The sequence below is a fragment of the Nerophis lumbriciformis genome, linkage group LG11, assembly GCF_033978685.3.
Source record: "Nerophis lumbriciformis linkage group LG11, RoL_Nlum_v2.1, whole genome shotgun sequence".
Classification (NCBI taxonomy): domain Eukaryota; kingdom Metazoa; phylum Chordata; class Actinopteri; order Syngnathiformes; family Syngnathidae; genus Nerophis; species Nerophis lumbriciformis.
This window is the reverse complement of record NC_084558.2, coordinates 1,606,528-1,676,435: the sequence shown is the minus strand read 5'-3', so window position 1 is coordinate 1,676,435 and position 69,908 is coordinate 1,606,528. Positions and strand designations below refer to the sequence as shown.

General features: G+C 41.0%; 1 protein-coding gene across 4 annotated transcripts; it reads right to left on the bottom strand.

Moving 5' to 3' along the window:
• Nucleotides 1-13,312: 13,312 nt before the first annotated feature.
• Nucleotides 13,313-62,896, bottom strand: LOC133610950 (putative carbonic anhydrase 3). 4 transcript variants are annotated; one of them, XM_061967736.1, is made up of 17 exons: nucleotides 62,849-62,896; nucleotides 62,150-62,210; nucleotides 55,776-55,808; nucleotides 55,518-55,694; nucleotides 47,697-47,848; nucleotides 47,530-47,619; nucleotides 47,401-47,467; nucleotides 44,794-44,957; nucleotides 34,396-34,501; nucleotides 34,301-34,330; nucleotides 34,042-34,218; nucleotides 31,827-31,981; nucleotides 31,659-31,748; nucleotides 24,376-24,420; nucleotides 24,210-24,300; nucleotides 23,978-24,141; nucleotides 13,313-14,712 (listed from the first exon to the last, which is right to left on the bottom strand). In XM_061967736.1, the coding sequence occupies exons 2-17, from the start codon at nucleotides 62,202-62,204 to the stop codon at nucleotides 14,554-14,556; spliced, it is 1,755 nt and encodes a 584-aa protein (XP_061823720.1). In that variant the 5' UTR covers nucleotides 62,205-62,210; nucleotides 62,849-62,896; the 3' UTR covers nucleotides 13,313-14,553. The 4 variants fall into 4 exon arrangements, with proteins under 4 accessions (XP_061823720.1, XP_061823718.1, XP_061823721.1 ...); XM_061967734.1 differs by having other exon boundaries at nucleotides 55,776-55,811; nucleotides 62,849-62,887; XM_061967737.1 differs by lacking the exons at nucleotides 55,518-55,694; nucleotides 55,776-55,808; nucleotides 62,849-62,896.
• Between the last annotated feature and the right edge of the window lie 7,012 nt (nucleotides 62,897-69,908).

Here is a 69,908-nt window from a genome sequence, read left to right as displayed (position 1 = left end):
TGAATCGGTGTGAAAACAAAAGGCGCATAAACATTTTTGGTACACCAAATGAGCATCACTGTGCAATTTATTCGGCACACCTAATAGGCGTGTGCCAATCAAAAATATCCCGCTCACGCATCGCTGCGGTAGTTGTGACCCCCAACATGCAGGTAAGAAGAGTCTCTATTTGCAAAGTGCATGGGAAGCATAACCTGCATGGTAAGGATTTTGCAAACAAACAGTTACCATAAAACACACGCAGTTTACAATGATCAAGCCCCATCTGAAGGACATATAAAGACTTCTGATTGGCCTACTCGGAACAGGTGTGCCCAGATTCCTAATCAGGGACGGGTAAGAGACACAGCGCTCAAGTCAGCCTCTGAACTGACTGAAAAAAATTATAATACAAAAATAAATAAATAAATTAAAAAAATAAAATAAAAATGAATAAAAATAAATAAATAAATAAAATAAATAAAATAAAAAAATAATATATATATATATATATATATATATATATATATATATTAGAGATGCGCGGATAGGCAATTTATTTCATCCGCAACCGCGGCAGAAAGTCGTCAACCATCCGCCATCCACCCGATGTAACGTTTGATCAGAACTGCACCCGCCCGCCATCCGCCCGTTGTTATATATCTAATATTAATTAAAAAAAAAAAAAAAAAGGGTGAAAACTACGCGAATTGCACCTTGTGCAGACAAGATTTTTCGATCGGACACGGAGAAATTAGTGATGTAAAAGACCACGTTGGGACAAAAAAACACAAGTCTAATGCCGTTGCTAGCGATACAAGTGGAAAACTTTCAACGTTTTTCGTCGCCCAAACAGATTCTTTGGATGTGATAAATGCCGAAGTTTTATTTACGGAGGCAATAATTGAGCATGGACTTCCAATCGCACTGGCTGATCACATGGGACAGTTAATAATGTAATGCAACCTTTAAAAATCATTACGCGGTGATCGCGATCCCAAAAATAAACATTTCTTGCATGATAATGTCCAGAAAAATTCGCTTTATATTACTATAGAGTCCTTTTAACGAATGAGTTTGATGGTTTATCACAAACCTTAAATGAAAGAAGTCCTTTGTTCTCCTGCAGCATGGCCTTGCTTCGTGTTTGGTGCGCCATCCTGTCGGCTGTATTTCACAGCACGACATACTGTTAAAAGTGTTTATACTATTTATACTTTCAATTAACAAATTGAAGTCTTGTGAAAGGTTGACAGGATAACTGGCATTAACTGTCAAAATAATTTCAAACTATTGAAGTTAGCTTACAGAATAAACATGTCAATCAACCCATATGATTTTTGCTGTAATATTTTTGTTTTGAAAAGTCACTGTGACTGATAGAAAAGTGATGGTTTTAGCAACATTTTAACCTGTCTGAATGCTAATAATCATTTTGCGTCGGGGGGCGAAGCCCTGAACCCTCCACCAGGACTTTGTCCTGGACCTACCGGGGCCTGCGGCCCTTGGACCCTGGCTACTAGGTTTTTCTGATTTAAAAGTTGGCAGGTATGGTGAGGTTATAAAGCTTTTGCCTGTTAAAGAAAGGAGACTGATCCAACGCAGCACAGACTTGCGCGTGCCACGCTGTCACGACCCAGACGCACACCAGTGCGCAATCATATGGGAGCCGCGCTGAGCGCACCTCCAAGCGCGTCTCGCTGCCGGCGACGGCCAGGTATGGGCCCACGCTCCAGCGCCATCCATTTTCAGGGCTAGTTGATTCGGCAGGTGGGTTGTTACACACTCCCTTAGCGGGTTCCGACTTCCATGGCCACCGTCCTGCTCTCTATATCAACCAGGGTGAGCCCCACCCCTTTCGTGAGCGCACTGCGCGCAGAGTGACCCCTGTTACGCGCCCCCGGCAACAGGGGTGGCAAGCAGGTAAGCTGCGCGGGCGGAGCGCGCGGAGTGACCCATGTTACGAGCCCCCGGCCACGGGGGTGGCGGGCAGGTAAGCTGCTTACCTGCTGCGCGTGACGCCGGCCGTGGCGAAAGCGGACGAGGCGGGGTGTCGGTGCGGTGGGCGCGGTAGTGACCCTGGACGTGCGTCGGGCCCTTCTCGCGGATCGCCTCAGCTACGGCTCCCGGTGGGGCCCTCTCGGGGGAAGGGGCCTCGGTCCCGGACCCCGGCGAGGCGTCCCTTCTCCGCTCCGTAAAAGTGTCCATCTCTTTTTTTTTTTTTTTTCTGTTGTGGCATATGCTGCAGGTGCCTGCTCGTTTTTCGTATGTGGGTAACAACATTTAACTATGTATATATATTTCCGAATTGGTTTAACTGCCACCCGCAAAAAAAAAAATAAAAAATAAAAAAAAAAATTAAAATCTAATTAATCCGCCCGACCCGACCCGCGAGCGGATAAAATCTTATTTTTTTAAATTTCATCCGCCCGATCCGCGGATAATCCGCGGACTCCGCGGTTGTGTCCGCAAACCGCGCATCTCTAATATATATTAATAATACATATACACATGAATATATATATAAATATTAGTGTTGTAACTATACCAATATTTTGATACCGGTGTTAGAGCCATTTACTCTTTCTGTCCGTCAAATTCGTGACGTCACTAGGGGGGTTGGCTCAAGGCCAAGTGCCAGTCCACTTAGGGAGGGGCTGGGATCTTGCTCAGGTGTTGCTGAGTGGAGGTGCAACCGTTTTTGACTGTGCCAGGCTATGATTTGTTTGCTCCCGTTTATTTACCGTTTTTGTTACAAAGTGAGTTTTGATTTACGTGACTGTATGTTAATAAATGTGTGTTAAACAGACACAATTCTGGACATCAATTATTAGCCAGCTGCACACGTCTGAACTAGCTTCAGTTATATTCGGCAACCAGTAGCAGTAAGAGTATAGGACTTTACCGCTACAACCGGTACTAAAATTATTTCGATACTTTTCGGTACTTTTCTAAAAAAAATAGGGGACCACAAAAAATGGCATTATTGGCTTTATTTTAACAAAAAATCTTAGGGTACATTAAACATATGTTTCTTATTGCAGTTAAGTCTTTAAATAAAATAGTGAACATACTAACAACTTTTCTTTTAGTAGTAAGTAAACAAACAAAGGCTCCTGATTTAGCTGCTGACGTATGCAGTAACATATTGTGTCATTTATCATTCTATTATTTTGTCAACATTATTAAGGACAAGTGGTAGAAAATCAATTATTAACTTGTCGAGGTGCTCCAGAAGGAATTCCAAGCCATCCGAGAGAGTTTGGAATTCAGACAACAGCAGGTAATTTCTCTCGCCAAGGAGAACGCCGCTCTTCGTGACTCCGTAAAATCCCTCACCGACGGAGTGACGCAACTCACTCGGGATAACAGGAGCATGAAGGAGACGATGTTGGACCTCCAGGCGAGAAGCATGAGGGACAATCTGGTCTTCGCGGGAATACCGGAAAAGACCGAGGAAGATCCCGAGGGAACCATCAAGTCCTTCATGGAACACCAGCTCAAGCTTCCAGCGGACACCAGAGGTGTGGACTCGAGTCACATGACTTGGACTCGAGTCAGACTCGAGTCATGAATTTGATGACTTTAGACTCGACTTGACAAAATGTAAAAAGACTTGCAACTCGACTTCGACTTTAGCATCAATGACTTGTGACTTCACTTGGACTTGAGCCTTTTGAATTGACATGACTTGACATGACTTGCTACTTTCCCCAAAACCCAAAGATGAAAAAGTTATTCGGGAGCGCTCCGTATTTTTCATTGTGTACTTGTCTATCAGCGTTGCGTGTGTCAGCTGGTGTGCTCTCAGTACAACAGCCAATCAAATTAGATCTACTTTGTTTTCATCACACAGCATTCATCCAATCAAATTGCAGGACAACCAACGAAGAAGACATGTCCAAACCACACGCCAGTGAACAAAAAATGATACCTAAAATAATTTTGTTTGGGTATAAAAATTACGAGGTGGTCAACACAAAACGGTTTGCAGTATGCAACACATGCGGTTCGAAAATTACTGATGGAGAGGCAACAACTTCCAACTTCATCCGGTATTTGAAGTTGCACAAAGAACGGTAAGTTTTGAATGTAAGATAACGTTTATTGGCTAAGTAACTTGACTTTTATTTGCTGTGTAGTTAAATCAGTGAGGCTGTAAACTCACTGCTAACATTATTGCAAACACGGGAATCTGTTGCAGTTCACTACCTTATTCATACTTTTTGTTCAGTGATTTTTTTAAGCAGGGTTACGTTAGTCAATATATCACACGTAACGTTAGACGGCGGTCAGCAGCACCGCGTATTTTAGCCACCTAAAAAAAGACAAAAATAGTCAAATAAAGGTCAGTTAAAATGTATACTATATTATGAATATGTGTACCGTTTTAGCTAGCTTTCTGACATACTGTTGGTTGTTTACCTCAGTGGTCCCCAACCACCGGGCCGCGGCCCGGTACTGGTCCGTGGATCGATTGGTATCGGGCCGCACAAGAAATAATTTTTTTTTTCTTTTCTTTTTTTAATTAAATCAACATAAAAAACACAAGATACACTTACAAGTAGTGCACCAACCCAAAACAACTCTCTCCCCCCTTTTGTTCTGGGCATTGAACATGAAGACTCTTCCTTCACTGTTCCGAGTGGCCATGAGAGTCTTGGCAGTGCCTGCCTCCAGTGCTCCAGTGGAGCGAGTTTTCAGCCATGGTGGCATCATACTACGCCCCCATCGTGCACAAATGATTGACAGACTCTTGGCTAATTTGGTCTTTTGCAAATGCAATGCAGCATAGGGCCCTGACATATAAAAAGTACAACTTTTTTGTTATGTTCACGTATATGTCATGTTTTTTCAATGTTAACACTTTTGTACAAATAAGTACATTTGCACTTTATTTTTCAATGTGTTTGTTCTGTAAAGGAATGAGTTAATGTTTAAAATGACTGGTTAATAGTGCTATTATAAAGTGCAATGTCAGCACAATTTTCTTTCCTGCAATTTAAAATGCACTTGTTTTAATAAATAAATACAGCGTTTGAAAAGCATACACAATCTGTGTTAATATATTAGTCTGTGGTTAAAAGGACTTGAAAGGACTCGAAACTCAAAATGCAGGACTTAGGACTTGACTTGAGACTTTCCAGTCTTGACTTTGGACTTGACTCGGGGCTTGCCTGTCTTGACTCGGGACTTGACTCGGACTTGAGGGCAAAGACTTGAGACTTACTTGTGACTTGCAAAACAATGACTTGGTCCCACCTCTGGCGGACACCATCAGGAACATCACCTTCCGTCGCGTCCACCGGCTTGGAGCCAAAAAGCCGGAGAACAGGAGGCCGAGACCCATCGTAGCCAAATTCGAACACTTCAAGCAGAAGGGGCGAGTGAGGAACCAGGGCCGAGAGCTGAAAGGATCCAACTTCAGCATCAACGACCAGTTTCCAAAGGAAATTCTCGATAGGCGCCGCCATCTGTTCCCGCTTCGCAAGAAGTTTATCGCCGAAGGATGCCGTGCAGTCATCGCGCTGGATAAACTTTTCATCAACGGTCAACTTTACCGTGATCCGGAAGCCACGCCATGGCTGTATTATTAGCGTCTGAAACACGGTAAATGTTGTTTTTTTTTTTTGTTATATCATTATGCTTCAATCCCTCTCTCTTTTTCCCCCCTTGCTCACAATACACCTGTGTGTCATCACAGCACACCTGTGTGTCATCACAGCGCTCACGTAAACACCATACGCTCTCCCTCTCTCTCTTTCGGTAAACCAACATGTTTACTGTTTTACTTTCTTGTTTTCCTTTTTATGTCACTTCTTTCACTACCTGTTTAATCCACCACTCTCTTCTTTTCTTGTTTTATTTGATGTTTTTTTGTTTTTTCTCTTTCTATTTCTCCACCTGTTGTGTGTCCCCTTGTCGTCACCAGCATTTACATTCACAGCTAATACATGCACAACTATACACACTCTGCACATCTAAATATATGCATGATAGGCTTACATTTAGATACAGACATGCATTATTTACACATAAAGTACACACATACATCCACACACTTAGTTACAGTCTAGTTTAGTATGTCCACTATACAATTTGTCACTTGGAATGTGCGTGGAGTCGGGTCCAAGGAAAAAAATATTACAATTCTTAATCATTTGAAGAGCATGCAAGCAGACATTGCTTTACTAGTGCGATACCTCAAAGTGCATTCATCGCAATACTCACACACATACTTTGCTAGTTACAACTCCAAACAGAGAGGCGTAGCCATTCTCATTAGTGGAAAGGTAAACTTTACATTCCATAACTCCATAACTGACATAGAGGGACGATACATCATTCTTAACCGGTTCCGGTTCACCGTGCGTAACTGCTCGCTGTTTCGAGAAAGCTAAGTACCGTTCTGTGTGCTTTTAATTGTTCTGCAGCTTTCTTTACTACTTCCTAAACATATTTAGTAGTACAATTTAACTTGCAAATCACCCGATCTCTGTCTCACCACCCCTCCCGCAGCTAGCTAGATGCTAGCTGCTAAGCTAACAAAGCTAGCGCGGAGAAAGGCGGCGCCGGTCGTCGGTCGGAAGGAAGCTACTCCCGCACACCGTGACCACGACTTCCCTGGAAGCGACGGGAAGAAGAGCAACGGAGGGAAGCGCGACGGGAGGAGGAGGAAGCGACCGGAGAGTATCGACAGGCTTTGCCAAGAGCGTCCGGGTGGACGCCCGCAGGCTGGGAAGGGATCCAGGACTACACAGCAGACCCGCAAGCTACCGGAGTGAACCCCAAGAAGCCCACAACACGCAGGGGCAGAGGAAACTCTGCCTCCGAAGTAAGTGTCGTGGATTATGGATATGTGGGGGTGATCAAACTGCCTTTGGCTGTGGGCTTGCGGGCTCGTGCGTTGTATGCTGGCTTTGTGGTCCTGTGGGCAGAAGCGATCGGGACCCAGAGACCTGCGGTGACTTCCAGGAGCGACCAAGAGGCGGAGCGAGACGGGACGGCCACGTAGGTCATGCGAGTGACCGGCGACTGGCAAGGAGAGTGGGCGTACCCAATACTTTGACGCGGAACTACAGCAAGGGGAAACCCTGCCTAGCTTGTAAGTGTGGTGTCAGCCCGGAGAGCGTCTCTGTACTTTTAGAAGATTTTATCCCCGTGGCCTGCCTCCGTTTTAATTCTGTGTGCGGGAGGACGCCGTGGAAGTGGGCGGCTGTACCCTCACCAGAGCCGGCCCAAGGCATAAGCGTACTAAGCGCTTGCTTAGGGCCCCGCGGCCACCAGGGGGCCCCCAAAAGCAATTAACAAAAAATTATTATTTTTTATTTTTTGCATGTACGAGTCTGACTGATGATTTCTAAATGATCAAAGATATATTATTGTACAAAAACACAATTTTAGGTCAACATTTTTGCACATTGCTGTTTCAGGTTTTTGTTACCAAAAATAATAAAGTGAATCAGAATCAGCTTTATTGTCCAGTTATGTTTAACACACATGGAATTTAACTTCAGTAGACTGCGCTCTCTTTGTACAAAGTAAACATTAAATATGAACAATTAACTAAAAATATAAACTAGTAATTAAAAACTAATATGTACAAGACTGATGAGACAAGATGACACTTTTACTGTAAATACAAAGCTTTATCACTTGGACTGTTCAACCCCAGGCCACTCTTGTAGCTGAATGTTTTCTACATTTTAAGATTAGGAACCATATGTGGCACTCTGGACATCATTCGTTCATTCATTGGTATTATTTATGTTCTTAACTGGGCCACCCCATATCTTTATAAATGACATGTCATTTGTAAAGACATGCCAGGCTGACAATAGGATCATGTAAACAACACTGCCAGAGCCGCAATGAGTTTATATATTATTTATATATTATTGGCAGAAATAGAGGGCCCCAAAATCAAATTTTGCTTAGGGCCCCATGGAGGCTTGGGCCGGCACTGACCCTCACCATAATATTGGTTACCAATTTGATATTTTTAGTGTTATTAACTTGACTGTTTTTTAATTTGTATTGTAATAAATTGTAAATCAGCATCATTATCTTTACTTATTTTGGGACGGTTGCTCTCACTACATTGGGTTCTTAATATTTATATTGGTTTTTAACAAAATTTTATTAGATTTTAATATCACACCACTCGGGTCCATCACACGTGCACCTTACTCATGGATAGGTTGGCTCTGCTAGAGGGCCGTGTCCGCCAGTTAGAGCAGAGTAATCTCGTAACTTTAGATGTTGCGGACACATCTGCTAGCGTTAGCTGTAGCGAGCTAACTAGCCCAGCCTGTAGTAGTCCTAAGCGACCTACAAGCTACGGTGTACCGGTTGAGACGCATAATAGATTTAGCTCTTTAGCTAGTCCTACACCCCAGTCTACCGGGAACCACACCTTAGTCATAGGGGACTCCATCACCCGAAACATAAAGCTTAGCAAACCAGCCACAATTAAGTGTATTCCCGGGGCCAGAGCACCTGACATTGAAGCTAATCTTAGGGAGCTAACTCGCAACAGGCCTAGTAAACACGTACGACAGGCTAATCACACCACTAGTTATGCGAATATAGTTGTACACGTTGGCTCCAATGACACTAGAATGAGACAGTCAGAGATTACAAAGAGAAACATAGCCAGGACTTGTGATCTCGCTAGAAAGATGTCCAGGCATCGAGTAATTGTCTCTGGCCCCCTGCCTGCGAGAGGCAATGATGAGAGATATAGCAGATTAGTCTCGCTTAACAAGTGGATGGCTAGCTTCTGTAGACAACAGGGACTAACGTTTATTGATAATTGGCCCTCTTTCTGGGGCAAACCAGGCTTGTTGATGAGAGACGGCCTTCACCCTAACCAGGAAGGCGCCATCATCCTGTCTAAAAACATAGACTACTGTTTAAGTCACACTTGACTAACTACACTAGAGCAAGCCCGGTCACAGGCAATTACAGAGCCTGCTAGTCCGGGTGAGGAGTCAGTTAAACTAGAACTAGCCAGCGCCAGGCTGGATAATCCCTGTCTGGATAATCCCTGTACGCATAGCAATTCTCTTAGAATAATACACAACTCACATAATGTTTTTTCTGTTGTGACTGTGTAAGAGGTAGATATGCATTCTACTGAGGTGGCAAATTATGATGCGTTCAGTTTATCACAGCACCAAGCAAACAATCTGAAAATTCCCGTCATATCAATTCCTAGATATGGTCGAAACTATTTAAAGTGCACTACGCATAATAAACGCAACATTATTAATATTGCTACTACGGATAATTTAAACAAAAACTCGTCAAAACAGCCCAATACTTATAATATGGGCTTTTTAAACATAAGATCATTGTCTCCCCAAACGTTATTAGTTAATGAGGTCATTAGAGACAACAATCTTAACGTCATTGGTCTTAGCGAAACCTGGCTCAAACCAGACGATTTTTTTGCGCTAAATGAGGCATCTCCTCCTAACTATACGAATGCACATATTGCCCGTCCCCTCAAAAGGGGTGGGGGGGGGGGGGGGGGGGGGTCCCAGTAATATACAATGAAAACTTTAACCTTAGCCCTAACCTAAATAATAAATACATATCGTTTGAGGTGCTTACTATGAGGTCTGTCACACCGCTGCCTCTCGACCTGGCTGTTATCTACCACCCCCCAGGGCCCTACTCGGACTTTATCAATGAATTCTCAGAGTTCGTTGCTGATCTAGTGACGCACGCCGACAATATAATCATAATGGGGGACTTTAATATCCATATGAATACCCCATCGGACCCTCAGTGCATGGCACTCCAGACTATAATTGATAGCTGTGGTCTTACACAAATAATAAATGAACCTACGCATCGCAACGGTAATACGATAGATCTAGTGCTGGTCAGGGGTGTCACTACCTCAAAAGTTATGGTAATCCCGTATACTAAAGTAATGTCCGATCATTACCTTATAAAATTCGAAGTTCTAACTCATTGTCAAAAAGCTAATAATAATAATAACTGCTAAAGCTATAACAGCCGCAACATTAATACTGCCACATCGATGACTCTTGCTGACCTACTGCCTTCGGTAATGGCACCATTCCCAAATTATGTCGGCTCTATTGATAACCTCACTAACAACTTTAACAATGCCCTGCGCGAAACCATTGATAGTATAGCACCGCTAAAACAAAAAAGGGCCCCTAAAAGGCACACCCCATGGTTTACAGAAGAAACTAGAGCTCATAAATGATCATGTAGAAAGCTGGAACGCAAATGTCGCGCGACGAAGCTTGAGGTTTTCCATCAAGCATGGAGTGACAGTTTAATAACTTATAAACACATGCTTACCTTAGCTAAAGCTAAATATTACTCAAATCTCATCCGCCTCAACAAAAACGACCCTACATTTTTGTTTAGTACAGTAGCATCGCCAACCCAACAAGGGACTCTTCCCAATAGCTCCACCCACTCGGCAGATGACTTTATGAATTTCTTTAATAAGAAAATTTAACTCATTAGAAAGGAGATTAAAGACAACGCATCCCAGCTACAACTGGGTTCTATTAACACAGATACGACTGTACATACGACGGATACTGCAATCCAAAATTGTCTGTCTTTTTGATGAAATAACATTAGAGGAACTATTACGGCGTGTAAGTGGGATAAAACAAACATGTTTACTTGACCCACTTCCTGGGAAACTTATCAAGGAGCTTTTTGTATTATTAGGTCCATCAGTGCTAAATATTATAAACTTATCACTTTCCTCTGGCACTGTTCCCCTAGCATTCAAGAAAGCGGGTATTCATCCTCTGCTCAAAAGACCTAACCTCGATCCTGACCTCATGGTAAACTACCGACCGGTGTCCCACCTTCCCTTTATTTCGAAAATCCTCGAAAAAATTGTCGCACAGCAGCTAAATGAACACTTAGTGTCTAACAATCTCTGTGAACCTTTTCAATCCGGTTTCAGGGCAAATCACTCTACGGAGACAGCCCTCGCAAAAATGACTAATGATCTACTGCTAACGATGGATTCTGATGCGTCATCTATGTTGCTGCTTCTTGATCTTAGCGCTGCTTTCGATACCGTCGATCATAATATTTTATTAGAGCGTATCAAAACACGTATTGGTATGTCAGACTTAGCTTTGTCGTGGTTTAACTCTTATCTTACTGACAGGATGCAGTGCGTCTCCCATAATAATGTGACCTCGGACTATGTTAAGGTAACGTGCGGAGTTCCTCAGGGTTCGGTTCTTGGCCCTGCACTCTTTAGTATTTACATGCTGCCGCTAGGCGACATCATACGCAAATACGGTGTTAGCTTTCATTGTTATGCTGATGACACCCAACTCTACATGCCCCTAAAGCTGACCAACACGCCGGATTGTAGTCAGCTGGAGGCGTGTCTTAATGAAATTAAACAATGGATGTCCGCTAACTTCTTGCAACTCAACGCCAAGAAAACGGAAATGCTGATTATCGGTCCTGCTAAACACCGACATTTATTTAATAATACCACCTTAACATTTGACAACCAAACAATTACACAAGGCGAATCAGTAAAGAATCTGGGTATTATCTTCCACCCAACTCTCTCGTTTGAATCACACATTAAGAGTGTTACTAAAACGGCCTTCTTTCATCTCCGTAATATCGCTAAAATTCGTTCTATTTTATCCACTAGCGACGCTGAGATCATTATTCATGCGTTCGTTACGTCTCGTCTCGATTACTGTAACGTATTATTTTCGGGTCTCCCTATGTCTAGCATTAAAAAATTACAGTTGGTACAAAATGCGGCTGCTAGACTTTTGACAAGAACAACAAAGTTTGATCATATTACGCCTATACTGGCTCACCTGCACTGGCTTCCTGTGCACTTAAGATGTGACTTTAAGGTTTTACTACTTACGTATAAAATACTACACGGTCTAGCTCCGTCCTATCTTGTCGATTGCATTGTACCATATGTCCCGGCAAGAAATCTGCGTTCAAAGAACTCCGGCTTATTAGTGATTCCCAGAGCCCAAAAAAAGTCTGCGGGCTATAGAGCGTTTTCTATTCGGGCTCCAGTACTATGGAATGCCCTCCCGGTAACAATTAGAGATGCTACCTCAGTAGAAGCATTTAAGTCCCATCTTAAAACTCATTTGTATACTCTAGCCTTTAAATAGCCCCCCCTGTTAGACCAGTTGATCTGCCGTTTCTTTTCTTTTCTCCTCTGCTCCCCTTTTCCTTGAGGGGGGGGGGCACAGGTCCGGTGGTCATGGATGAAGTGCTGGCTGTCCAGAGTCGGGACCCGGGGTGGACCGCTCGCCTGTGCATCGGCAGGGAACATCTCTGCGCTGCTGACCCGTCTCCGCTCGGGATGGTGTCCTGCTGGCCCCACTATGGACTGGACTCTTACTATTATGTTGGATCCACTATGGACTGGACTCTCACAATATTATGTCAGACCCACTCGACATCCATTGCTTTCGGTCTCCCCTAGAGGGGGGGGGGGTTACCCACATATGCGGTCCTCTCCAAGGTTTCTCATAGTCATTCACATCGACGTCCCACTGGGGTGAGTTTTTCCTTGCCCATATGTGGGCTTTGTACCGAGGATGTCGTTGTGGCTTGTGCAGCCCTTTGAGACACTTGTGATTTAGGGCTATATAAATAAAGATTGATTGATTGATTGATTGAAAACACATTTTTAGGTGTAATAATAAATGATAAAATGAATTGGAAATCTCATGTAAAAAAATATACAACATAAGTAGCAAGAAACACGTCAATAATGAACAAAGCAAAACATGTTCTGGACCAAAAATCACTTCATATTCTCTACTGCTCGCTAGTGTTACCATATTTGAGTTATTGTGCAGAAATATGGTGAAACAACTACAAATGTGCGCTTCATTCACTAACTGTGTTACAAAAAAGGTCAATTAGAATAATACATAATGTTGGATGTAGAGAACACACAAACCCATTATTTATTGAATCAAAAATATTGAAATTCAACGATTTGGTGAATTTGCAAACAGCTAAAATAATGTACAAATAAACTATAACCTGCTACCCAAGAATGTACAACAATTCTTCTCAACAAAAGAGGAGAAATATAACCTTAGAGAAAAATAATATTTAAAACATTTGTATGCTCGTACAACACTAAAAACCTTTAGCATATCTATTTAGAAATAAATAATGGAATGGATCAACCAAAGAAATCAAACAAAGTAGCAATATGATTCACTTTAAGAGACTGTTCAAACTACAAGTGTTCACAAAATACACAGAACAAGAATTATGATGAACATCTTGAACTCTTTTTTGTTTGTTTGTTTGTTTTTAGATAAATATTTATGTATTTAATATTTGTTTACTTAATATGGTATGTTATTTATTCACCGTTCTGTTACAGAGAACAAGGAAATGGGATAAAATTGCTATGATATGAAAAGGGGTAGGATTAAATAAGCTCAGCTTCTTCCTACTCCTTTTCGGACGTGCTGTAATGAAATTACTGGAAATATGTGATGCATTACATTGTATCTTATGCATGTTCGAAATAAACTGAAATTGAATGGTTTATAAATATCTCAAATACACAACTAGGTACCAATAGGTAAAAAATAAAAAAAAGTTGGTTTTGCATAATAAGTCCCCTATAAGTGGCATTTGGAACAATCAAGTTTAATTTCATTGAGTAAATCACACATGGAAAGATGATTGTCATGCTTAAAAACAGGAAAGAAAAAAACCACACACTAACAAAGTGTGAATTTGTGCACAGGTGCATCATTGCCTACTTGAAGGACTAGAAATACCCTAATGTACAAAAACATTGGAGGAAGTGAAAAGTAGGACCCAATACAACGACCCAATAGCAAGACTGCTTAGTCCAAAAGGTGAACTTCTAAAGATTTGAAGGATTCTACAGTACATTTCTTTTTAACGCTACTTCCTTTTAGGATGCTGCAGGGAAAAATAGATCCAAAGTTGTGTTTTAACTCGTAGCTGTGGACGACACCCTGCCATAGCTCGAAAATATACATTACTCCATTTTAAATGCGTGTTGGAACCTGAAAAGCAGGAAAAGTTCACAGACAATACGCAAATAGGCCAACTCAAATCAGAGCAGCGGCACCACAACTATTGCAACTCCCGCTGTAGATGTGACTAATCTGGACCGTACAGTATATGGCATCATAAACATCTGAATGACACCTGGTGGAATACCTTGTGATGAATTTGTGCACTTGACTGTATTAGTTTTGTACAATTACTGCTAATGTGTTACGGTTAGTACACTTTATTCCATGAAGAGCTTGTTTTATTACATACAGATAAGACTGATAAGTTTCCAGTCAGCTTACGGTTTATATGGCTGACCCATTAAGCGTGCAAACACAACGATTTCCTCTTTCATCTCCAAGTTGCCGTTTCCTGAAACAACAAGATTATATAACATGCCTGGCATGGATAATGTATAAAATCCACGGCATGGCTCCTTAAGGTTTTGCAATAATTCCGAACGAGGCAAAGTGCAAGATGGATAATGCAATATACTCGGGTGTGCTAGTGCAGGAAAGAAGCAACGGAATGGAGCAGCAGCGCAGAGAGCACAGAGGGCGCCAGGCCACCGCATCCTGCCGTGGTGTAGATTGTCCTGCCGTGAAGAGCCTGCGTTGGTCGAAACACGTTGCGAGTGCCAGTCCAGTTGGGGAACATTGCCAACTGGAGGTAAGTAACATAAAGAAAAAATCAACTAATACATCAGAACTCAAGCATCTTTCACCCAGCAGGCACATACATATTGATACAAGGTTGATTGTACATATGTGCAGAGGTGTGGACTCGAGTCACATGACTTGGACTCGAGTCAGACTCGAGTCATGAATTTGATGACTTTAGACTCGACTTGACAAAATGTAAAAAGACTTGCAACTCGACTTAGACTTTAACATCAATGACTTGTGACTTCACTTGGACTTGAGCCTTTTGAATTGACATGACTTGACATGACTTGCTACTTTCCCCAAAACCCAAAGATGAAAAAGTTATTCGGGAGCGCTCCGTATTTTTCATTGTGTACTTGTCTATCAGCGTTGCGTGTGTCAGCTGGTGTGCTCTCAGTACAACAGCCAATCAAATTAGATCTACTTTGTTTTCATCACACAGCATTCATCCAATCAAATTGCAGGACAACCAACGAAGAAGACATGTCCAAACCACACGCCAGTGAACAAAAAATGATACCTAAAATATTTTCGTTTGGGTATAAAAATTACGAGGTGGTCAACACAAAACGGTTTGCAGTATGCAACACATGCGGTTCGAAAATGACTGATGGAGAGGCAACAACTTCCAACTTCGTCCGGCATTTGAAGTTGCACAAAGAACGGTAAGTTTTGAATGTAAGATAACGTTTATTGGCTAAGTAACGTGACTTTTATTTGCTGTGTAGTTAAATCAGTGAGGCTGTAAACTCACTGCTAACGTTATAACGTTATTGCAAACACGGGAATCTGTTGCAGTTCACTACCTTATTCATACTTTTTGTTCAGTGATTTTTTAAGCAGGGTTACGTTAGTCAATATATCACACGTAACGTTAGACGGCGGTCAGCAGCACCGCGTATTTTAGCCACCTAAAAAAAGACAAAAATAGTAAAATAAAGGTCAGTTAAAATGTATACTATATTATGAATATGTGTACCGTTTTAGCTAGCTTTCTGACATACTGTTGGTTGTTTACCTCAGTGGTGCCCAACCACCGGGCCGCGGCCCGGTACTGGTCCGTGGATCGATTGGTATCGGGCCGCACAAGAAATATATATATATATTTTTTTCTTTTTTTAATTAAATCAACATAAAAAACACAAGATACACTTACAAGTAGTGCACCAACCCAAAAAAACTCTCCCCCCCTTTTGTTCTGGGCATTGAACATGAAGACTCTTCCTTCACTGTTCCGAGTGGCCATGAGAGTCTTGGCAGTGCCTGCCTCCAGTGCTCCAGTGGAGCGAGTTTTCAGCCATGGTGGCATCATACTACGCCCCCATCGTGCACAAATGACTGACAGACTCTTGGCTAATTTGGTCTTTTGCAAATGCAATGCAGCATAGGGCCCTGACATATAAAAAGTACAACTTTTTTGTTATGTTCACGTATATGTCATGTTTTTTCAATGTTAACACTTTTGTACAAATAAGTACATTTGCACTTTATTTTTCAATGTGTTTGTTCTGTAAAGGAATGAGTTAATGTTTAAAATGACTGGTTAATAGTGCTATTATAAAGTGCAATGTCAGCACAATTTTCTTTCCTGCAATTTAAAATGCACTTGTTTTAATAAATAAATACAGCGTTTGAAAAGCATACACAATCTGTGTTAATATATTAGTCTGTGGTTAAAAGGACTTGAAAGGACTCGAAACTCAAAAGGCAGGACTTAGGACTTGACTTGAGACTTTCCAGTCTTGACTTTGGACTTGACTCGGGGCTTGCCTGTCTTGACTCGGGACTTGACTCGGACTTGAGGGCAAAGACTTGAGACTTACTTGTGACTTGCAAAACAATGACTTGGTCCCACCTCTGCATATGTGTTTTATAAAACCGACTTCTAAACAACATTGCAAAATAGTTGCATTTGTAAATTGAGACAACGTTGATGTCTAACGTTGGATCCACGTTGGTGGTGGAAAAATGACCAAATTTCAAATCAATGTCAGAACCCGACATTGATTAAATGTTGTCAAAAAGCATGTTGTTTTATGTTTGAGTTGCTCAACGTCAGGACCTAGTTAGATACGTTTTAAACGTTTTAATGTCTCTTAATTGATTTACCTTTGGATGCGCTTCAGTCACATGTCGCGCTGACAAGTGTCAGGCTGGAATGTGCGGTGGAAAATTAATCTAATTACAGGAGAAATTGACACAACTGTACGAGCATTGTAGAAAAGGGTGTGTTGCTTGAAAAAATTATTGGTCCCTAGTGCAGGTTTATTCAAAAATAATGAGTTGAGAGATTTCTCTCATCGCAATGATGTTGCCCGTGCTGCAGGTAGTGGCCACATTGAGCACTTGTAAGACAGAAAAATGTCTAAGTCTTTGTCTCATGATCTATTGATTTAACAATTCAATAATTATGCCCACTTTACATCCATTGCAGCCAATCACCCTGGAAGGGGTGGGGGGCCTACATCTGATGTCCAGTGACGTGAGGCGGGGCCTCACCTGCCATCATGGAAAGAAAAAAAATGTAAAAAGAAAAAAAAATAATTAAATTGTTATATGTATCCAGTGATTACACTATAAAGTTATTTTCCATTTAACTTCACCAGTTTTAGATTATTTTTATTCAAAATCGCTGAATTTTCACATTTGCCGTTCAAATACTGAGAAGAGACGGTGCGGTGAACAGCAGCCAGTTGAGGCACGTCACTCAGTGCCTCAACATGGATTCCGGACTCGGCTAACTGCTGGCCTGCTGTGCAGTGAGACTGTATTGCTATATGAATTATATTATACATTTCCATAGTTTAGTTAGCTGAGGTATATAATGTACAGTGTATTTTGTCAACAACTGTATGTGTGTAACGTATTTCTTGTGCTGAGCGATCATAAAACGGCTGCAAAAGACGCACTGGAAGAGGCTCCAGTAATCCCGCCTCCTGCATCCCCGCCATAGAATTGTTATATCAACTAAAGCCCACACTTAAACTTTCCACGTGCAAGATTGAATCTATTTAAAAAAGTTATTTCATAAGAAGCCAAAAAGGGCAAAAACAATAATGTTCGTGTTGGAGGAGTTGTGAATGACTGCAGGGACACAACATTAATTCACAACTCCTCCAACACGAACATTATTGTTTTTGCACTTTTTGGCTTCATATTAAATAACTTTTGTAACCTATTTTCATGGGCTTTCCTCTTTGTGATGTTAAGTTCCTGTTATGCGCTGTTATACAGTATATGCCTTGAGCGCTTATTTTGAAGGCGCTAAGAGCGGAAGTGATGACACGGAGTGGAGCGGAGGTTTTTGAAAGAAGGTAAATAAAGTGGTCCTCGTGTAAACTGGAGCCTCCGTGTTTGTTATTTTGTAGTTTCATACAGTATAGGTGACATTTATAAACCCTCGGTTACACTTTTTTAAATAGATTCAATCTTGCAAGTTTAAGTGAGGGCTTTAGTTGCGGTGCGTGGACTTCATTTTTAAGTAAAGGTAAGACCATAATAACGTTTTTTTTAATTAAATGTGCTATTTTGTGTGCTACAGTTTGTATGTGTAAAGTTAAAGTTAAGTTAAAGTACCAATGATTGTCACACACACACTAGGTGTAATGAAATTTGTCCTCTGCATTTGACCCATCCCCTTGTTCACCCCCTGGTAGGTGAGGGGAGCAGTGGGCAGCAGCGGCGCCGCGCCCGGGAATCATTTTTGGTGATTTAACCCCCAATTCCAACCCTTGATGCTGAGTGCCAAGCAGGGAAGAATGCTGGTATGAGCTTTTAAACATAACCCGTTAACTGCTGCCAATCAAATGGTGAATAAGATACTCTTTAGGGTTCATATGTTTGTAAATCTGACTGTGATGAAGTCAGTGCCTCACCAGCCATCAACCTCACCGCACGTCACTGCTGGTGTCAGTTCTCAAGGTTTCTTCTTTTTCACCAGTTTCCTGTATTTTTATGTCTCAATTTCCCCTCTGGGATTAATAAAGTACTTCTGATTGTGATTCAATATCCACCTTGCAAAAATGACGGTAATTCAATGAGATGCACAGAGTATTACTTCAAAATCAACCTCATTTATCACGGTCAATGTATGTTTTGGTCATTTAATTTACTTTTCATGAATGGAATTTTAAAAAGAAAAAACAACTGGTTTATTTGAATTTCATTTTCAAATACACAAAAGAAAATTACAAACGGAGAGTATTTTTTGGGTTTTTTTGGTGTCGATTAACAATAACTAGATTTTTTTTAAACGGTTTAATTCTCGTTTTTTATTTTCTTTAAAGGGGAACATTATCACCAGACCTATGTAAGCGTCAATATATACCTTGATGTTGCAGAAAAAAGACCATATATTTTTTTAACCGATTTCCGAACTCTAAATGGGTGAATTTCGGCGAATTAAATAAATAAATGATAAATGGGTTGTACTTGTATAGCGCTTTTCTACCTTCAAGGTACTCAAAGCGCTTTGACACTACTTCCACATTTACCCATTCACACACACATTCACACACTGATGGAGGGAGCTGCCATGCAAGGCGCTAACCAGCACCCATCAGGAGCAAGGGTGAAGTGTCTTGCTCAGGACACAACGGACATGACGAGGTTGGTACTAGGTGGGGATTGAACCAGGGACCCTCTTGTCGCGCACGGCCATTCTTCCACTGCGCCACGCCGTCCCTAATTAAACGTCTTTCTAGTATTCGCTCTCGGAGCGATGACGTCACAACGTGACGTCACATCGGGAAGCAATCCGCCATTTTCTCAAACACCGAGTCAAATCAGCTCTGTTATTTTCCGTTTTTTCGACTGTTTTCCGTACCTTGGAGACATCATGCCTCGTCGGTGTGTTATCGGAGGGTGTAACAACACGAACAGGAACGGATTCAAGTTGCACCAGTGGCCCAAAGATGCGAAAGTGGCAAGAAATTGGACGTTTGTTCCGCACACTTTACCGACGAAAGCTATGCTACGACAGAGATGGCAAGAATGTGTGGATATCCTGCGACACTCAAAGCAGATGCATTTCCAACGATAAAGTCAAAGAAATCTGCCGCCAGACCCCCATTGAATCTGCCGGAGTGCTTGAGCAATTCAGGGACAAAGGACCTCAGGTAGCACGGCAAGCAATGGCGGCAGTTTTTTCCCGCAGACGAGCGAGCTAAACCCCCTGGATGTCTTGGCTCACACCGTCCCGAAGATGATCAAGAGAAGAATATCGACCCTAGCTTCCCTGGCCTGCTGACATGAGGGTATGTCTACAGAATATATTAATTGATGAAAATTGGGCTGTCTGCACTCTCAAAGTGCATGTTGTTGCCAAATGTATTTCATATGCTGTAAACCTAGTTCATAGTTGTTAGTTTCCTTTAATGCCAAACAAACACATACCAATTGTTGGTTAGAAGGCGATCGCCGAATTCTTCCTCGCTTTCTCCCGTGTCGCTCGCTGTCGTGTCGTTTTCATCGGTTTCGCTTGCATACGGTTCAAACCGATATGGCTCAATAGCTTCAGTTTCTTCTTCAATTTCGTTTTCGCTACCTGCCTCCACACTACAACCATCCGTTTCAATACATTCGTAATCTGTTGAATCGCTTAAGCCGCTGAAATCCGAGTCTGAATCCGAGCTAATGTCGCTATAGCTTGCTGTTCTTTCCGCCATGTTTGTTTGTGTTGGCTTCACTATGTGACGTCACAGGAAAATGGACGGGTGGTTAAAATCAGGCACTTTGAAGCTTTTTTTTAGGGATATTGCGTGATGGGTAAAATTTTGAAAAAAAACTTCGAAAAATATAATAAGCCACTGGGAACTGATTTTTAATGGTTTTAACCATTCTGAAATTGTGATAATGTCCCCCTTTAACAAAATTATTGATCCCTAGTAAACAGAAACAGAAAAACAGACCAAAATGGGTATTTTGTCATATTCAGACACAGGAAGTTATTTTTTTCAAAATGGGCCTGTGACTCTGGCTAAAATATCTCAAACGTCGTTACCAAATTTTGCTCTCATTTGTTTTAATAAAACAAACATTTGGACTGTTTCTTACCTTTCTGTGTTTGTATCTGAAGCAGCACTATCTATCCACAATGAAAACGTACTTTCTATGATCACATTTGTTTTGTGTTAAAGGTCAGAGAAGTATTTGATCTTGGAAATGTAATTGCCAGACACATTAATTCCTTCATTAATTTCATTTCAGAGCAGTAAAACAAGGTTTTTGCATCTTAAAAAAACCCCACAAACGCTGGCTTCCTGTATTGCTGATGCCATGTTTGTTATAAATACACTTGTTTGGGAAAAAAAACACTGGCTTCTGCTGGTTAAGCATTGTAGAGACATGCATCTGCTAGCTCACGATCGCCTCCACTTCTCCCAGTGAGGCACAAGCCTCCAGCTTTTTTTTCATCTATTTTAGAATCCGATTATGACAAATAACGATGTCACACATGATGATGTCAACATTAAACAGGCTTTAGATTCTACAGTGTACGAACTAGAAATTAATGATGTAATAATATATCTGCAAACATCATTTTAGCGACATTCTGCAAGCAGACCAGCAGTAAGCCATGCTCTCTTCCTTTGCTTTTTACTCAAGAAAATGTTTTTAAAAAATGTAATCATACAGAAAATACATTTATAACACAGGTTAATGCACAGGTATCAAACTCAAGATCTGGCCTGCCACGTTTTTTAAGTGGCCCGCGAAAGCCTGAAAATAATATGCGTCAATAAAGTACTTTATTTTTTCTTGCTAAATGTATTCATTCTTTCTATTATGACAGAAAAAATACATGTATTTCATGCGATTGCATATCTTTTAAACTTGAATATTATCCAATAATGCAACAAATGTTATATTATCATACAGTCCAAACATGTATTGTTGAAATTAAAACAAATACTTAAATATCTGCTGGACTTATGATTTCAAAGCAAGTTATTCATCAAATTGTACAAAGTAAAAATGACAATATATTTTACAGTAATAAAAAAACTGTGGTACTTTTTTTCTATTTACAGTAATATGCTGTAAAAAAAAAAAAAAAAAAAAAAAAAAAACACTAGAAATGTTATGGTAAAATTCTGGGTTGAATTGTTTTTTTATGGTATGGTATTGTACTGTAAAGTATAGGTATTTTTTTTAGTGTACATAAAAAAAATGTATATTATTCAAATGCATAGGCAATCATACAATATCATGAGGCGAATCCTTTTACAATTATATTAGTATATAGTCTGTTAGAATTGTCCCTCTTAGGGCAGCCATAACTGCGATGTGGCCCTCAATGAAAACAAGTTTGACACCCTTGGTTTGATGGAAAATATTAATATTTCTTTTGTGTTTTTATTATTTGTTTTTTGGGGGGAATTTTTTTCCATCATGAGCACGTTGCTGCTCTCTAGGCCAGTGTTTTTCAACCTTTTTTGAGCCAAGGCACATTTTTTGTGTTGAAAAAATGCGGAGGCACACCACCAGCAGAAATCACTAAAAAACTAAAACTCAGTTAACAGTAAAAAGTTGTCGCAATTGTTGGATATGACTTTAAAGCATAACCAAGCATGCATCACTATAGCTCTTGTCTCAAAGTAGGTGTACTGTCACCACCTGTCACATCACGCTGACTTATTTGGAGTTTATTGCTGTTTTCTTGTGTGTAGTGTTTTAGTTCTTTTCTTGCGCTCCTATTTTGGTGGCTTTTTCTCTTTTTTTGGTATTTTCCTGTAGCAGTTTTATGTCTTCCTTTGAGCGATATTTCCCGCATCTACTTTGTTTTAGCAATCAAGAATATTTCAGTTGTTTTTATCCTTTGTGGGGACATTGTTGATTGTCATGTCATGTTCGGATGTACATTGTCTTTACTCCACAGTAAGTCTTTGCTGTCGTCCAGCATTCTGTTTTTTTTTTACTTTGTAAGCCAGTTTAGTTTTAGTTTCGTTCTGCATAGCCTTCCCTAAGCTTCAATGCCTTTTCTTAGGGGCACTCACCTTTTGTTTATTTTTGGTTTAAGCATTAGACACCTTTTTACCTGCACGCTGCCTCCCGCTGTTTCCGACATCTACACAGCAATTTGCTATCGGCTGCCACCTACTGATATGGAAGAGTATAACGTGCTAAGTCTGTCGATCTCCAGACACTACAGAAACTCAACAACAACACATAACTTGCAGACTATAATTACTGGTTTGCAAAAAATATTTTTAACCAAAATAGGTGAAACTAGATAATCTCCCACGGCACACCAGACAAAGTGGTTGAAAAACACTGCTCTAGGCAAATACAGTATCACACGAAAGTGGAAGCAAAAAGATATAATCACGCTTTATGATCACATACGATACAATACTATAATACAGTATTTTTTCTTACAGGCCAGTATGCGGTCCTGTGTTTAAATCACTAGTTCCGGTTCCGGTGTCAGAATATATATTTTAAAAAATTGTTATATGAATTATAATAAAATAATCAAACCTTTTTTAAGATGTACTTATTGCTCTTCGGCACCAAAAAAGAAGAACACTTCGTTTTTTGATTTTCGTATTCATATAGTCTTTTAAAATAGTACTCAAATAGACTGGTAGTTTTTTGTTTTTCAATTTCCATTCATGAAAAGAAAATGAAATGACCAAAACATACACTGACCCCGTCACATTGGCCTATTGCGGAATCAAAGAATAATTCAAGATGAATCGTGACATTTTTCAACATAGTACCTCTGTTTTGAGGTTCTTAAGGTAGTCGACATTACATACCATCATGTAAAAAAATGAGAGTATGTACTCTCATAGTGTTTCTTTTACCCATGAAACGTTGCACACCCCTAATTTGTTGCCTGCGCTGCTATTTTTCTGACAAATACAACACATGGCCAAGTAGATAATGTTAAAAAATTATAACACAATGCATCCCCAGTGCTATTTTTGCGGGTGCTAAATTGAGATTGTATTTGTTTTTAAAAGTACCCACAGTTTGAGTCAAAAGTAGTGTTATTGCTGTGTGCTCAAAAACAACTTTTTAAATACACAAAACACTAAAAGTTGATGCACCCACCAAACCTCAAGTCCTTGCCTTCTATGTTCGATTCCACTTCTCATTATAACCTGAGTGACTAGCGTGACACCAATAGGAAAGTGTCATTGAAAGCATTGAGGGCGGCGATTTACTCTCATAATTGCACCAGTCACAATTACAGTAAAGCTGCACCTCTCAAGGCTGTTTGTTCGAGCTACACTACACCCTCATGATGCACTTACCTGGCTCTGGTCCACCTTGATTGACTTTTTAAAGAGGGTCCAGACCACGGCTTCATTACACGAAGGGGTGGTCAATGAGCCATTGTAGCGGTAGTAAGAGGTGAAATCCACATCGCCGAGCAGCTCGGCAATGGAAAGCTCCTCAGTGACCTCTACCTTTGAGCCTGTGTCCAAAATTATATTTTATTAGCCAAAAAACAAACTATTACATGAAAAGATATACTGCACACACCAACGCTTTGGATTGCTGCCATGTAGCCGCTCAGTTTTTTCCAGGCGTTGGTTGCCGAATCCGAGACAGAGTCATCAGAAGAATCATGTGACTACAGAGAAGAATTTAGGGAGTTGTTGTATTAGAGCTCAGTTCTTAGGAAGAGGAGAAGTTGTATCAGACTCACGTCATCATGTTCGGAAGAGCTGTTACTTCTGTCAGATGCAGCAGCCTAGAAAACAAAGTTGCAAGGCAGAATTTGATTTATTGATGTAATATTTAGCATCAATAGATTTCTTGTTACAATGAATGGCTGATAGTGAAAAAAGATACACTTAGCGATGCTATCGATTGAGGTTCCATTCCATTGAAGTGAAAGGTTTATGTAACTTTACATTGTTTTTGGTTACCGTTATCACATACAAGCTTAATAACTAGGACGCTTTAAAATAAGGAAATATTATAGCTATTAATATTCATAAGTAATTTAGCATTTCAAATTGAAAAATTCCCAGACAAAATGACAACAGCCAAAGTAACTGGGAACAAACATCAGTTCACAAATTACAGATCAATTTCATTACTCCCACGAAAAGATTGAAAAATTATTCCGAAAATGAGATGAATTGTCTAAACAAAAAAATGCTGTATATATAGGCATCCGTCCGTCAATGGTGACGATGGGATGCGCCTGGGGGAGGTCATTCTTTTTTGCTGTGGCTGGACAGCCCCACTCTGGAGTGATAGTCTCTGGTGCAGTTGTTACCTCCCCATACATCTGTATGGGGAGGGTTCTGACACAGGAGTGGGTGGTGCGTAATGCGGTTTTCGCTTTTGTCTCCTCGCCTGCAATAAGGACATGTGCTTCTCCTCGGCACGGCGGGTTCCTGGGGCAAAAGTCTGCCTCCAAACTTTGCGGTCTATTGCAGTTTCCTCCCAGTTGTTGTGGTCAATGCCTGCCTGTTTCATGTCACGTTTGCAAACGTCCTTGAATTGCAGAGTTGTATGGTGCCTGTTGACAATTCGCCGTACAGGACAGCTCTGGGGAGCCGGCTGGGGTACATCCTGTGGACATGGCCAAGCCATTGGAGGCAGTGTTGGCTGAGCATGGTGAACAGGCTGGTGGAGTGAGCACGTTCCAGGACTTCTGTGTTGGGAACTTTGTCCTGCCATGAGATCCCCAGGATGCGGCGAAGACAGTGCAGGTGGAAGCTGTTTAGTTGTTTCTCATATCTGGTGTAGGTGGTCCAGGCCTCGCTGCCATACATCAGTGTGGTAATGACGCTGGCTTGGTAGACCTGGAGTTTAGTGCTCGTGGATAGCTGGTTGTTCGACCATACTCTTTTGGACAGCCTGGCCATCACTGTGGCGGCTCTCGCAGGACAGGTGGCAAGTTCTGTGTCGAGTGACAAATCGCTGGAGATTGCGGATCCAAGGTATGTAAAGATGTTGACACATTCCAGAGTCTGAGTGTTGATGTAGATGGAGAGTGGAGTTACAGCATCTTGGCCCATGACATTGGTCTTCTTCATGCTGATGGTGAGACCAAACTCTTTACAGGCAGATGAAAGCCTGTCCATTAGCCTCTGGAGCCCGGACTTGGTGTGAAATGCTAGAGCTGCATCATCAGCAAAAAGTATTTCCCTCAGGAGGACACTGGTCACCTTGGTCTTGGAGCGCAAATGGGAGAGGTGTGTGTAGGAAGACACCTTCAGAACATGTGCCGAAAGCAGCAGACAGAACGAGGGGGAAGAACATTTCAAAGAGGGTTGGTGCAAGAACGCAGCCCTTTATACCGCTGCGGATTGGAAAGGCCTCTGATGTTTCTCCTTACCAACAGACGAAACCTTGTGTGTTTTCGTGGAATGATCTTATGACGCTAGGAGCTTTGGGGGGCAGCCGATCTTTGCAAGCAGCTTGAAGAGACCATCTCTGCTGACAAGGTCGAAAGGCTTTTGTGAGATCGACGAAGGCGAGATGCAAGGGTCTACTCTGTTCCCGGCACTTCTCCTGCAGCTGCCAAAGGGTGGAAATCATGTCCACTGTGGATCTTCCAACTCTAAAGCCACATTATGACTCAGGGTAGACACGTTATGCAAGGAGATGGAATCTAGCAAGGGCGACACGAGCGAAGACTTTCCCCACGATGCTGAGCAGGGAGATGCCGCAGTAATTATTACAGTCACTACGATCACACATCACAATGCTTAGATATATTTTGTAGACTAAGTTTACACTGCAGGCCAAAGTGGTCCAAATCGGTTCTAAATCAGATTTTTTTCCAGCTGACTGTTTACACTGCAAGTAAAATGTGATTTTCACCATACTCCAGTATAAACGCGCAGAGGGCCCATGGTGGCCCCAATGTGGCCTCGACATTACTAGCATGTGCAGTTCGATAAAAGGAAGTTGACCGGATTCCATAGATAAATAAATGATAAATGGGTTGTACTTGTATAGCGCTTTTCTACCTTCAAGGTACTCAAAGCGCTTTGACACTACTTCCACATTTACCCATTCACACACACATTCACACACTGATGGAGGGAGCTGCCATGCAAGGCGCTAACCAGCACCCATCAGGAGCAAGGGTGAAGTGTCTTGCTCAGGACACAACGGACATGACGAGGTTGGTACTAGGTGGGGATTGAACCAGGGACCCTCGGGTCGCGCACGGCCACTCTTCCATAGATGAACACAGGAGTCCCCATACTACTACAAAATTTATAAAAAAAATATGTGGCCACCATAGATATGGTCGCCACACCATAAAAAATGCAAAATAAATTAAAGTAATATAATGTATAAATGGATATATACAGTGTAATATTTTTGGTAACTAATCTTTCTATGACTGTTAAGTAGAGGAGGCATGGACTTCAGAACGTTGATCCCCGGATCAACGTTAGCTTTATTTTTCAACTCACATGTAAGCAAGTACGCCACAGCCTCAATTCCGGTCCTTCAACAATCGCTATTTCTTCGGAATCAAAAAAATGTATTCATATATTCCATATAGCCTATTATTTGCACACTATTGACTAGTGATGCACCGAAGATTTGGCCGTCACAAAAGACTTTGGTCACAGAAATGTTGTGATTAAGTGTCCTCTTCCGCTGGCGGGCTGCATCTCTCCCAGCGCACACGAATGACGAAAAAGTCAGATACGGGCCGCATTGCACTTAGACTCAAGTCACATTTGAAAATGTGGCCTGAATCTGATGCCAAAAGATCAGATTTGAAGCACTTTGGAGTGTTTCGACATGCAAAAAAATCTGATATTTGTCACTGAGGGCAGAATAAACCAGAATTTCAGTGCGGTTTAAATGGGGCTGTTGTGTACCCCAGGTTCCAGTTCTAAAACCAAAATGATTCAACCTGTATATAAAAACTGTAAAATCACAAAGAACCTAAAACTAATACTATTTGCAGATGACACTACTGCATTTTTCCCAGTGGAAAATATTTAACTACATAAAATTGTTTATTATTCTTGGACACATGAAGAGTAAAATATACCTAAACAACCACAACAGAGTAGGCACTCTAGGGGGGTGTCATCAATCAATCCGAGAGTCTCGACCAAGAGGAGAAGAATGAAAATTTCCCCATGTACCCAACATTGAGATTTTTTGGAAGGATCCTATCAAAACAAATTTAATATAGTGCTCCACTACGATTCAAACTCAGTTTAACAGCCCTTGAGATGAGCAGGGTAGGGCCCCTTTTATAAGGGATGTTTGCTCAGATAGGATATTAAATACTGGTTATTAAATACATAACTCGCACTGATCTTAACCACAATAACCTTGAATCTGTGTGGGCAGAAATCAAATTCACAAACGCAAAGCCGGTACTGATAGGGACTGTATACAGACCCCCTAATCAGAGTGATTTCTATGGTGCTCTCGATGAGTGCTTAGCTGGTGTAGACAACGTGGAGAAAATTATAACTGGAGATCTGAACACAGTTATTCAACGCAGAGATGCGCCTGTCTTCAAATCTTACAGCAAGCTTTGTAATCTACACGGCCTATCCCAGCTAATAACACTACCCACAAGGGTGTGTGATTCCACCCAATCAACCATAGATCTCATTCTCACATCAGACCGGCATAACATAAAAAATAGTGGGGTCATGATCTGTAGTCTTAGCGACCACTATCTAACCTTCTGGACCCGCAAAATAACTAAACCCAAAGCCAATGGCCACATAACAGCTCAATCCAGATCCCTTAAAACATCCAGTGATAATTTCAACCTTAAATTAGGTGAGTGGGACTGGTCCCCTGTGCTCACGAGCAACCTGGTCGAAGATGCTTGGGATCGCTTCCAAACAGCGTTCCTAGCGATACTAAATGATATGGCTCCCGTGAGAACAGTCAGGATCAAAGCCCGCTCTGAACCATGGATGAATCCAGACCTATTAGCTGCCATAAAAGACAGAGACAGAAAATACTTTGAATACCAAAAGTGTAAAACCGAAGTAAATAAACAACCCAATAATGATAACCTCAAATCACTCCTTACAACACTCAAAAAGCAATGCAATAAATTAAGAAATAAGGCAAACAACCTGACTAACTCTCTAAAATAAAATTACATTAACGACAAAATAGAGGAAAACACAAATAAGCCACGTGAGTTCTGGAAAATTCTTAACAACCAGCTTCCTGGATGCAGCCAGAAACTTAAAACCAGACTCACCAACATCACCATCAAGGAGGGTGACTCCCTCGTTACAGACAAAATTTAGGTAGCAAGCAGACTCAACACCTTTTTCACCAGCATAGCCACAACTCTGGTTGACAAGCTGTCCCACCACTCTGATCGTTTTGTTGTGGAACACATTAAAGCTTTCTACAGAAAGCTAGGAGTAATCAACAACAATTTCAAGTTAGAAATGGTCTCAGCTGACGAGGTGCTTAATAAATTGAACGCGCTCCACCTAAACAAGGCCACCGGCCTTGACAATATTCCCTCCAGATTCCTCAGGGACTCTGCCATGACCATTGCTCACATACTTAACCTCTCAATCAAACAAGACCACGTACCCAAGGATTTCAAGATAGCAAGAATAACCCCCCTTTTTAAAAAAGGTAGCAAATTAGAACCTAGAAACTACCGACCTGTTTCTATTCTCAGTTCTATTTCGAAAGTAATGGAAAAAATAGTTTATGAACAGGTCGATAGATACCTTGCTACTAATAAACTCATGTACAAATTCCAATCCGGCTTCAGAACTAACCACTCAAATGACACATGCCTTCTCTATCTGACCGACCACATCAAACATGAGGTGGACGCAGGCAAATAGTGCGGCATGGTCATGCTGGACCTTCAGAAGGCCTTTGACACCGTTAACCACGCTATACTTTTGGATAGGCTCAGAGCAATCGGATTTGATAAAACCTCATCGAGCTGGATGCAATCTTACTTGGAGGGGAGGAAACAGGTGGTAGAGATGAACGGCACTGTGTCCCGCCCCCTCTCAGTAAGCTGTGGAGTCCCCCAAGGCAGTTTATTAGGGCCTTTACTGTTCCTAATATACGTAAACGACATGTCATCAGCATGCGACTGTGAATTGTTCCTGTTTGCGGATGACTCGGCCCTGCTGAAAAAAATCCTCAGTGCTGAACTCCTTAGTATTTGCACCTGGCTCGCTGACAATAAACTATCCATACACTTAAGTAAAACGGAATCCCTCACCAGGCAACTTCCACCCTTGACTAACACCCTCCCCCCTCCACATCCCACCTCCCCAGATTGTAAATAACCAAATGTAAATAATCAAATGTATTTCTAATGTATATACTAGTTCTTATGCTATCTGAACTCACTATGTTCTCTGCTCGCTGTACATATCCTACCAAGTCAGACCTAGACTGTTTCAATGCCCATTTATCTGATGATACAATTGTTGATGACTGAAGTGCTTATATCAACCAAACCCTCCTCATCCCACCCCCCGGATTGTAAATAATGTAAATAATTCAATGTATATACTCTGATGATTAATTTGTGTGATGACTGTATTATGATGATAGTATATATTTTTACCATGAATTGATTTACGTGGACCCTGACTTAAACAAGTTGAAAAACTTATTCGGGTGTTACCATTTAGTGGTCAATTGTACGGAATATGTACTGAACTGTGCAATCTACTAATAAAAGTTTCAATCAATCAACCAAAAAAGGGGGATCTACTGTAATCAATTCTAAAAGTACAAAGTTGGAAATGCATGAAAATGTCAATTCACCAAATAAAAATGGTTGAACCCCAAATTATTCTTTAAATATAAATTCTGGAGTTAACTTTGTTTTCCAAATACTGTAAAAGTAGTGTAACGAAATACTGTACAAAATACTTTAATGTACTGTCGAAAGAAGTTATGTGATTATTCAAAAACATAAATTAAAGTAACGTATTATTGTATGGTATTATTATTAGGGCTGTCAAATGTAATGCGATTAATCACTAAAATGTATCGCATTAAACATGTATAAATCCAGATTGATCAAGCAATTTATTTTAAGCGCACATGCTCCTTTACCTTAACCACGGATGGGTTGTTATACAGTCAGTGAACAGGTCAATGCATATGTGCAAAGATGAGAGCGAAACTTTGATTGGTGTGCCTGCTGACAAACTTTGCTTCAGGACTCTAGATAAAATTGCTACCAGGTTTTGCGAAAAATAAATGACATACATTCAAGTAAAATATTTAACAAATGTTCCTGTATGACAGTCTGACAATAAAATTGCATTTGTGTAAAAATATTGGGGTCTTTTTTCAGGTAATTTTAAAGTATTTAAGCAAGTAATTTAACAATGACATTCAAAAGTGTGATTTATCAAATTAAAAAAATATAATATTTGACAGAACTTATTATTATCCAACTGGAGCCAAAAAATGCAGATATCTGACAGCAGTAGAAGCTACTATATACTACACTACAATTTTCTTTAAATGTCACACCCAAAAAAAACTATGACAGGCTTGAAAGTGTTACATTTCTGCATACTTCCAGTAATTACTGACTGTCAAAAATATGCAAAAAAAAATTTTAATCTGGAATGACATCTCCTACAGTGTGCTTTAAAAAAAATAAAATTGGCAGTCAAAGTTCAAAATGATACGTCTCTGCAATTCCACCTCCATTCCAATCTGGTCACATGTTCTGTGGCGCTACATTCTGTTCTAAGATCAGTGGACAGGGTTTCAACTTGTCTTTTACAGTATGCTTCCCTTGGACTGCATTTGTGGGTATGCACGCTCTCCCTGCATGCACGTACAGACAAGACAGGGGTGAGTAACAGCCTGAATGCCAGACTATTTCCTTGGGCCGACGAGCAATATTATATGAACAGACAAAATCAAGGGCTCAAAATCAAATCCTGCTAAGAATCCTGATTTAGCCAGGAGCTTAGTGTTAAAATGTCCTAATGCTCACACTATTATTACCTCAATAAAGAATCCCAACACCGCGAGGCCATTTGGGGTATTTACTGCATCTTCCAAGGTTAAATCCTTCCTCTTGTTCACAACGTGCACCTCAAATAAACAGTTCATCACAGTTAGTAAAACCTTGGGTAATAAGACAGCAACATTCATTTGTGGGGATTCCAATACCTCCATTGGCAATCTTTTGGAATCCACTGTGTGCTCTGAGCCCTTAGAGTCTTGCGATGGGGAACCCCAGTGGAAGTGGAACTGTAGAGTAGAGTAGACGTAACCCAGGGCACCCCCGGACACCTCCAACGCCCCATCGTTTAAGACACACTTTACTAAAAGGTAAGAAAGCAGACACAAAAATACAGTCAGACAACTGCAGGGATTGTATTTGTGTGGAAGTTCAATCTTTTTACGCCTGAACTTCCGAAAATGTGCCAAAACATGCACCTATTGTCTGGGTGATGATTTGTATGCCAAATACACAAGTCAGTGACGCTGTTATGAAACTCCAAAATGTGAACATCCCTAGAAAAATTTGTATACCAACAGTTGAGTGATCTTCTCCAGTCTAAAAATGCGTTTGATACTTTTCAATCAGGCTTTACACAGCATTAAGACAGCTGGGATCCAGGTGAGAAATTATTCCTCCAGGCAAAGACTGGTTCTGCCTGTGACACAGTTGATCAGTTACAAAACTGGCACTGCTCTAAACTGGTTTCGAGCCAAGGATGTACTTTGTTGCAATTGGTAACTGTGTCTCTGACAAACTGGCAATGACCTGTGAGGCTTCTCAAAGGGCCACTATTGATACACTTGTACATGATCCCATTAGGCCAGCTAATACGCAGCTACCACAACTTTGCAGATGACACTCACATCTACGTGTCACTTACGGCAAGTGTATGTTGGCCTGAAGCTTTAGTTTGTCACTGCATTACAGATCAGTGTGAATGCAAAAAAATCCTAAACTCAGACAAAACTGAATTCATTGCCTTGCCATGAATTTATATTTAAAGGGGAACATTATCACAATTTCAGAATTGTTAAAACCATTAAAAATCAGTTCCCAGTGGCTTATTATATTTTTCGAAGTTTTTTTCAAAATTTTACCCATCACGCAATATCCCTAAAAAAAAGCTTCAGAGAGCCTGATTTTAACCACCCGTCCATTTTCCTGTGACGTCACATAGTGAAGCCAACACAAATAAACATGGCGGAAAGAACAGCAAGCTATAGCGACATTAGCTCGGATTCAGACTCGGATTTGAGCGGCTTAAGCGATTCAACGGATTACGAATGTATTGAAACGGATGGTTGTAGTGTGGAGGCAGGTAGCGAAAACGAAATTGAAGAAGAAACTGAAGCTATTGAGCCATATCGGTTTGAACCGTATGCAAGCGAAACCGACGAAAACGACACGACAGCCAGCGACACGGGAGAAAGCGAGGACGAATTCGGCGATCGCCTTCTAACCAACGATTGGTATGTGTTTGTTTGGCATTAAAGGAAACTAACAACTATGAACGAGGTTTACAGCATATGAAATACATTTGGCAACAACATGCACTTTGAGAGTGCAGACAGCCCAATTTTCATCAATTGATATATTCTGTAGACATACCCTCATCCGCGCTCTTTTCCTGAAAGCTGATCTGTCCAGTTTTGGAGTTGATGTCAGCAGGCCAGGGAAGCTAGGGTCGATAGGGGGTTTAGCTCGCTCGTCTGCGGGAAAAAACTGCCGCCATTGCTTGCCGTGCTACCGAGGTCCTTTGTCCCTGAATTGCTCACACACTCCGGCAGATTCAATGGGGGTCTGGCGGCAGATTTCTTTGACTTTATCGTTGGAAATGCATCTGCTTTGAGTGTCGCAGGATATCCACACATTCTTGCCATCTCTGTCGTAGCATAGCTTTCGTCGGTAAAGTGTGCGGAACAAACGTCCAATTTCTTGCCACTTTCGCATCTTTGGGCCACTGGTGCAACTTGAATCCGTCCCTGTTCGTGTTGTTACACCCTCCGACAACACACCGACGAGGCATGATGTCTCCAAGGTACGGAAAACAGTCGAAAAAACGGAAAATAACAGAGCTGATTTGACTCGGTGTTTGAGAAAATGGCGGATAGCTTCCCGATGTGACGCCACGTGACGTCATCGCTCCGAGAGCGAATATTAGAAAGGCGTTTAATTCGCCAAAATTCACCCATTTAGAGTTCGGAAATCGGTTAAAAAAAATATGGTCTTTTTTCTGCAACATCAAGGTATATATTGACGCTTACATAGGTCTGGTGATAATGTTCCCCTTTAACAACATGCGGTAGAAAATGGGTGGATGGATGGAACTTCTAATCTTCATCATAACTCTAAAGCAAGGGGGAGAAGGCTATTTCCAACCTGTATGGCCTGTGTTTGTGATGTACTTGATGACATGTTTGTCGTCAAACTTTGTAAAAGTGAAGCCGTCGAGGTGTTCATTCGCCACGGCCGTTTGGGCCTCGATGTTGACTGGCGACTGGCGCTCGCCATCGCAGTGCGAGTCGGGCAGAAGGTGCCATTTGGAAGGACTGAACTCTATGGAGTGGAAAGGGGGTGTTAAGCATTGTAACTACTCAGCACTAATTTCCAGTAAAATATTGCTTTGATGAAGGTATACCACAGTGATCGTCGTAGCACCATTCATGACCTGGAAAGATGAAAACAATCAAATTCGTAACTAATACAACGGTCACATATATTTGAGACACTCACTAGATGGAAGAACAATGCTAGGAGATGAAAATACTTTGCGTCCATGGAGTTCCTGTGATGGGCGGTACACATTAACAAGGCTTGTCCTCAAGGGAAACTCTTCCACCTGAAAGACGTAAAAATACAGGCCTTCAGTCTTTACCACACGCACTTAATAATACCACCTTAACATTTGACAACCAAACAATTACACAAGGCGAATCAGTAAAGAATCTGGGTATTATCTTCGACCCAACTCTCTCGTTTGAATCACACATTAAGAGTGTTACTAAAACGGCCTTCTTTCATCTCCGTAATATCGCTAAAATTCGTTCTATTTTATCCACTAGCGACGCTGAGATCATTATTCATGCGTTCGTTACGTCTCGTCTCGACTACTGTAACGTATTATTTTCGGGTCTCCCTATGTCTAGCATTAAAAAATTACAGTTGGTACAAAATGCGGCTGCTAGACTTTTGACAAGAACAAGAAAGTTTGATCATATTACGCCTATACTGGCTCACCTGCACTGGCTTCCTGTGCACTTAAGAAGTGACTTTAAGGTTTTACTACTTACGTATAAAATACTACACGGTCTAGCTCCGTCCTATCTTGTCGATTGCATTGTACCATATGTCCCGGCAAGAAATCTGCGTTCAAAGAACTCCGGCTTATTAGTGATTCCCAGAGCCCAAAAAAAGTCTGCGGGCTATAGAGCGTTTTCTATTCGGGCTCCAGTACTATGGAATGCCCTCCCGGTAACAATTAGAGATGCTACCTCAGTAGAAGCATTTAAGTCCCATCTTAAAACTCATTTGTATACTCTAGCCTTTAAATAGCCCCCCTGTTAGACCAGTTGATCTGCCGTTTCTTTTCTTTTCTCCTCTGCTCCCCTTTTCCTTGAGGGGGGGGGGGGGGGGGGGGGCACAGGTCCGGTGGCCATGGATGAAGTGCTGGCTGTCCAGAGTCGGGACCCGGGGTGGACCGCTCGCCTGTGCATCGGCTGGGAACATCTCTACGCTGCTGACCCGTCTCCGCTCGGGATGGTGTCCTGCTGGCCCCACTATGGACTGGACTCTTACTATTATGTTGGATCCACTATGGACTGGACTCTCACAATATTATGTCAGACCCACTCGACATCCATTGCTTTCGGTCTCCCCTAGAGGGGGGGGGTTACCCACATATGCGGTCCTCTCCAAGGTTTCTCATAGTCATTCACATCGACGTCCCACTGGGGTGAGTTTTTCCTTGCCCGTATGTGGGCTTTGTACCGAGGATGTCGTTGTGGCTTGTGCAGCCCTTTGAGACACTTGTGATTTAGGGCTATATAAATAAAGATTGATTGATTGATTGATTGACTTGGCATCAACAGAAATGGTGTCAAAAATGTCTAGTTGTGTCAGCGTATCACTGTCACTTGACTTTAATGGGCCTTACAAAAAGAGATGCATTGTATACACTAAAGAATGATGAAGAAGACTGAAGTTTAAATTCAATATATTTCTAGCAGGAAAAATTCTGTAAAGGCAGAATTGTCAATATGCAAATAATTTAGGCCTTCATCCTCACTGCATCTTTATATACAGCAAAAGTTGTTTTTAAAAATTAAGAAAGTGAACTGCGTGGGTTCCCTGCGGGTACTCCGGCTTCCTCCCACTTCCAAAAACATGCGCCTGGGGATAGGTTGATTGGCAACACTAAATTGGCCCTAGTGTGTGAATGTGAGTGTGAATGTTTGTCTGTCTATCTGTGTTGGCCCTGCGATGAGGTGGCGACTTGTCCAGGGTGTACCTCGCCTTCCGCCCGATTGTAGCTAAGATAAGCGCCAGCACCCCCCGCGACCCCGAAGGGAATAAGTGGTTGAAAATGGATGGATGGATGGAATTATATTTTCATAGCGCTTTTCTCTATAGACTGAAAGCACTTTACATTTAAATCAGTGTGGGAGGCACTGGGAGCAGGTGGGTAGTGTCTTGCCCAAGGACAGAACGGCAGTGACTCAGATGGCGGAAGCAGGGACCGAACCTGGAACCCTCAAGTTGCTCTCAAGCCTGCTCTACCAACCAAGCCAAACCGCCCCCAAGTTAAAGAACGGAAAATTAAAATAAAACCATTAGTAAAATCGATTAGATAGAATGCATTCTAATATATACATAACATATGAGGGAAACTCAGTTTAAAAATCCCTCATTGTACAAACTTTCCGATTCACAAACCACAGACCGAATAAAAAATATGCTTTGTTTGAACATGTCTGAGTGTATGAACTTTTCATTTGCCCATTGTGAAGATTCGTGTATAAAGAAAGTATGACCGCCTTGGTCTCAGACCATCTCCTAAATGATCGGTTAAAAGGCACTCACGTGACTGACTACAGGGCACCATGTTTGCTTCCAACTTTCAACTGGCCACAGCTTGATCTATGCGTACACTGCACTTCCACATTCGACATCTCTTTTAATTGAGGAGGGTTTTTTGCGGTGTAAACATGCATATCCATACACAGTTGACAAACTGTATTTTTGTTATTGATATGTTTTATTGATTTTCATGATTACAAACATACAATACATATATATATATATATATATATATATATATATGTATGTGTGGGGAAAAAAAATCACAAGACTATTTCATCTCTACAGGCCTGTTTCATGAGGGGGGTACCCTCAATCGTCAGGAGATCTCCTGACGATTGAGGGTACCCCCCTCATGAAACAGGCCTGTAGAGATGAAATAGTCTTGTGATTTTTTTTCCCCACACATACATATATTGCGCTCTACTACGGTATCGAGCACTATTTTTTGGATAACCTTATTAAGACATATATATATATATATATATATATATATATATATATATATATATATATATATATATATATATATATACACATTAGTATATACACACTTACATATACACACACACACACACACACATACACACATATGTATATATATACACACACACATATATATATATGTATATATATATATACACACACATATACACATATATTTATACACATATATATATATATATATATATATATATATATATATATATACACACGATACACATATATATATATATACATATAAACTTGCGATATACTCGATATATCGCGAGTTTGCCTCTGTGCGATATAGAAAATGATTATATTGTGATATTGTGATATTGGAGTATACGTTGTCACGCAGTTGCAATTAGCTGCGGGCATTACACGACAGGCGTTTCTCACTCTTTCTAGTCCCCTTCTCACAGGGGCATAAAACAAGCGCACCTTCTTCCATACGTCACATACTGTCTCGCGTGTAGCGTCATACGCCCTCGCCCAGCAGAGAGGTAGCAGCATGGCTAAGGCAGCTGAGGCAGGTGGTACAAGCGAAGCGGTGCAAGTGACAATACAAGAGAAGGTGCGAAACTGATCACAAATGGAGGAAGAACAATTAAAGGGGAACATTATCACCAGACCTATGTAAGCGTCAATATATACCTTGATGTTGCAGAAAAAAGACCATATATTTGTTTAACCGATTTCCAAATTCTAAATAAATGAATTTTGGCGAATTAAACGCCTTTCTAATATTCGCTCTCGGAGCGATGACGTCACGTTGTGACGTCACATCAGGAAGCAATCCGCCATTTTCTCAAACACCGAGTCAAATCAGCTCTGTTATTTTCAGTTTTTTCGACTGTTTTCCGTACTTTGGAGACATCATGCCTCGTCGGTGTGTTGTCGGAGGGTGTAACAACACGAACAGGGACAGATTCAAGTTGCACCAGTGGCCCAAAGATGCGAAAGTGGCAAGAAATTGGACGTTTGTTCCGCACACTTTACCGACGAAAGCTATGCTACGACAGAGATGGCAAGAATGTGTGGATATCCTGCGACACTCAAAGCAGATGCATTTCCAACGATAAAGTCAAAGAAATCTGCCGCCAGACCCCCATTGAATCTGCCGGAGTGTGTGAGCAATTCAGGGACAAAGGACCTCGGTAGCACGGCAAGCAATGGCGGCAGGTTGTTCCCGCAGACGAGCGAGCTAAACCTCCCTGGATGTCTTGGCTCACACCGTCCCGAAGATGATCAAGAGAAGAATATAGACCCTAGCTTCCCTGGCCTGCTGACATGAGGGTATGTCTACAGAATATATTAATTGATGAAAATTGGGCTGTCTGCACTCTCAAAGTGCATGTTGTTGCCAAGTGTATTTCATATACTGTAAACCTAGTTCATAGTTGTTAGTTTCCTTTAATGCCAAACAAACACATACCAATTGTTGGTTAGAAGGCGATCGCCGAATTCGTCCTCGCTTTCTCCCGTGTCGCTGGCTGTCGTGTCGTTTTCGTCGGTTTCGCTTGTATACGGTTCAAACCGATATGGCTCAATAGCTTCAGTTTCTTCTTCAATTTCGTTTTCGCTACCTGCCTCCACACTACAACCATCCGTTTCAATACATTCGTAATCTGTTGAATCGCTTAAGCCGCTGAAATCCGAGCTAATGTCGTTATAGCTTGCTGTTCTTTCCGCCATGTTTGTTTGTGTTGGCTTCACTATGTGACGTCACAGGAAAATGGACGAGTGGTTAAAATCAGGCACTTTGAAGCTTATTTTAGGGATATTGCGTGATGGGTAGAATTTTGAAAAAAACTTCGAAAAATATAATAAGCCACTGGGAACTGATTTTTAATGGTTTTAACCATTCTGAAATTGTGATAATGTTCTCCTTTAATGCCCCAAAAAAACAGCACGGGGTCCATCATCTGGCGGTAGTTTGGCTTTAAGCGGGAAGATATTCAGCAGACAACAGTAATATGCAAAGTATGCAGCAGAAGCCTTGCTACAAAAGATAGCAGCCAACGTTTCCTCTAAGGTGCGCGCCTGCGCAATTGCGCACTGCTCAAGCGTCCTCTGCGCACAGCAAATATATGCCGCGCACCAAATCAAATCCCATCTGAATTCTAAACAAAATAAACACATTTATTCTGTGTAATTTTGCAATGCAACTCTGAGTGACAGTGACAACAAGCGGCCCTAACGGTGTTCGTCAACACCGTTCAATTAAACACCGTTCAATTATTGTAACGTCTATCGAGATGCTTCGAGGACAGGAATTATATCGATCACTTTATTGAGCAAAACTGTTTATATTCGGCCAAAACCACACCAAAAACATGAGTAAAAAACTTCTATCTCGAAAAACTAGTCATTTTCTGCCGTACAAAGCAGGCCAAAACTAACTTGTCATCTGTCACCAACACGCATAGCACTAAGCCACTGGTGCGTTTAAGGCCACACAAAAAGTCGGACAACTCAAACACCACACAAAGTTACACTATGACTCTTCAGTCATACGTGTGCTTATTCTACTGTCATTTATTATTAATGTTAATTTATTGATATTAATCATGGAATGCTGTTACTAGAGAAAGTTACAGGGATGTACACTTCATCCTATGCTTACATTTCATTGTGCAACATGAGGATGTTTAAGGGCAACTAAATGTGATCTCTGAAAGGGGTACAAATGATTTCCAAAGCAGGACCCCCACCCAGACATATTGTACAATACTAATCCATAGCTTATGAAAAACAAGATTTCTTTTATTTTCATTACAAGTGGGCCAAATCACTAATATTACAAAATAATCTCATGAAAATGACTCCTCTCATTTGAGTGTTATTATAAAAGATTGGTTTGAGACAGGTGTGCTGCTGGTATTGCCACGTGTGATGTTGCTCACATGAGCTCCACTGAATGCTCAGAGAGTTTTTGTGTTTGCTCAGACACATGAACAATTAGAGGGAACATTAGTAGCAGCACTACTAATTTGTTCTTTCATTTAAAAAGTCACCCGGGAGAGAATGAAGAGTGCTTGAAACTTCGCACGTTAACATCTCCGGCCGGTGCCACACCCAAAAAAATGTCGAAACAACCTGCACTGACAAATGAGCCTGATGTCTTCCATTTACAGATCAACACCATATGAAAAACATAGTCACAAACACAAGGAGATAACGTCCGCAGTAACTTATTACATAGCGAAGGACATGGCCCCATAAACATCATCTATGCAACATTTTGACCAGAGAACCACCATTACATGTTATGTAGACCACAAGGAAGTGTTTTCAATTTAGAAAAATAATAATAATATGACTCCTTTAATGCGCCCTATTATATGCATCAAGTGTTCATTCAAAGCTAAGGTAAAATATCGAGATATATATCGTATATCGCGATATGGCCTAAAAATATCGAGATATTAATAAAAGCCAATATCGCCCAGCCCTAATACATATATATATATATATATATATATATATATATATATATATATATATATATATATATATATATATATATATATATATATATACATACACATATATATATATACACGTATATACATATATATACACATGTATACACACATATATATATATATATACACACATATATATATATATACACAGGTAAAAGCCAGTAAATTAGAATATTTTGAAAAACTTGATTTATTTCAGTAATTGCATTCAAAAGGTGTAACTTGTGCATTATATTTATTCATTGCACACAGACTGATGCATTCAAATGTTTATTTCATTTAATTTTGATGATTTGAAGTGGCAACAAATGAAAATCTAAAATTCCGTGTGTCACAAAATTAGAATATTACTTAAGGCTAATACAAAAAAGGGATTTTTAGAAATGTTGGCCAACTGAAAAGTATGAAAATGAAAAATATGAGCATGTACAATACTCAATACTTGGTTGGAGCTCTTTTTGCCTCAATTACTGCGTTAATGCGGCGTGGCATGGAGTCGATGAGTTTCTGGCACTGCTCAGGTGTTATGAGAGCCCAGGTTGCTCTGATAGTGGCCTTCAACTCTTCTGCGTTTTTGGGTCTGGCATTCTGCATCTTCCTTTTCACAATACCCCACAGATTTTCTATGGGGCTAAGGTCAGGGGAGTTGGCGGGCCAATTTAGAACAGAAATACCATGGTCCGTAAACCAGGCACGGGTAGATTTTGCGCTGTGTGCAGGCGCCAAGTCCTGTTGGAACTTGAAATCTCCATCTCCATAGAGCAGGTCAGCAGCAGGAAGCATGAAGTGCTCTAAAACTTGCTGGTAGACGGCTGCGTTGACCCTGGATCTCAGGAAACAGAGTGGACCGACACCAGCAGATGACATGGCACCCCAAACCATCACTGATGGTGGAAACTTTACACTAGACTTCAGGCAACGTGGATCCTGTGCCTCTCCTGTCTTCCTCCAGACTCTGGGACCTCGATTTCCAAAGGAAATGCAAAATTTGCTTTCGTCAGAAAACATGACTTTGGACCACTCAGCAGCAGTCCAGCTGGTGTCGGTCCACTCTGTTTCCTGAGATCCAGGGTCAACGCAGCCGTCTACCAGCAAGTTTTAGAGCACTTCATGCTTCCTGCTGCTGACCTGCTCTATGGAGATGGAGATTTCAAGTTCCAACAGGACTTGGCGCCTGCACACAGCGCAAAATCTACCCGTGCCTGGTTTACGGACCATGGTATTTCTGTTCTAAATTGGCCCGCCAACTCCCCTGACCTTAGCCCCATAGAAAATCTGTGGGGTATTGTGAAAAGGAAGATGCAGAATGCCAGACCCAAAAACGCAGAAGAGTTGAAGGCCACTATCAGAGCAACCTGGGCTCTCATAACACCTGAGCAGTGCCAGAAACTCATCGACTCCATGCCACGCCGCATTAACGCAGTAATTGAGGCAAAAGGAGCTCCAACCAAGTATTGAGTATTGTACATGCTCATATTTTTCATTTTCATACTTTTCAGTTGGCCAACATTTCTAAAAATCCCTTTTTTGTATTAGCCTTAAGTAATATTCTAATTTTGTGACACACGGAATTTTGGATTTTCATTTGTTGCCACTTCAAATCATCAAAATTAAATGAAATAAACATTTGAATGCATCAGTCTGTGTGCAATGAATAAATATAATGTACAAGTTACACCTTTTGAATGCAATTACTGAAATAAATCAAGTTTTTCAAAATATTCTAATTTACTGGCTTTCACCTGTATATATATATATATATATATATATATATATATATATATATATATATATATATATATATATATATATATATATATATATATATATATATATATATATATACACATATATATATATACATATATACATGTGTATACACTCTATTACAAAAAAATAAGAGTTGTAGAAATGATTGGAAACTCAAGGAAGCCATGACATTATGTTCTTTACAAGTGTATGTAAACTTTTGATCGCGACTGTATATTTTAATAAAGATGGGGAACAACACGCTACTCGTAAACGGCACGTGCAAAGTTGAATCATGAAATGCAACCTTACCCCAGCAAAAACTATGCATATTTATCCGGGAGAGTCTTGATACCAATTTCCTTGACCCAGTCACACACAAAGAAGCTGTAGACCTCCATGCTTTTCCAAGTTTCCCTCTGTTTCGTCGTGTAGAATGGTGTCTGGAGCACAATAGTTTGATATGTCTGAGAACGCGATCAACGTATAATACTTGGTATCACTCGACAAATCTTTTTTGATAAAGTATAGGGATTTATTCCATTGCATAGATTGATTTTTTTGCTCGTATCTGCTTTTTGCAGGAAGATCTAAGTCTATTTTGTACTCAGATAGTTTCCACGCTGCTTGCTGTGTCTTGTCTTGGTTGACCTACTGATTTTTACTTCCGGAAAGAAGTCACATGTCGGAATACAAGCAATTTAGGAACCCTATTCAAGAACCAATTACATTTGTAAATCAAGATTACACTTGTAATTTGATTTGTGCAATTTATCAGTGCAGCAAAAACAAATTGCACCTGTGGCATCCATCCATCCATCCATTTTCTACCGCTTATTCCCTTTGGGGTCGCGGGGGGCGCTGGATTCTATCTCAGCTACAATCGGGACAAGTCGCCACCTCATCGCAGGGCCAACACAGATAGACAGACAACATTCACACTCACATCCACACACTTGGGCCAATTTAGTGTTGCCAATCAACTTATCCCCAGGTGCATGTCTTTGGAAGTGGGAGGAAGCCGGAGTACCCGGAGGGAACCCACGCAGTCACGGGGAGGACATGCAAACTCCACACAGAAAGATCCCGAGCCCGGGATTGAACCCAAGACTACTTAGGACCTTCGTATTGTGAGGCAGATGCACTAACCCTTCCACCGTGCTGCCCCACCTGTGGCATATCCAAAGGAATTCCTGAGACGGAATTTGATGAACTTTTGTGTGTCTGAGATTGTAGTACGGGTATTTAGTGCTGACGTCTGACCGGTTGAGGTCCATTACAAAAGGGAATGTGCGGAATCCACTGAACATCCCTTCTTCCAGTGTTGCCCGTACATTGAAAAAATGTCAAGACGTGACTCCATGTTATCTGATAATTTTTTTAATAGTTTTTGTGTTGCCATTGCGACAGGAACTAGTTAGTCAGGAAAAACAATCGTCTAATCTGCTCATCACTTGACTCTAGCGTGCACTTGTACAGTATGTCAAACTGATGAGGGAAAAGTGAAATTTTGAGCGATTGATCACAGGGCTTTTAATTTTTCTAATATAGCGATATGCAATAGTACAAAAAAAGTGCATTTTAAAAAAGCATTATCTTATATAAAAAATGTATATACAACTAAAGATGTCCGGATCCCTCATTATGTTTTTTGGACTTGTGTTGTGTCTTCCTGTGTTTTGGTTCTACTTCCCGTCCTCTTATTTTCGTTACCCATTTATTTTGCTGGCTGGTCAGGCGGTACCTCTGTTCAGAGTGCTGGTATGCTCATCTGTCCCTGATTGCCAATCAGGAGAGTTCATCGTTTGGGGTTGTTTTGTGCTTTGCTCTGCCACACCCAGTGTTTTGCCTTGCCAAGTTTTGACTCATTCTTTGTGCATTGCCCGTAAATCTTGGTGCAACCTGCTTTTTCCCTCTTTAAAGTATATTTTTACCTGCAGTCTCTGCGCCCTAGAAGTCACGCCGCAAGCCACCATGTGCAACCGTAAGACATGGGCCAAACAAATTTGGATTTCCCAGTAGCATGAGGAATGAAAACTAAGTCACCTAAAAATTGTATCAACAGACGTTTAGAATGCTAAACCCTATCAAGCAAGGTCTCCCTCTTGACCTAGTGTGTCTGTGACAATCATTGGTACTTTAACTTTTTTTTTTTTAATCAACACTCAAATGGGGTTGTCAATCAAATACTGCATGAGACGAGCCTGCAGGGAGCGTGAATAAATCCAGCAAAGTCAACGTGCTACGAAAACCACACTCATATGAGCTGTTGTTTGAAAACGTATAAATTATTTACTTTTAGGAGAAGGCTTAAAACATTTTGCCAACTCACAAAGATCCTGTTAACAGCGATTGGCTCCTGAAAGACTGTCCAGGCCACCGCTTCATTACAGGAAGGGGTGGTCAGTGAGCCCATGTAACGGTAGAATTTGGAGAGGTCCACGTTGCCAATCAGGTCATCAATGGATATGTTGTGCGTCACATTGACTTCAGTGTCTGTGAAAATATGCAAAACAACAACAGCAAGATAAATACGTAGTATGTAGATTTACAGTACATAAATGGCAGGGGTAGTACAGTATATACTTTATTTCTGAGACCCTTGCACCATCTAATGAGATTCCATACAAGAGCTGCTTCAAAAACACCTCAGTTTTGAGTAATGATTAGGGATTAATTAAATAATATGGTAGAAACTGCATGACTCAGATTTGTTTCCAAACGTTTCTGTCGTAGCACTTATCTTAACTAATGTGAACTATAATCAGACATATATCATTTCAAATAAGCAAATTATCAAGAAAAACAAGTAATATGGAGTAGTTTGACGGATAAGGATGTCAGATTTGAGTACATATTATCACATACACATTGTGCCTGGCAAGTGATTTTCACCTGCATTTTTGTATTTCCTTCATTCGATATGAATTATGTTTAAAGGGGAACATTATCACCAGACCTATGTAAGCGTCAATATATACCTTGATGTTGCAGAAAAAAGACCATATATATTTTTAACCGATTCCCGAACTCTAAATGGGTGAATTTTGGCGAATTAAACGCCTTTCTAATATTTGCTCTCGGAGCGATGACGTCACAATGTGACGTCGCATCGGGGAGCAATCCGCCATTTTCTCAAACACAGAGTCAAATCAGCTCTGTTATTTTCCGTTTTTTCGACTGTTTTCCGCACCTTGGAGACATCATGCCTCGTCGGTGTGTTGTCGGAGGGTGTAACAACACGAACAGGGACGGATTCAAGTTGCACCAGTGGCCCAAAGATGCGAAAGTGGCAAGAAATTGGACGTTTGTTCCGCACACTTTACCGACGAAAGCTATGCTACGACAGCGATGCCAAGAATGTGTGGATATCCTGCGACACTCAAAGCAGATGCATTTCCAACGATAAAGTCAAAGAAATCTGCCGCCAGACCCCCATTGAATCTGCTGGAGTGTGTGAGCAATTCAGGGACAAAGGAGCCTCAGTAGCACAGCAAGCAATGGCGGCAGTTTGTTCCCGCAGACGAGCGAGCTAAACCCCCTGGATGTCTTGGCTCACACCGTCCCGAAGATGATCAAGAGAAGAATATCGACCCTTGCTTCCCTGGCCTACTGACATGGGGGTATGTCTACAGAATATATTAATTGATGAAAATTGGGCTGTCTGCACTCTCAAAGTGCATGTTGTTGCCAAATGTATTTCATATGCTGTAAACCTAGTTCATAATTGTTAGTTTCCTTTAATGCCAAACAAACACATACCAATCGTTGGTTAGAAGGCGATCGCCGAATTCGTCCTCGCTTTCTCCCGTGTCGCTTGTTGTCGTGTCGTTTTTGTCGGTTTCGCTTGCATACGGTTCAAACCGATATGGCTCAATAGCTTCAGTTTCTTCTTCAATTTCGTTTTCACTACCTGCCTCCACACTACAACCATCCGTTTCAATACATTCGTAATCTGTTGAATCGCTTAAGCCGCTGAAATCCGAGTCTGAATCCGAGCTAATGTCGCTATAGCTTGCTGTTCTTTCCGCCATGTTTGTTTGTGTTGGCATCACTATGTGACGTCACAGGAAAATGGACGGGTGGTTAAAATCAGGCACTTTGAAGCTTTTTTTAGGGATATTGCGTGATGGGTAAAATTTTGAAAAGAACTTCGAAAAATATAATAAGCCACTGGGAACTGATTTTTAATGGTTTTAACAATTCTGAAATTGTGATAATGTTCCCCTTTAAAGCCAAACAGGACAAACAAAATCCTTAATTTTTCAAAGGGTGTAAAAAAATAATGGATGTGTTTGTTTGTTTTTTACTTTTTTTTGCTCACAATTTTCAATAAACTTGAAAAAGATGCACAAAAAGATCGAAAATGTAATGTTTTGTGTTGTTGTTTTAATTATTTGACCCTTTTGAAGGCTTTTTGATCAGATAATGTCACAGGGTTAAATGAGTAAGAAAAGTTATGTTGTGCCAATTAACACAAATTGAAAACTGTGACATAATTTGATTAACAAACTTTCAAAGGGTTAAAATTTAAATATAAAAACATTGCATTTTTGGTATTTTTGTTTCAGGCTAAAGTTGATTGAGAGATTTGAGAAAAAAAAAAAGTAAAAAAAAATAAGAATATGAATCCAAAATGTTTCTATGCTCTTTGAAAAATGAAAGACTTGTACATCCGAATAACAATTCCAGTGCAAGGTACACCTGTGAAAGAATTGGACTTTGAAATGTTAAAATTGAACATAAAAAAGACACTCTTACAGAATCATCTATAATGGAGTAACACAACAAAACAAATATGGTGAAAATACAGCAAATATTTACTGAGTATTGTTGAAATACAGCTCACTGCACCGTGCAGGTGTGCCTAATGTTTATGGTTGATGACCCTACTGGACAAGTAGAAGAAGCAGAATAAAAAACAAAAGGGTTTCTCTACCTGTGTCGTTTAGGAGGTAATTGGTCAAGGTGTTCCAAGGACTCGTCAGATTTGGATCTTCAGTGGCCTATGTAGGAGAGTCATCAGTCAGATTCGTGGAACAAATTCTTTCAGTTAATCTACACACACATTTATGAAGAAGCCAAGAACGGCAATCCCGGCTGAATCGTTGATGGCCTGCTGCACGGACAGGCCTTTCTTTAGACTCACAATGTGCATCTGCAAGAAATGATGCAATAAACATGTCACATTCATCAGGCACGGCGTCCAAAGAAACATCACCGTCACACGTGTACCTCCATCGGGTATCTGTGCCCATTGACGGCGTGCTCTGACCCGGGGTGGTGCTGGGTGTCGCCCCAGTGGAAATGGAGCTGGATTGTGGAGTAAGTGCCATCGAGTCCACCTCCACTCAATTCAACCTCATTGTCGTTTAAGATGAATTTGGCTAAAGCAAAATAAGTCAGATACACTCACGCATACTCAGATGTATATTACAATATTTTGAGATGTGTAAAATATCAAGACTGTAATCTATATAATTGGATACATGAGCAAAATACATTTGATACCTAACTCACTGTCCTAACTTTTGTGTCAAAGAAGCAACAGTGACTTTTGTCACGAGATATTACACTGTCGATCACTATTTTTTTACCATTGACTTGAAGAGGAACTGCACTGTTTGGGGAATTGTTGCCTATCATTCACAATCATCATGAAAGACATGAGGACGGATGGATTTTTTTTTTATGCATGCTATCTTGTAAACAAAAGTAAATAAAAGACAGCTGAGCCAATGGGAGCTCCTCTTTTCAGCCCATAAAATTCAATAAATAACCATTCAAAAACACCAATTATACTCTATTTACATTTCGTGAATTGAATCTTAACCAAGTATAAGTGATATTGTTATAATAATCGCTAACGCAGACAAACTATTTATGGTGGCGCCATGATCACTTGCGTGTGTGCCTATATTTACATAATCGAGTGGTCTGCTGCTTTCTCGCTTCCCTGTTCCCTGTAAGTTTATTGTAGATCATAAATCATGCATCTCACCTGGACAGAAGATGCCTGAGTAGGTATTCCGACAAGTTGGTACACTTTGACAGCCATTTAGGACCCGAAAATGGCCAGGACTACACAAAAAGATGCTTGGTCCACCCCGGCTCCCCACCCCTTTTCTTTGTGAGTATTATGAGACATTTTTCATCTATGAACCTCCCAGCAGGCCACATCCTAAGGACAGCAGACCTTCTACAGTAAGCAATGTTTTATTATGTTTGTTGGCTCTCATAAAGTCTGCAGTGAGCAATAATCAGTGATGAAGAAAAAAAAGAGCAAACGTTGTGATGCGTTTTTGAAATTAATGTGCCGCGTATGCTTAAAATGATCAAAATATGTACATACGTAAAATGTTATTCTAAATGTGTCCGTTACTACATTACTTACACCATGTATATAAAACCTCAATGCAGGTGTTTGGAGGCTTTTGCACGGCTCTTATAGGCTACATTGTAAGCAGACTTTTGATCGCATGTACCGGTATTTAATATTTTGAATGCAAAAAAACCCATCCATTCACATGTCTCTTAATATTGATTGTGAACGATAGGCAAAATACCCCAAAAACGTTTGGAAAAATCATTTTAAAAAGATAAATAGCCTTGTGTTGTTGTCACAGCTTTTATCTTAAAGGGGAACTGCAGTTTTCTTTTAGGAATCATTCACAAGGCCTATGTAAGACAAGAACACATATGTTTTTCTTTTTTTGGATGCATTCTAACTCGTAAAAAATTTTTTACCAAAAATAAGCTAACAATGAAGTTAATGGGACTGCTCTATTCCGCCCATAAAGCCCTCTAAATTACCAACCAAAACCCACCAACAACACAGTACTCCGTTTACATCTCGCAAGTATTAGCAATATTGTTATCATAAGCTATAACACAGACGGTCTATTTTTAGCGGCGCATTGATCACAGACCGGTAACTAGCTCATATTTAGCCAGTGAGCTGCTGCTTTGTCTCAGAGTTGGTAAAAGTGTAGATTATAAATCATGCCTCTCACCTGGATAGTAGAAGGATGTTGCCATAAACTGAGAAGTTGTGTTATGTACGGCAGAGGGAAGGAGACGACACCACGGCAGTACTGCGGTTTAACAGGTTTATTTAAACCTTCGAGTCCGCGCCGTGACAAGTTGAATTGATTTACCTGGACCCCGACTTAAACAAGTTGAAAAACGTATTCGGGTGTTACCATTTAGTGGTCAATTGTACGGAATATGTACTGTACTGTGCAATCTACTAATAAAAGTTTCAATCAAAATCAATCAATCAATGGTCAACTTTCATATTCAACTTCGACCCGGGGACGGCAAAAAAAACACTAAAAGACATCTGTTTGAAGCAACTTTTTTTTAAACCCTTTGTGTGGATAATTATCATCTAAACGGAAGGATTTAAACATCCCATCAGTCAGTGAGAGCACACATTGTACACTAAGTGATTGTTTTAATATGTTCTTAATTTGTGTATTTTGTTCAGCACTTATAATATTGCTGCATAATGCTTAGTCCCCCCCCTCTCAGTAAGCTGTGGAGTCCCCCAAGGCAGTATATTAGGGCCTTTACTGTTCCTAAAATACGTAAACGACATGTCATCAGTATGCGACTGTGAATTGTTCCTGTTTGCGGATGACTCGGTCCTGCTGGTATCCGGCAAAGACAAGTCACAGGTGGAAAAAATCCACAGTGCCGAACTCTGTAGTTCAGCACCCAAATCAACCTTAAGAAAGTCAGTGACTTCACTATAAAAGTGGGTGACATTGTTATCACCAGGAAAGATGAGGTCACCTACCTACTCTAGGTTCCATTCTAGAGGCTAATCTTTCCTGTGATAAAATGGCAACCAAGGCAATCAAAAAGGTCAACCAACGAACAAGATTTCTCTACAGAATCTCCTCTCTGGTCAACAAAAGCACCATGAAGATTCTAGCGGGAACTCTCATTTAACCCTTTTTCGATTACGCATGCACCTCCTGGTACAAACATCCAAGAACAAGCTAGTCAGGTTACTTCTAGACCTCCACCCCAGATCACACCTCACTCCTACCCACTTTTTCAAAGTGGGCTGGCTCAGGGTGGAGGAGAGAATAAATCAACTTGCACTGAGCCTAGTCTATAAAATCCGCTACACCTCCCTGATACCGAAGTACATGTCAAACTACTTTCATAACGTAAATGACCGCCATAACCACAACACCAGGGGGAGGTCCACAAACCACGTTAAACCCAGATTCCGATCTAACAAAGGTCTTAACTCATTCTCCTTCTATGCCACATCAATATGGAATGCACTCCCAACAGGTGTAAAAGAAAGTGCATCTCTATCCTCCTAAACCGCACTAAAAGAACACCTCCAGGCAACTACAACCCTAGGCTAACACCCTCCCCCCACCACATCCCACCTCCCCGGATTGTAAATAATCAAATGTAAATAATCAAATGTGTATACTTGTTCTTATGCTTTCTGAGCTCACTATGTTCACTGCTCGCTGTACATATCCTACCAAGTCAGACCTACACTGTTTGAATGACCATTTCTCAGATTATATAATTGTTGATGACTGAAGTGCTGATATCAACCAAACCTAACCCCCCCCCCCCCCCCCCCCCCCCCGCGCGCCTCAACCCCCCGGATTGTAAATAATCCAATGTATATATTCTGATGATTAACTTGTGTGCTGACTGTATTATGCTGATAGTATATATTTGTACCATGAATTGATTAACGTGGACCCCGACTTAAACAAGTTGAAAAACGTTGTCAGAAAAATTGTATTTAAATTATCAAAAAACTTTCCGTTCTGAGTTCTCAATGAACAGACAAGAAGCGGTCTTGCACCAAGCCTAAGGCTTGGAAGATTCCGCTGTGGACGATGGAATGAGACGGGAGGGGTCATCCATTGTCCTCGAAAACCTGCCCAAGCTGAATCCAGGACGAACCCAAGCCCGAGGGATCTTCTTCTTTTGTCTTCAATGTGACCAAAAACAATGACTGTTTACATACTCCCCATTCCTGCTGACACAGGTGTTGTTGCGTAAACATTGAACATCTAAATAAAAGAGGAGACGAAAACCTTCTTCGTCTCTCCTCAATTGAGTCCAAATTGAATTCTGTCTTTGTTTGATTCCTTGCCTTTTGTCTTGTTTAATAGATGTCCTCAGTGTTTGAACGTGACAAACGTATTCGGGTGTTACCATTTAGTGGTCAATTGTACGGAATATGTACTGTACTGTGCAATCTACTAATAAAAGTTTCAATCAAAAAAGTTGCATCTGTTTAGCACAAAGCTTTTCAAATGTGTTGCTCATCTTCCTTATAATCAGGCTCGAAAATAGCCGGTTCTGGATAATCATTCGTCCCAAAGTAGTCTTTGGTGTCTCTCGGGAAGTCTGCCACGAGTAGTCGGTTTGTTGGTGAAGGGAAAAGCGAATGGTGCGTTATGCGTCAGTGAAATTAATATGCCGCCGTATATGCTTAAAATGAGCAAAATACGTAGATACATGTTATTTTGAATGCGCCTGTTACTACATTACACATATACTGTACTTACAGTGTGTATATAAAACGTTGATGTAGGTGTTTCGATGTTTGTTAAAGAGCTGTATAGGCGAAAAAGAACGACTCCCTTTGACTCCATTGTTGGCGTTCATTTACGAGTTAGAAGGCATAAAAATAGAAAGGTTTTCTAGACTCAATAAGGATTGTGTATGATGAGCAAAAAAATTTTTTTTTAATTAATGCAGTTTCCCTGTAAGACAAAAGTTTTGACAACAACACAAGACTGTATCTTTCTTTCTTTTTTTTTCCAAACTCAATGAAATGTTCAACAATTTTAGCGTATGGATTAGAAACGTTTTTTAAATCTTAATTGACTCAAATATTTGACATAATTAGCATACGGCAGCTAGCGGTTAGCGGCTAGCGCACCAGCATAATGCTAACTACCTTTTATCTTAAAAAGAAGTAAAAAAAAATGTACCAAAGTAAAACTAGTTACTGGCTATCATGGCAATTAAATATTCTAGACAAAAGTACTTTTACATGTATTGAGTCGGCATACTTCATTCACTGTTGCTTCCGGTGACTTTTCTTCTATTTTGTCTCACATTGTGGTTCTCCTTTGGCTTTTTGAGACTCTTTCAGTAATGCTGATGCTATTCAGCATTTGTCACCATTCAAGGCATATGTATCTATAATTGTAAGGAAAATAAGTTTGGAAATCTAAGAGCTTTAAGACATTTGAGAAATTGAAATGTCACTAATAGAAACAAAAAACAACAACAACCAGAAAACCAAAAAGAGGGTTACATAGTAGGAAATACTGTAGCAGCAAAAAGTATAGCTCCCCCTATTGTAAGGAGGGTGCAACAGCAGAAACAGACTCCACCATAGCTAGAAATGTTTCATCCTACAGTGGTAGATCACATTGATTTTGAAGCAACAGTGGAATATACAAACTGAATTCAAGTTAATGAAGCCTAAATGGGGACGGTGCGGCGCGGTTGGGAGAGTGGCCGTGCCAGCAACCTGAGGGCTCCTGGTTCAATCCCCACCTTCTACCAACCTCGTCACGTCCGTTGTGCCCTTGAGCAAGACACTTCGCCCTTGCTCCTGATGGGTTGTGGTTAGGGCCATGCATGGCAGCTCCCGCCATCAATGTGTGAATGGGTGAATGTGGAAATAGTGTCAAAGCGCTTTGAGTACCTTGAAGGTAGAAAAGCGCTATACAAGTATAACCCATTTACCATAAATGCTAACAAAATGTGTTTCTTAAAATAAGTACCGTATTTTTCGGATTATAAGTCGTAGTTTTTTTTTTTCATATTTTGGCCGGGAGTGCGATTTATACTCTGAGGCGACTTATGTGTGAAATTATTAACACATTACCGTAAAATATCAAATAATATTCGAGGAAGAAGATTTCATGGGATTTAGCGATTAGGAGTGACAGATTGTTTGGTAAACGTATAGCATGTTCTATATGTTATAGTTATTTGAATGACTCTTACCATAATATGTTACGTTAACATACCAGTTGGTTATTTATGCCTCATATAACGTACACTTATTCAGCCTGTTGTTCACTATTCTTTATTTATTTTAAATTGCCTTTCAAATGTCTATTCTTGGAATGCCCTCCCGGTAACAATTAGAGATGCTACCTCAGTAGAAGCATTTAAGTCCCATCTTAAAACTCATTTGTATACCCTAGCCTTTAAATAGACCCCCCTTTTAGACCAGTTGATCTGCCGTTTCTTTTCTTTTCTCCTCTGCTCCCTTCTCCCTTGTGGGGGGGGGTGGACCGCTCGCCTGTGCATCGGTTGGGAACATCTCTGCGCTGCTGACTCGTCCCCGCTCGGGATGGTGTCCTGCTGGCCCCACTATGGACTGGACTCTTACTATTATGTTGGATCCACTATGGACTGGACTCTCACAATATTATGTCAGACCCACTCGACATCCATTGCATTCGGTCTCCCCTAGAGGGGGGGTGGGGGGGGACCGACACCAGCAGATGACATGGCACCCCAAACCATCACCCAACCATGCAAATTTTGCATTTCCTTTGGAAATCGAGGTCCCAGAGTCTGGAGGAAGACAGGAGAGGCACAGGATCCACGTTGCCTGAAGTCTAGTGTAAAGTTTCCACCATCAGTGATGGTTTGGGGTGCCATGTCATCTGCTGGTGTCGGTCCACTCTGTTTCCTGAGATCCAGGGTCAACGCAGCCGTCTACCAGCAAGTTTTAGAGCACTTCATGCTTCCTGCTGCTGACCTGCTCTATGGAGATGGAGATTTCAAGTTCCAACAGGACTTGGCGCCTGCACACAGCGCAAAATCTACCCGTGCCTGGTTTACGGACCATAGTATTTCTGTTCTAAATTGGCCCGCCAACTCCCCTGACCTTAGCCCCATAGAAAATATGTGGGGTATTGTGAAAAGGAAGATGCAGAATGCCAGACCCAAAAACGCAGAAGAGTTGAAGGCCACTATCAGAGCAACCTGGGCTCTCATAACACCTGAGCAGTGCCAGAAACTCATTGACTCCATGCCACGCCGCATTAACGCAGTAATTGAGGCAAAAGGAGCTCCAACCAAGTATTGAGTATTGTACATGCTCATATTTTTCATTTTCATACTTTTCAGTTGGCCAACATTTCTAAAAATCCCTTTTTTGTATTAGCCTTAAGTAATATTCTAATTTTGTGACACACGGAATTTTGGATTTTCATTTGTTGCCACTTCAAATCATCAAAATTAAATGAAATAAACATTTGAATGCATCAGTCTGTGTGCAATGAATAAATATAATGTACAAGTTACACCTTTTGAATGCAATTACTGAAATAAATCAAGTTTTTCAAAATATTCTAATTTACTGGCTTTTACCTGTATACTCCGGAAGCAATTTATAATCCAAAAAATACGGTACACGAGACAAGAGTGTGCAAAGTTTTTCCACTTCGGGCTGTTTGGATACGTTTTTCTATTTTAAACAGGTTAAACCCAACCTATGAAAACCTTGCGTGTCAGCTTTGTCTCACAGGCGACAAGGTGTATTTTTGTTATTTATAGCTGTTTTTTTTTTTTTTTTCTAAGTGTTCCTCTTTAATTGTATGTGTAGGAATAATAAGCTAAAGCAATTGACACTTTGGACGCACCTCATTCATATGTGGTATGTCGCCGAGTTACATAACACTAGCGGTGACACACAGACAAAGGTGAGTAGTGCACTCATATTAGTTGAAACATTACTTGAGACCAGAGTTTGTTGACGCAAGAAGGTCCTCTGACGAGCCAAATTAATTCATCCGCAGTAAACAATCGATTATTTTTCACATAAATACTCAAGTAAAAGTAAAACTACTCTGACAAGTACAATTCATCCAAATGTTACTCAAGTAAATACAGCGCGTTATTACATAACTCAGCACAACTCAAATATAGGTCACCGTTCATACCATTTGTACAGAAGCGGTTGGCGGCAATGTTTTGTTTCAATTGTTAAAAAAAAAAAAGCCTCGGCTATCTTTTTGTACACTGTACCTGTATGTCCATTGTTTATGACGGACTTGAAGGAATGTTGCGATGAGAAGTTGACAAAAGTAAAATTGTGCAAGTTTTCATCCTTCTCAACCTGGCTGGTCAATATATCTACAGGCGATTGCCTTTGGCCGCCGCAGAAAGAGCCGGGGAGTTCGTGCCAGTGAGTCGGCGTGTGATCTGTTCAAGCAAAAAGGCCGCAAATTAATGAAAGGTTTCACTGAGAATCTCTCGGTCGGAGACCTGCCTGCACTTACTTACCACAGCCTGTGTAGCACCATTCACTTCCAGCAGCTGCTTTGGGAAATTAAAAATGAGAGAAAATATATTGAAAAGATAAGAAAGAAAGTTTTTTCTTTGCTTGTTGCAGGGGGGTATTTCAGATAGCAGGTTAAGTGAAAACTCTTGAGTATGTAAAGCCTGTGAGAAGAAGAACATTCTGGGTTTTGTGTTCCAAAAAAAAAAAAACAGGTAAGTCAGACTCAAGAGTCAGTTACCATGGTAACAAATCCCTGAGTTTGTTCATGTCTCCTCGCTCCTGATAAATATGAAGCAAGATGTCAGAGATGATGTGTCTGTTCATTTCTAACCAGAAGATGGTCAAACAAAATTAATTCCTGATTCCTGATTTGGTGCATTTGCAAACAGCTAAAATGATGTACAAAGCAAACTATAACCTGCTACCCAAGAATGTACAGCAATTATTTTCTACAAAAGAGGAGAAATATAGCCTTAGAGGAAAATCTAATTTAAAACATTTGTGTGCTCATACAACACTTAAAACCTTTAGCATATCTGTATGTAGAATTAAATTATGGAACAGATTAACCAAAGAAATCCAACAAAACACCAATATGATTCACTTTAAGAGACTGTTCAAACTACAAGTGTTCACAAAGTACACAGAACAAGAATTATGATGAACAGCTTGAAACACTTTTTTTTCTTTTTTTTTTTATTAAGACAAAGATTATTTATGTATTTAAAGACCTACTGAAATGCAATTTTCTTGTTTAAACGGGGATAGCAGGTCCATTCTGTGTCATACTTGATCATTTCGCGATGTTGCCATATTTTTGCTGAAAGAACATCGACGATAAAGTTCGCAACTTTTGGTCGCTGATAAAAAAGCCTTGCCTGTACCGGAAGTAGCAGACAAGTAGCATGACGGAGCCCGAATAGAAAACGCTCTACAGCCCGCAGACTTTTTTTGGGCTCTGGGAATCACTAATAAGCCGGAGTTCTTCGAACGCAGATTTCTTGCCGGGACATATGGTACAATGCAATCGGCAAGATAGGCTGGAGCTAGACCGTGTAGTATTTTATACGTAAGTAGTAAAACCTTAAAGTCGCATCTTAAGTGCACAGGAAGCCAGTGCAGGTGAGCCAGTATAGGCGTAATATGATCAAACTTTCTTGTTCTTGTCAAAAGTCTAGCAGCCGCATTTTGTACCAACTGTAATCTTTTAATGCTAGACATAGGGAGACCCGAAAATAATACGTTACAGTAATCGAGACGAGACGTAACGAACGCATGAATAATGATCTCAGCGTCGCTAGTGGACAAAATGGAACGAATTTTAGCGATATTACGGAGATGAAAGAAGGCCGTTTTAGTAACACTCTTAATGTGTGACTCAAAGGAGAGAGTTGGGTCGAAGATAATACCCAGATTCTTTACTGAGTCGCTTTGTGTAATTGTTTGGTTGTCAAATGTTAAGGTGGTATTATCAAATAAATGTCGGTGTTTAGCAGGACCGATAATCAGCATTTCCGTTTTCTTAGTGTTGAGTTGCAAGAAGTTAGCGGACATCCATTGTTTAATTTCATTAAGACACGCCTCCAGCTGACTACAATCCGGCGTGTTGGTCAGCTTTAGGGGCATGTAGAGTTGGGTGTCATCAGCATAGCAATGAAAGCTAACACCGTATTTGCGTATGATGTCGCCTAGCGGCAACATGTAAATACTAAAGAGTGCAGGGCCAAGAACCGAACCTTGGGGGACTCCGCACGTTACCTTAACATAGTCCGAGGTCACATTGTTATGGGAGACGCACTGCATCCTGTCAGTAAGATAAGAGTTAAACCACGACAAGGCTAAGTCTGACATACCAATACGTGTTTTGATACGCTCTAATAAAATGTTATGATCGACGGTATCGCTTTGAATAGCCCCCCTTTTCTTAGACCAGTTGATCTGCCGTTTCTTTTCTGTTCTCCTCTGCTCCCCCCTATCCCTTGTGGAAGGGGAGACACACAGATCCGGTGGCCATGGATGGGGTGCTGGCTGTCCGGGGTCGGGACCCGGGGTGGACCGCTCGCCTGTATATCGGTTGGGAACATCTCTGCGCTGCTGACCCGTCTCCGCTCGGGATGGTTTCCTGCTGACCCCACTGTGGACTGGACTCTTACTGTTATGCTGGATCCACTATGGACTGGACTCTCACAATATTATGTTAGACCCACTCGACATCCATTGCATTCGGTCTCCCTAGAGGGGGGGGTTACCCACATATGCGGTCCTCTCCAAGGTTTCTCATAGTCATTCACATCGACGTCCCACTGGGGTGGGTTTTTCCTTGCCCTTATGTGGGATATACCGAGGATGTCGTTGTGGCTTGTGCAGCCCTTTGAGACACTTGTGATTTAGGGCTATATAAATAAACATTGATTGATTGATTGATTGAAGGTTGTGGAGCTCCTCACATCCGCACATTGTTTACAATCATGGCCACCAGCAGCGAGAGAGATTCTGACCGAGAAAGCGACGATTTCCCCATTAATTTGAGCGAGGATGAAAGATTTGTGGATGAGGAAAGTGAGAGTGAAGGACGAGAGGGCAGTGGGAGCGATTCAGATAGGGAAGATGCTGTGAGAGGTGGGTGGGACCTGATATTCAGCTGGGAATGACTAAAACAGTAAATAAACACAAGACATATATACAGTATACTCTATTAGCCACAACACAACCAGGCTTATATTTAATATGCCACAAATTAATCCCGCATAACAAACACCTCCCCCCTCCCGTCCATATAACCCGCCAATACAACTCAAACACCTGCACAACACACTCAATCCCACAGCCCAAAGTACCGTTCACCTCCCCAAAGTTCATACAGCACATATATTTCCCCAAAGTCCCCAAAGTTACGTACGTGACATGCACATAGCGGCACGCACGTACGAGCAAGCGATCAAATGTTTGGAAGCCGCAGCTGCATGCGTACTCACGGTACCATGTCTGCGTATCCAACTCAAAGTCCTCCTGGTAAGAGCCTCTGTTGTCCCAGTTCTCCACAGGCCAATGGTAAAGCTTGACTGTCATCTTCCGGGAATGTAAACAATGAAACACCGGCTGTGTTATCCGGCACACCAGTCAAGGGGTGCATTCTACGGCGGGGGTGCGTTATCCGGCACAACACCTGCCGCTTCCCACCTACAGCTTTCTTCTTTGCTGTCTCCATTGTTCATTGAACAAATTGCAAAAGATTCACCAACACAGATGTCCAGAATACTGTGGAATTTTGCGATGAAAACAGACGACTTAATAGCTGGCCACCATGCTGTCCCAAAACGTCCTCTACAATCTGTGACGTCACGCGCAGACGTCATCATACCGAGACGTTTTCAGCAGGATATTTCGCGCGAAATTTAAAATTGCATTTTAGTAAGCTAACCCGGCCGTATTGGCATGTGTTGCAATGTTAAGATTTCATCATTGATATATAAACTATCAGACTGCGTGGTCGGTAGTAGTGGGTTTCAGTAGGCCTTTAATATTTGTTTGCTTACTATGGTATATTATTTATTTATTATTTATTTGTTCACTGTTCTGTTACAGAGAACAAGGAAATGGGATATAAATTGCTATGGTATGAAAAGGGGTAGGATTAAATAAGCTCTGCTTCTTCCTACTCCTTTTTGGACGTGCTGTAATGAAACAACTGGAAATGTGTGATGCATCACATTGTATCGTATGCATGTTCGAAATAAACTTAAACTGAACTGAACTGAAAATGTATGTTGTCGGAGGACTTTGAGGTCATCATCACACAAACATATCTTTTCAGTCTTTTTTTTTTTAAGTCCTCGAGTTAAATATTTCAAATAATTGTATTTGTTCGGAGTAAACAAAACATTTGATAAAGTAAAACCTGCAGTAGGAAGGGTATTCCTATGACCTCATTCGTCACGGTTTACCTGACACATGAAACGTGACGAATTGGGACGTGCACTGTCCACTTTAGCTGCCAGATGGCAGAAGAGTGTTGAATAGTTTAAAGTGTGTTTTGTGGCAATTACAACTTTGACCACAGCATCAGTTGCTGTGAAGAATGGTGCTTTCCATCATTTTCTGCGGACTGCACTGCAAAATGACCAACAAAATCTCACGCAGGATCCACTCAGGGATGGGGCCATATGAATCTCTTCCCTGCTGAACCTGTAGATCTATGTTTTTTTTGTAATTGTAAATGTTCATAATTATTGTATTTAAAATCGGTGCTGTATGCCATTAAAAAAAAAATCCCAATTTTTCATCCGTCGTAGTCATAACTAAATTATTTATTTATTTTTTGTTTTAATCAAAAAGTAGATTGTTTTGGTAGTGCAAATGATGGAAAGCGACACTCTACATAGCAACTGACGCTGTGGTCACAGTTGGAATTGCCACAAAACACATGTTAAGATATTTAGCACTCTACTGCCGTCTGGCGGGTTAAAGTGGATAGTGGACCCTTTGCCAATTTGTCACGTTTCATGTGTCAGGTAAACGGCGACGAATGGGGCCATTTGAATCCCCTTCCTACTGTATTCCATCACTGTAAATACACCTAATAAGTGAGCTGTAATAATTACAGTAAGCAAAGAAAAACCTGCCAACAAGAGCTGAAATTTTTTATTATTCTTTGTTCAAGACGCCTAGACCAGATTTTATTATATAATACGTATGATAAGCAAATTGTGTCTGATTACCAAAAATATAGCCACTGATTCATATTTAATTTGCATTTGCATTGAATCTGCATGTGACTTATGATTAAAACAAATTAGAATATATTATTTTCAGTTGTCTCCATGTCCATTTTTACTGGTAGGATTGCACCTAAATTAAAATGGTATTGTATTCCATACCAATCCCCCACTTTTTTTTTTTTTTAAACAGAAAATGTAATAATAAATAAATAATAAACTGCTGCATTCAAACCTAAGCGTTGACTGGCAATGATAATCTTTCCCTTCAGTCCCTTATTATTATATAAAAGTTTTACTTTTCTTTCTCAAAGAAAATATTCATACTCACCATAAACACGCATTAACACTTTCAGTTCTGGCTAGGTATAGAAAGACAACTTTTTTTTTTTTTCCGTCCCCAGCTGCGATGGTAAATTGTAGAATCAGTGCTCTGTGTCATGTCTGTGATCATGTTTTGTTTACTTATGTTTTGCTTGGTTTTTGGACACTTTTTAGTTCTTGTCTTCACTCCCTTTGTCACCATAGTAACCATTAGTTTCACCTGATTCACATCGTCATGTCACGCACCTGCCTCACATTTTCACATTTTGAGTCACGCACCTGTTTTCACTAATCATGTCATCACTATTTAAGCCTGTAATTGCCAGGCAGTCAGCCTGGCGACATCACTCTTGACACACTCCTGGCACTCTGTTTCATGTTCATAGTCCATGCTGCCCTGTTCACGTCATCGCAAGTAAGTTTTGTTGATTAATGCCAGTTAGTGTCTTTTTTTTTTTTTTTGGTCCATATTTCTGCCTGTGTGCGAGTTTTTGTTTTTATAGCCAAGATTTGTACTTCCGCCCTTGTGTGCGCCTTTTGTTTATTCCTTTTTTGAGTGTTAAAATTAAATCATGTATTTTACTTCACGCCATGTCCGGTCCAATTCTTTTGCACCTTGGGAAAACAAACCACGCCAAAGTCCAAGTCGTGACACTCTTTTGATCATGGATTTTTTTTATTGTGGTCTAAACTCAAAGTCAACATACTCAGGATTGATTGAACTAATTCAGATTAGCTGTTCTGGAACCCAACAAGGTAAATTAACTCAGACTTCAGGTTTAAACTTTGAGCTTATTGAACCTCCTATCTGGGATACCCCCCTGGTAGGACTTGTTATGTATCAACATAAAGCAAACCCATATCAATGCAAAGCGTAATTAGGTACAATAGTCCAGGATATCACTCACCCACTACACCAATACATCATCCCACTACCAGCAGGGCGCAGGTACAGAACTATCAAATTCCAGAGGGCCCGCCTCAGGAAAAGCCTTATCCCTGCATCTATAGCCGCCCTTAACAGCAGGCCCGGCCGACCCGTCTGACAAGCCTGTAAATGTGTGTTAGTCTTGTATGATGTCTTTTTGTTATTTTTTTTTTTTTTTTTTGTGTGATGTGTAATGTCTAGTGTTTAAATGTACGGCAGTGACAATGAATTTCCCCAAGGGGACCAATAAATCTAAATCTAAAATCTAAGGTAATTATACAGTACATGTTTATATTGTAAACAATGGGTGTGTGGGTGAAAAGTGGCAAAATATGACCTTTTGTGTGACATATTCTTCAAAACAAGGCACTTTAAGTAAAGCATAGTTCATTCATGTCAAATTACTCACCGTTGCTGATTAACACTCCCAAACTCAGGCACAGCACAGTAACGAAGAAATGCATCTTCCCCTAGAAGGAAATCAAGTCAACTATACATATATGTGATTTTAGTATCATCAATTTGTCTGGTTTGTGCACCTAAGTTTCAAAATAACAATAATATATATATTTTGATACAGAAACATGTATGTGTTTTTTGCAGCTCTATGGTATATTGTAGGGAAAAACAGGACCTCGGGGGTAAATCATATTCAAGACAATACTAGAAGCTTTCAGCATATGTGGAATAAAACTATGGAACACACTGAGTCATAATATAAGTATACGCATATGGTGTTTACAAGGTGAATACTGAGAAACACTGTGTCTAATATCACTTCTCCTGAATTAATTCAGCATTTTTTCTATATTATGTAATTGAAATGTTTCCGTGAGTATTTACCAAAATACGCTACCTATTATTACACATCGTTTATTGTTTTCTCTCCCACTTTGGAATGGGTACACATGTTAAAAGTGAACAGACCAAATGCTGAGACATAATGAAGGCGTAGGATTGAACCAGCTCAGCATCTTCCTTCTCCTTTTCGGACATATTGAAATTGTGCACGTGTAAACATGCGATGTCCCTTAAAGTAACTTTATCAAGCGTGTTCAAAATGAACTGTATCGTAACTTAAGGGCTTTGGAGAGAGGAGCATCCTTACCTTAGCACCCAGGCCTCGAGTCCTTATTGGTTACAAAAAAAACAAAAACTGCTGATATCATTTACTAAAAGTAAAAACGTAAATCAGAGTGGAAAATGCATTGTATTACAGGTCAAGGCTGGGATATAGCGTGGAAGGTATGCTGGATGGGAGTGGTCTCTCACTGTGTATATGTTCAACCTGGATGGGGGAAGATGTGTAACGTGACCTATGGTTGCATTGCTGTTTGTTTTGGTCAAAGCTTCTAATGAAGCGTGAGTTGTTTTTTTTTAAGTCAGACTATAGGGGTTTGTTCTGCTCGCTCAGCCTTAACTATACCAAAAGACAGTGTGATAAGATCCGATACAAAGTCAACAAGGCTCAGTTTGGTTTCAACCAATCAATCAATGTTTATTTATATAGCCCTAAATCACAAGTGTCTCAAAGGGCTGCACAAGCCACAACGACATCCTCGGTACAGAGCCCACATAAGGGCAAGGAAAAACTCACCCCAGTGGGACGTCGATGTGAAGGACTATGAGAAACCTTGGAGAGGACCGCATATGTGGGTAACCCCCGCCCCCTCTAGGGGAGAGCGAATGCAATGGATGTCGAGTGGGTCTGACATAATATTGTGAGAGTCCAGTCCATAGTGGATCTAACATAATAGTGAGAGTCCAGTCCATAGTGGGGTTTATTTGTCATTGCAGTGGTGCATTGCGTCATATTTGTGTCGATTCCTCGAATGCACTCAATCCAAACATTATAGCATCACTGATGTATGACTACGTCATCCTAGTTGAAATTTCCATGCATTGGTTCGCAGGTGTCCCTAATGATTTGGCTAGTGGGCGACGCTTCTCTACCTTTGACACTTCCATCGAGGCATGCGTCCACGACGGGCCTGTTTACACAAAAGCACAATCCCCATAAGCACTTCCGGTTCCGGTTCACCGTGCGTGACTGCTCGCTGACTGCTCCATGTTTCGAAAAAGCTAAGTATCGTTCTATTTGTGTGCTTTTAATTGTTCTGCAGCTTTCTTTATTACTTTCTCAACATATTTAGTAGTACTATTTAACTTGCAAATCACCCGATCTCTGTCTCACCACCCCTCCCGCAGCTAGCTAGCAGCTAGCTGCTAAGCTAACGAAGCTAGCGCGGAGAAACGCGGCGCCGGTCGCCGGTCAGAAGGAATCTACTCCTGCACACCGTGACCAGGACTTCTCGGAAGACAGCAGGAACTTCACTCGGTGACAGAAAACACCGTGAGTATGGCTTCGTGCGCGTCTTGCACCTTACTCACGGAGAGGCTGGCTCTGCTAGAGGGCCGTGTCCGCCAGTTAGAGCAGAGTAATCTCGTAACTTTAGATGTTGCGGACACATCTGCTAGCCTTAGCTGTAGCGAGCTAACTAGCCCAGCCTGTAGTAGTCCTAAGCGGCCTACAAGCTACGGTGCACCGGTTGAGACGCATAATAGATTTAGCTCTTTAGCTAGTCCTACACCCCAGTCTACCGGGCACCACACCTTAGTCATAGGGGACTCCATCACCCGAAACATAAAGCTTAGCAAACCAGCCACAATTAAGTGCATCCCTGGGGCCAGAGCACCTGACATTGAGGCTAATCTTAGGGAGCTAACTCGCAACAGGCCTAGTAAACACGTACGACAGGCTAATCGCACCACTAGTTATGCGAATATAGTTGTACACGTTGGCTCCAATGACACTAGAATGAAACAGTCAGAGATTACAAAGAGAAACATAGCCAGGACTTGTGATCTCGCTAGAAAGATGTCCAGGCATCGAGTAATTGTCTCTGGCCCCCTGCCTGCGAGAGGCAATGATGAGAGATATAGCAGATTAGTCTCGCTTAACAAGTGGCAGGCTAGCTTCTGTAGACAACAGGGACTAACGTTTATTGATTATTGGCCCTCTTTCTGGGGCAAACCAGGCTTGCTGATGAGAGACGGCCTGCACCCTAACCAGGAAGGCGCCATCATCCTGTCTAAAAACATAGACTACTGTTTAAGTCACATTTGACTAACTACACTAGAGCAAGCCCGGTCACAGGCAATTACAGAGCCTGCTAGTCCGGGTGAGGAGTCAGTTAAGCTAGAACTAGCCATCACCAGGCTGGATAATTCCTGTACGCATAGCAATTTTCTTAGAATAACACACAACTCACATAATGTGTTTTCTGTTGTGAATGTGTCCGGGGTAGATATGCATTCTACTGAGGTGGCAAATCATGATGCGTTCAGTCGATCGCAGCATCAAGCAAACAATCTGAAAATTCCCGTCGTATCAATTCCTAGATATGGTTGAAACTATTTAAAGTGCACTACGTATAATAAACGCAACATTATTAATATTGCTACTACGGATAATTTAAACAAAAACTCGTCAAAACAGCCCAATACTTATAATATGGGTTTTTTAAACATAAGATCATTGTCTCCCAAAACGTTATTAGTTAATGAAGTCATTAGAGACAACAATCTTAACGTCATTGGTCTTAGCGAAACCTGGCTCAAACCAGACTATTTTTTTGCGCTAAATGAGGCATCTCCTCCTAACTATACGAATGCGCATATTGCCTGTCCCCTTAAAAGGGGTGGGGGGGTCGCACTAATATACAATGAAAACTTTAACCTTACCCCTAACCTAAATAATAAATACAAATCGTTTGAGGTGCTTACTATGAGGTCTGTCACACCGCTGCCTCTCGACCTGGCTGTTATCTACCGCCCCCCAGGGCCCTACTCAAACTTTATTAATGAATTCTCAGAGTTTGTTGCTGATCTAGTGACGCACGCAGACAACATAATCATAATGGGGGACTTTAATATCCATATGAATACCCCATCGGACCCTCAGTGCGTGGCGCTCCAGACTATAATTGATAGCTGTGGTCTTACACAAATAATAAATGAACCTACGCATCGCAACGGTAATACGATAGATCTAGTGCTGGTCAGGGGTGTCACCACCTCCAAAGTTATGGTACTCCCGCATACTAAAGTAATGTCCGATCATTACCTTATAAAATTCGAAGTTCTGACTCATTGTCAACAAACTAATAATAATAATAACTGCTATAGCAGCCGCAACATTAATGCTGCCACAACGATGACTCTTGCTGACCTACTGCCTTCGGTAATGGCACCATTCCCAAATTATGTCGGCTCTATTGATAACCTAACTAACAACTTTGACAATGCCCTGCGCAAAACCATTGATAGTATAGCACCGCTAAAACAAAAAAGGGCCCCTAAAAGGCGCACCCCATGGTTTACAGAAGAAACCAGAGCTCATAAATTATCATGTAGAAAGTTGGAACGCAAATGGCGCGCGGCCAAGCTTGAGGTTTTCCATCAAGCATGGAGTGATAGTTTAATATCGTATAAATGCATGCTTACCTTAGCTAAAGCTAAATATTACTCAAATCTCATCCGCCTCAACAAAAACGACCCTAAATTTTTGTTTAGTACAGTAGCATCGCTAACCCAACAAGGGACTCCTCCCAATAGCTCCACCCACTTGGCAGATGACTTTATGAATTTCTTTAATAAGAAAATTGAACTCATTAGAAAGGAGATTAAAGACAACGCATCCCAGCTACAACTGGGTTCTATTAACACAGATACAACTGCATCTACGACGGATACTGCAATACAAAATAGTCTCTCTCTTTTTGATGAAATAACATTAGAGGAACTATTACGGCGTGTAAGTGGGATAAAACAAACAACATGTTTACTTGACCCACTTCCTGGGAAACTTATCAAGGAGCTTTTTGTATTATTAGGTCCATCAGTGCTAAATATTATAAACTTATCACTTTCCTCTGGCACTGTTCCACTAGCATTCAAGAAAGCGGTTATTCATCCTCTGCTCAAAAGACCTAACCTCGATCCTGACCTCATGGTAAACTACCAACCGGTGTCCCACCTCCCTTTATTTCGAAAATCCTCGAAAAAATTGTCGCACAGCAGCTAAATGAACACTTAGTGTCTAACAATCTCTGTGAACCTTTTCAATCCGGTTTCAGGGCAAATCACTCTACGGAGACAGCCCTCGCAAAAATGACTAATGATCTACTGCTAACGATGGATTCTGATGCGTCATCTATGTTGCTGCTTCTTGATCTTAGCGCTGCTTTCGATACCGTCGATCATAATATTTTATTAGAGCGTATCAAAACACGTATTGGTATGTCAGACTTAGCTTTGTCGTGGTTTAACTCTTATCTTACTGACAGGATGCAATGCGTCTCCCATAATAATGTGACCTCGGACTAAGTTAAGGTAACGTGCGGAGTTCCTCAGGGTTCGGTTCTTGGCCCTGCACTCTTTAGCATTTACATGCTGCCGCTAGGCGACATCATACGCAAATACGGTGTTAGCTTTCATTGTTATGCTGATGACACCCAACTCTACATGCCCCTAAAGCTGACCAACATGCCGGATTGTAGTCAGCTGGAGGCGTGTCTTAATGAAATTAAACAATGGATGTCCGCTAACTTCTTGCAACTCAACGCCAAGAAAACGGAAATGCTGATTATCGGTCCTGCTAAACACCGACATTTATTTAATAATACCACCTTAACATTTGACAACCAAACAATTACACAAGGCGAATCAGTAAAGAATCTGGGTATTATTTTCGACCCAACTCTCTCCTTTGAGTCACACATTAAGAGTGTTACTAAAACGGCCTTCATTCATCTCCGTAATATCGCTAAAATTCGTTCTATTTTATCCTCTAGCGACGCTGAGATCATTATTCATGCGTTCGTTACGTCTCGTCTCGACTACTGTAACGTATTATTTTCGGGTCTCCCTATGTCTAGCATTAAAAGACTACAATTGGTACAAAATGCGGCTGCTAGACTTTTGACAAGAACAAGAAAGTTTGATCATATTACGCCTATACTGGCTCACCTGCACTGGCTTCCTGTGCACTTAAGATGTGACTTTAAGGTTTTACTACTTACGTATAAAATACTACACGGTCTAGCTCCGTCCTATCTTGTCGATTGCATTGTACCATATGTCCCGGCAAGAAATCTGCGTTCAAAGAACTCCGGCTTATTAGTGATTCCCAGAGCCCAAAAAAAGTCTGCGGGCTATAGAGCGTTTTCTATTCGGGCTCCAGTACTATGGATTGCCCTCCCGGTAACAATTAGAGATGCTACCTCAGTAGAAGCATTTAAGTCCCATCTTAAAACTCATTTGTATACTCTAGCCTTTAAATAGCCCCCCTGTTAGACCAGTTGATCTGCCGTTTCTTTTCTTTTCTCCTCTGCTCCCCTTTTCCTTGAGGGGGTGGGGGGCACAGGTCCGGTGGCCATGGATGAAGTGCTGGCTGTCCAGAGTCGGGACCCGGGGTGGACCGCCCGCCTGTGCATCGGCTGGGAACATCTCTGCGCTGCTGACCCGTCTCCGCTCGGGATGGTGTCCTGCTGGCCCCACTATGGACTGGACTCTTACTATTATGTTGGATCCACTATGGACTGGACTCTCACAATATTATGTTAGACCCACTCAACATCCATTGCTTTCGGTCTCCCCTAGAGGGGGGGGGTTACCCACATATGCGGTCCTCTCCAAGGTTTCTCATAGTCATTCACATCGACGTCCCACTGGGGTGAGTTTTTCCTTGCCCTTATGTGGGCTTTGTACCGAGGATGTCGTTGTGGCTTGTGCAGCCCTTTGAGACACTTGTGATTTAGGGCTATATAAATAAACATTGATTGATTGATAAGGCTGACTGTTCTAGTGAATTGCATCCTGTTTAAACACACAACACGCTGACGGTTACTTATGTACTTTGGTAAACCGAGCCCTGGGAGGAAAAATGATACTGTCGGGATTATGCCAAAAGACAATACGTCATTTGGGGAAAGGCACAATAGTTTCGGACCATGTCATTTAGAACACCAAAGTGCTGGGCGTAATCCCCACTCACCGTTTACAGTTAAGCAATCGGGCATGACTTCAAAAACAGTTCCCTGGTAAAATGGTTGCAAGATATCATTAGCAACTTAATTATGAGACGAGTGAAAATATTTGTTCTGCTGATTCATAGCCAAAATACTTTGTAGCTGTCCAATCCCAGTCAATCACGCATTGTTTATACAGTGATCAGTGATGTCAGTGAACCAACTCAACAGGTTTGCCTGCCCTTCACTTAATGCCAGCGAGTCTCATCGCCTCCATGCCTTCTGTATTTACCCATCAGCCTCACTCAAAACAACACGTTGCGTGCGGTATGTCAATCAGTAGCATGATGTTACAGTAAAGAAAAAATAGAAACTCCCTTAAGAACCTTGTGACATAGATAATAAGTGAGGAGACGCCTATATATTGTTTCATACGAACTGTTTGGAGCTTCTTCCTGTCAAATCTTTGGCAGCAGAATCACACTGAACATCAAAGCCACCATAAAAGACACAGAGAACAATATGATACGAGTATACATTTTGAAGGCAGCCAAAAATTGGCCTTAAGATAGGTCTTTAAAGCAAAATCCATGCAACATTTTGACCAAAGAACCATCATTACATGTTATATAGAGCAAAATGAAGTGTTTTAAAAACAGAAAAAAAATCATGATCAGACCCCTTTAAAGCGGTTCTCCTAATATACTAACTGTATATTCGTCCTTATATGTTTTCATGTGACCCCAGGATGCAGTGACAGGAGGCGACGTGCAGGTAAAAAGTTGTTTAATGAGCCCCCCCCCAAAAAAACAAGGTGCACCAACTTGGCTCAAGCAGCTGACCGCGGACAATACGAAACTTGGCAAGGTAAAGCATACAGTAGCAAGTCCGCTGCATAAAAAGCCTTGTGATTAGTGATCGCCAGCAGGTGAGTCTTCTAACCAGGGGCATGTGAGTAGATCAGTGCTATAAACATGAAGTAGAAATTTAAAGGAAAGAACATAATAAACCTATATCCGAACTGTCCGAAGTGATCATGGCAATGTTTTGGTTTAGAAATGTTCAGTTTGGAGCCCACAGAAAACGTCGCCTTTTACTTTAATAATTGAGCTCATTGCTTTAAGTAAATCATACTTA

Coding starts and splice junctions, on each gene's coding strand:
- LOC133610950 (XM_061967734.1), bottom strand. CDS start 62,204: ATGCATTTCTTCGTTACTGTGCTGTGCCTGAGTTTGGGAGTGTTAATC. Junction 55,695..55,775: donor ATGGTGCTACACAGGCTGTG/GTAAGTAAGTGC, acceptor TTGCTTGAACAG/ATCACACGCCGACTCACTGG. Junction 31,982..34,041: donor CACAAACACAGGCCATACAG/GTTGGAAATAGC, acceptor CTTACCTTTTAG/TAAAGTGTGTCTTAAACGAT.